Source organism: Phalangium opilio, unplaced genomic scaffold (genome assembly GCF_054372755.1).
Source record: "Phalangium opilio isolate 3A_F unplaced genomic scaffold, DU_Popi_V2 ptg000505l_1, whole genome shotgun sequence".
Classification (NCBI taxonomy): domain Eukaryota; kingdom Metazoa; phylum Arthropoda; class Arachnida; order Opiliones; family Phalangiidae; genus Phalangium; species Phalangium opilio.
The window spans coordinates 3,510,231-3,579,402 of NW_028324239.1; the positions used below are offsets into that span (position 1 = coordinate 3,510,231).

General features: G+C 47.3%; 1 protein-coding gene and 13 non-coding genes across 14 annotated transcripts in view; all 14 read left to right on the top strand.

Moving 5' to 3' along the window:
* Positions 1–1,421, top strand: part of LOC149591213 (uncharacterized) — a 5,337-nt gene extending 3,916 nt beyond the window's left edge. The window contains exon 1 of the mRNA XM_089861795.1: positions 1–1,421. This exon is cut by the window's left edge and continues 3,916 nt beyond it. Coding sequence (XP_089717921.1) covers positions 1–1,421 — 1,421 coding nt within the window.
* A 15,097-nt stretch (positions 1,422–16,518) lies between these two features.
* TRNAN-GUU (transfer RNA asparagine (anticodon GUU)) lies at positions 16,519–16,591 on the top strand. Its single transcript has one exon. It is a non-coding gene; the product is annotated as a tRNA-Asn (tRNA).
* A 368-nt stretch (positions 16,592–16,959) lies between these two features.
* TRNAN-GUU (transfer RNA asparagine (anticodon GUU)) lies at positions 16,960–17,032 on the top strand. Its single transcript has one exon. It is a non-coding gene; the product is annotated as a tRNA-Asn (tRNA).
* Positions 17,033–19,472: 2,440 nt separating this feature from the next.
* TRNAN-GUU (transfer RNA asparagine (anticodon GUU)) lies at positions 19,473–19,545 on the top strand. Its single transcript has one exon. It is a non-coding gene; the product is annotated as a tRNA-Asn (tRNA).
* Positions 19,546–20,795: 1,250 nt separating this feature from the next.
* On the top strand, positions 20,796–20,868 carry TRNAN-GUU (transfer RNA asparagine (anticodon GUU)). The gene has a single exon. It is a non-coding gene; the product is annotated as a tRNA-Asn (tRNA).
* A 1,992-nt stretch (positions 20,869–22,860) lies between these two features.
* On the top strand, positions 22,861–22,933 carry TRNAN-GUU (transfer RNA asparagine (anticodon GUU)). The gene has a single exon. It is a non-coding gene; the product is annotated as a tRNA-Asn (tRNA).
* A 2,118-nt stretch (positions 22,934–25,051) lies between these two features.
* On the top strand, positions 25,052–25,124 carry TRNAN-GUU (transfer RNA asparagine (anticodon GUU)). The gene has a single exon. It is a non-coding gene; the product is annotated as a tRNA-Asn (tRNA).
* Positions 25,125–25,345: 221 nt separating this feature from the next.
* On the top strand, positions 25,346–25,418 carry TRNAN-GUU (transfer RNA asparagine (anticodon GUU)). The gene has a single exon. It is a non-coding gene; the product is annotated as a tRNA-Asn (tRNA).
* Positions 25,419–26,669: 1,251 nt separating this feature from the next.
* TRNAN-GUU (transfer RNA asparagine (anticodon GUU)) lies at positions 26,670–26,742 on the top strand. Its single transcript has one exon. It is a non-coding gene; the product is annotated as a tRNA-Asn (tRNA).
* A 2,440-nt stretch (positions 26,743–29,182) lies between these two features.
* Positions 29,183–29,255, top strand: TRNAN-GUU (transfer RNA asparagine (anticodon GUU)). The gene has a single exon. It is a non-coding gene; the product is annotated as a tRNA-Asn (tRNA).
* A 9,650-nt stretch (positions 29,256–38,905) lies between these two features.
* Positions 38,906–38,978, top strand: TRNAN-GUU (transfer RNA asparagine (anticodon GUU)). The gene has a single exon. It is a non-coding gene; the product is annotated as a tRNA-Asn (tRNA).
* A 2,286-nt stretch (positions 38,979–41,264) lies between these two features.
* Positions 41,265–41,337, top strand: TRNAN-GUU (transfer RNA asparagine (anticodon GUU)). The gene has a single exon. It is a non-coding gene; the product is annotated as a tRNA-Asn (tRNA).
* Positions 41,338–47,158: 5,821 nt separating this feature from the next.
* Positions 47,159–47,231, top strand: TRNAN-GUU (transfer RNA asparagine (anticodon GUU)). The gene has a single exon. It is a non-coding gene; the product is annotated as a tRNA-Asn (tRNA).
* A 19,548-nt stretch (positions 47,232–66,779) lies between these two features.
* TRNAN-GUU (transfer RNA asparagine (anticodon GUU)) lies at positions 66,780–66,852 on the top strand. Its single transcript has one exon. It is a non-coding gene; the product is annotated as a tRNA-Asn (tRNA).
* The last annotated feature ends 2,320 nt before the right edge of the window (positions 66,853–69,172 follow it).

Consider the following 69,172-nt stretch of genomic DNA (forward strand, 5'->3'; position numbering starts at 1 on the left):
AGAACTGTAGAAAACATAAGAATCTACAACAGCGGGGAGCGCTCACAACGGAAGAAATTCTACAGGCAGAGAAAGTCCTGATACGTGAGGCCCAATCACAGGACTTCCGGGAAGAGAAGACACGGCTTCAATTGAAGGAAAGAGTTTCGACTCAGTCCAACATCTCCAATTTGAACCCCATAATGGACGAAGATGGGATAATGCGCGTCGGTGGACGCTTGGAAAAAACGGGATTGACCTTTGGTGAGAAACACCCAATAATTTTAAACTCAAAAAACAAGTTATCGGAGCTAATCGCTGGGTTCCATCATGCTAGGTTAATGCACTCAGGTTTAAGGGACACTATTACCGAGATAAGGGAACGGTTTTGGATAATTCGCGGCAGGCAAATGGTAAAGAAATTAATAGGGTCTTGCGTCACCTGCAAACGCTTTTCGGTGAAGCCTGGCGCCGCGGTTGTAGCCCCTCTCCCTAGCGATAGGATCAACGAAGCGCCTCCTTTCAAAATTGTAGGAATAGATTTCGCTGGTCCAGTTATAGTAAAAGTTGGAAAGCGTGGTACTCAAAAGGCTTACATAGCTTTGTTTACATGCGGAGTAACACGAGCCGTGCATCTAGAGCTGGTTTCTGACCAAAGCACGGACTCCTTCCTCATGTCGTTCAGGCGGTTTATCTCGCGTAGGGGTGTACCTAGTACCATATATTCGGATAACGCGCGCACATTTCAGAGGGCAAATTTTGACCTTATAGATATTTGGGATCACATAAAATCTAATAAATTTTTGGAATTTCTAGTTAGCCAGGAAATAAATTGGAAATTTATAGTGGAACGCGCGGCCTGGTGGGGCGGGTTTTATGAAAGGTTAGTCAAATCCACAAAATTAGCCCTTAAAAAGGTTCTAGGGAGATCCCTCCTAAACTATGAGGAGTTTGAGACCACTCTAATTGAGGTTGAAGCCATTCTAAACTCAAGGCCTCTCACCTACGTTTACAACGAAGTAAACGAACCTGCACCCCTAACCCCTGGGCATTTTTTAGTCGGGGACCGCGTAACTGCGCTACCCTCTCGGACATTTAGTAAGACTGATAGAGTTAATGCTAATCGGGAGGAAATTACACGAAGGTGGCGCTACAGGCAAAACCTGTTAGATCAGTGTTGGGTGAGATGGAGATCAGATTATCTGATGGAACTCAGCACAGCTCACAAATACGTGCAACCCAAACGTGAAACGGAGTTCAAAAGGCAAGACTTAGTATTAGTACACGACGAAAAGCATCCAAGAACAATTTGGAAAATGGGTGTAATTGAGGAATTATTTAAAGGTAGAGACGATAAGGTTAGATCATGTCTTGTTAAATTAGGCACAGGAAAAAGTTTAAGAAGACCTGTGCAACTCCTATATCCACTAGAGATTGTGTAAATTCGTTAATTTTGCCCTCAATTAATTTTTTTTGTAATTAATTCAAATATTTTGATGAGCTTAACTCATCGAGCGGGGAGTGTTGTGGAAACTTTCTTAGAATTTGGTATTTTTTATTTTTCTCTTTAAATATCTGTTTTTTCCTCACTTGTTTTGGACAAGGCCTTGGGTTAGGAAATTTCTGAATGACCCCCGTAATACAGGTGCAGCGGGTCACCGGCCGGTCATGCTATATTTTTGTAAGCATGTTTGTCGAGAGAGAGTTCCTCTGGCTCGAGGCTTTCCCCTTAAGGGAAAGTGTTTGCTCACCTGACCTTTGGGCTTGTCCAATGAAAGTGAGTTTTTTTTTTGAAGTTATTGTGTAAATAAGGGGCAGGAATCTCTTCGTGTGGAGGGTATTTTTGCTTCACTCTTTTTTTAGCTGTTACTCGGGGTAGTTCGCTACCCAAATCAAACCTTTTATTCAGTCTAATTTCATCATGTAGTTTAATTATATTTTTAACATTAAAACATTACTTGTTATTTAAATCTCAAGTTGAGCTAGTTGCGATGTTTTTTTATTCACATATAATTAACAAATAATATAACGCGAAGGAGAAGTTACGACACCTGACGAACAATTAATTTTTAGGCTTCCGTGGTGCAATGGTTAGCGCGTTCAGCTGTTAACCGAAAGGTTGGTGGTTCGAGCCCACCCGGAAGCGGTGTTGTGGGGTCTCAAATGTAACGTAAAAAGTCAGAGTTTTTCCACAATACCTGACGAACATTTAATTTTTGGGCTTCCGTGGTGCAATGGTTAGCGCGTTCAGCTGTTAACCGAAAGGTTGGTGGTTCGAGCCCACCCGGGAGAGGTGTTGTGGGGTCTCAAATGTAACGTAAAAAGTCAGAGTTTTTCCACAATACCTGACGAACATTTAATTTTTGGGCTTCCGTGGCGCAATGGTTAGCGCGTTCAGCTGTTAACCGAAAGGTTGGTGGTTCGAGCCCACCCGGAAACGGTGTTATGGGATCTCAAATGTAACGTAAAAAGTCAGAGTTTTTCCACAATACCTGACGAACAATTGATTTTTAGGCTTCCGTGGTGCAATGGTTAGCGCGTTCAGCTGTTAACCGAAAGGTTGGTGGTTCGAGCCCACCCGGAAGCGGTGTTGTGGGGTCTCAAATGTAACGTAAAAAGTCAGAGTTTTTCCACAATACCTGACGAACATTTAATTTTTGGGCTTCCGTGGCGCATTTTTTAGCGCGTTCAGCTGTTAACCGAAAGGTTGGTGGTTTGAGCCCACCCGGGAGAGGTGTTGTGGGGTCTCTGATGTAGCGTGAAAAGTCAGAGTTTTTCCACAATACCTGACGAACATTTAATTTTTGGGCTTCCGTGGCGCAATGGTTAGCGCGTTCAGCTGTTAACCGAAAGGTTGGTGGTTCGAGCCCACCCGGGAGAGGTGTTGTGGGGTCTCAGATGTAGCGTGCAAAGTCATAACTTTTCCACAATACCTGACAACCATTTAATTTCTATGCTTCCGTGGCTCAATGCTTAGCGCGTTCGGCTGTTATCTAATAGGTTGGTGGTTCGAGCCAACCCGGGAGCGGTGTTAGGGGTTCTCAAATGTAACGTAAAAAGCCAAAGTTTTTCCAAAATACCTGACGACCATTTATTGTTTGGGCTTCCGTGGCGCAATGGTTAGCACGTTCGGCTGTTAACCGAAAGGTTGGTGGTTCGAGCTCACCCGGGAGAGGTGTTATGGGATCTCAAATGTAACGTAAAAAGTCAGAGTTTTTCCACAATACCTGACGAACATTTAATTTTTGGGCTTCCGTGGCGCAATGGTTAGCGCGTTCAGCTGTTAACCGAAGGGTTGGTGGTTCGAGCCCACCCGGGAGCGGTGTTATGGGATCTCAAATGTAACGTAAAAAGTCAGAGTTTCTCCACATTACATGACGAACATTAAATTTTTGGGCTTCCGTGGCGCAATGGTTAGCGCGCAGCGCGTTCAGCTGTTAACCGAAAGGTTGGTGGTTCGAGCCCACCCGGAAGCGGTGTTGTGGGGTCTCAAATGTAACGTAAAAAGTCAGAGTTTTTCCACAATACCTGACGAAAATTTAATTTTTGGGCTTCCGTTGTGCAATGGTTAGCGCGTTCAGCTGTTAACCGAAAGGTTGGTGGTTCGAGCCCACCCGGGAGAGGTGTTGTGGGGTCTCAAATGTAACGTAAAAAGTCAGAGTTTTTCCACAATACCTGACGAACATTTAATTTTTGGGCTTCCGTGGCGCATTTTTTAGCGCGTTCAGCTGTTAACCGAAAGGTTGGTGGTTCGAGCCCACCCGGGAGAGGTGTTGTGGGGTCTCTGATGTAGCGTGAAAAGTCATAACTTTTCCACAATACCTGACAACCATTTAATTTCTATGCTTCCGTGGCTCAATGCTTAGCGCGTTCGGCTGTTATCTAATAGGTTGGTGGTTCGAGTTCACCCGGGAGCGGTGTTATGGGATCTCAAATGTAACGTAAAAAGTCAGAGTTTTTCCACAATTCCTGACGAACATTTAATTTTTGGGCTTCCGTGGCGCAATGGTTAGCGCGTTCAGCTGTTAACCGAAGGGTTGGTTGTTCGAGCCCACCCGTGAGCGGTGGTATGGAATCTCAAATGTAACGTAAAAAGTCAGAGTTTCTCCACATTACCTGACGAGCATTAAATTTTTGGGCTTCCGTGGCGCAATGGTTAGCGCGCAGCGGGTTCAGCTGTTAACCGAAAGGTTGGTGGTTCGAGCCCACCCGGAAGCGGTGTTGTGGGGTCTCAAATGTAACGTAAAAAGTCAGAGTTTTTCCACAATACCTGACGAACATTTAATTTTTGGGCTTCCGTGGTGCAATGGTTAGCGCGTTCAGCTGTTAACCGAAAGGTTGGTGGTTCGAGCCCACCCGGGAGAGGTGTTGTGGGGTCTCAAATGTAACGTAAAAAGTCAGAGTTTTTCCACAAAACCTGACGAACATTTAATTTTTGGGCTTCCGTGGCGCAATGGTTAGCGCGTTCAGCTGTTAACGGAAAGGTTGGTGGTTCGAGCCCACCCGGAAACGGTGTTATGGGATCTCAAATGTAACGTAAAAAGTCAGAGTTTTTCCACAATACCTGACGAACAATTAATTTTTAGGCTTCCGTGGTGCAATGGTTAGCGCGTTCAGCTGTTAACCGAAAGGTTGGTGGTTCGAGCCCACCCGGAAGCGGTGTTGTGGGGTCTCAAATGTAACGTAAAAAGTCAGAGTTTTTAAACAATACCTGACGAACATTTAATTTTTGGGCTTCCGTGGCGCATTTTTAGCGCGTTCAGCTGTTAACCGAAAGGTTGGTGGTTTGAGCCCACCCGGGAGAGGTGTTGTGGGGTCTCTGATGTAGCGTGAAAAGTCAGAGTTTTTCCACAATACCTGACGAACATTTAATTTTTGGGCTTCCGTGGCGTAATGGTTAGCGCGTTCAGCTGTTAAACGAAAGGTTGGTGGTTCGAGCCCACCCGGGAGAGGTGTTGTGGGGTCTCAGATGTAGCGTGCAAAGTCATAACTTTTCCACAATACCTGACAACCATTTAATTTCTATGCTTCCGTGGCTCAATGCTTAGCGCGTTCGGCTGTTATCTAATAGGTTGGTGGTTCGAGCCCACCCGGGAGCGGTGTTATGGGTTCTCAAATGTAACGTAAAAAGCCAAAGTTTTTCCAAAATACCTGACGACCATTTATTGTTTGGGCTTCCGTGGCGCAATGGTTAGCACGTTCGGCTGTTAACCGAAAGGTTGGTGGTTCGAGCTCACCCGGGAGAGGTGTTATGGGATCTCAAATGTAACGTAAAAAGTCAGAGTTTTTCCACAATACCTGACGAACATTTAATTTTTGGGCTTCCGTGGCGCAATGGTTAGCGCGTTCAGCTGTTAACCGAAGGGTTGGTGGTTCGAGCCCACCCGGGAGCGGTGTTATGGGATCTCAAATGTAACGTAAAAAGTCAGAGTTTCTCCACATTACATGACGAACATTAAATTTTTGGGCTTCCGTGGCGCAATGGTTAGCGCGCAGCGCGTTCAGCTGTTAACCGAAAGGTTGGTGGTTCGAGCCCACCCGGAAGCGGTGTTGTGGGGTCTCAAATGTAACGTAAAAAGTCAGAGTTTTTCCACAATACCTGACGAAAATTTAATTTTTGGGCTTCCGTGGTGCAATGGTTAGCGCGTTCAGCTGTTAACCGAAAGGTTGGTGGTTCGAGCCTACCCGGGAGAGGTGTTGTGGGGTCTCAAATGTAACGTAAAAAGTCAGAGTTTTTCCACAATACCTGACGAACATTTAATTTTTGGGCTTCCGTGGCGCATTTTTTAGCGCGTTCAGCTGTTAACCGAAAGGTTGGTGGTTCGAGCCCACCCGGGAGAGGTGTTGTGGGGTCTCTGATGTAGCGTGAAAAGTCATAACTTTTCCACAATACCTGACAACCATTTAATTTCTATGCTTCCGTGGCTCAATGCTTAGCGCGTTCGGCTGTTATCTAATAGGTTGGTGGTTCGAGTTCACCCGGGAGCGGTGTTATGGGATCTCAAATGTAACGTAAAAAGTCAGAGTTTTTCCACAATTCCTGACGAACATTTAATTTTTGGGCTTCCGTGGCGCAATGGTTAGCGCGTTCAGCTGTTAACCGAAGGGTTTGTTGTTCGAGCCCACCCGTGAGCGGTGTTATGGGATCTCAAATGTAACGTAAAAAGTCAGAGTTTCTCCACATTACCTGACGAACATTAAATTTTTGGGCTTCCGTGGCGCAATGGTTAGCGCGCAGCGGGTTCAGCTGTTAACCGAAAGGTTGGTGGTTCGAGCCCACCCGGAAGCGGTGTTGTGGGGTCTCAAATGTAACGTAAAAAGTCAGAGTTTTTCCACAATACCTGACGAACATTTAATTTTTGGGCTTCCGTGGTGCAATGGTTAGCGCGTTCAGCTGTTAACCGAAAGGTTGGTGGTTCGAGCCCACCCGGGAGAGGTGTTGTGGGGTCTCAAATGTAACGTAAAAAGTCAGAGTTTTTCCACAATACCTGACGAACATTTAATTTTTAGGCTTCCGTGGTGCAATGGTTAGCGCGTTCAGCTGTTAACCGAAAGGTTGGTGGTTCGAGCCCACCCGGAAGCGGTGTTGTGGGGTCTCAAATGTAACGTAAAAAGTCAGAGTTTTTAAACAATACCTGACGAACATTTAATTTTTGGGCTTCCGTGGCGCATTTTTAGCGCGTTCAGCTGTTAACTGAAAGGTTGGTGGTTTGAGCCCACCCGGGAGAGGTGTTGTGGGGTCTCTGATGTAGCGTGAAAAGTCAGAGTTTTTCCACAATACCTGACGAACATTTAATTTTTGGGCTTCCGTGGCGCAATGGTTAGCGCGTTCAGCTGTTAAACGAAAGGTTGGTGGTTCGAGCCCACCCGGGAGAGGTGTTGTGGGGTCTCAGATGTAGCGTGCAAAGTCATAACTTTTCCACAATACCTGACAACCATTTAATTTCTATGCTTCCGTGGCTCAATGCTTAGCGCGTTCGGCTGTTATCTAATAGGTTGGTGGTTCGAGCCCACCCGGGAGCGGTGTTATGGGTTCTCAAATGTAACGTAAAAAGCCAAAGTTTTTCCAAAATACCTGACGACCATTTATTGTTTGGGCTTCCGTGGCGCAATGGTTAGCACGTTCGGCTGTTAACCGAAAGGTTGGTGGTTCGAGCTCACCCGGGAGAGGTGTTATGGGATCTCAAATGTAACGTAAAAAGTCAGAGTTTTTCCACAATACCTGACGAACATTTAATTTTTGGGCTTCCGTGGCGCAATGGTTAGCGCGTTCAGCTGTTAACCGAAGGGTTGGTGGTTCGAGCCCACCCGGGAGCGGTGTTATGGGATCTCAAATGTAACGTAAAAAGTCAGAGTTTCTCCAAATTACATGACGAACATTAAATTTTTGGGCTTCCGTGGCGCAATGGTTAGCGCGCAGCGCGTTCAGCTGTTAACCGAAAGGTTGGTGGTTCGAGCCCACCCGGAAGCGGTGTTGTGGGGTCTCAAATGTAACGTAAAAAGTCAGAGTTTTTCCACAATACCTGACGAAAATTTAATTTTTGGGCTTCCGTTGTGCAATGGTTAGCGCGTTCAGCTGTTAACCGAAAGGTTGGTGGTTCGAGCCCACCCGGGAGAGGTGTTGTGGGGTCTCAAATGTAACGTAAAAAGTCAGAGTTTTTCCACAATACCTGACGAACATTTAATTTTTGGGCTTCCGTGGCGCATTTTTTAGCGCGTTCAGCTGTTAACCGAAAGGTTGGTGGTTCGAGCCCACCCGGGAGAGGTGTTGTGGGGTCTCAAATGTAACGTAAAAAGTCATAACTTTTCCACAATACCTGACAACCATTTAATTTCTATGCTTCGGTGGCTCAATGCTTAGCGCGTTCGGCTGTTATCTAATAGGTTGGTGGTTCGAGTTCACCCGGGAGCGGTGTTATGGGATCTCAAATGTAACGTAAAAAGTCAGAGTTTTTCCACAATACCTGACGAACATTTAATTTTTGGGCTTCCGTGGCGCAATGGTTAGCGCGTTCAGCTGTTAACCGAAGGGTTGGTTGTTCGAGCCCACCCGGGAGCGGTGTTATGGGATCTCAAATGTAATGTAAAAAGTCAGAGTTTCTCCACATTACCTGACGAACATTAAATTTTTGGGCTTCCGTGGCTCAATGGTTAGCGCGCAGCGGGTTCAGCTGTTAACCGAAAGGTTGGTGGTTCGAGCCCACCCGGAAGCGGTGTTGTGGGGTCTCAAATGTAACGTAAAAAGTCAGAGTTTTTCCACAATACCTGACGAACATTTAATTTTTGGGCTTCCGTGGTGCAATGGTTAGCGCGTTCAGCTGTTAACCGAAAGGTTGGTGGTTCGAGCCCACCCGGGAGAGGTGTTGTGGGGTCTCAAATGTAACGTAAAAAGTCAGAGTTTTTCCACAATACCTGACGAACATTTAATTTTTGGGCTTCCGTGGCGCAATGGTTAGCGCGTTCAGCTGTTAACCGAAAGGTTGGTGGTTCGAGCCCACCCGGAAACGGTGTTATGGGATCTCAAATGTAACGTAAAAACTCAGAGTTTTTCCACAATACCTGACGAACAATTAATTTTTAGGCTTCCGTGGTGCAATGGTTAGCGCGTTCAGCTGTTAACCGAAAGGTTGGTGGTTCGAGCCCACCCGGAAGCGGTGTTGTGGGGTCTCAAATGTAACGTAAAAAGTCAGAGTTTTTCCACAATACCTGACGAACATTTAATTTTTGGGCTTCCGTGGCGCATTTTTTAGCGCGTTCAGCTGTTAACCGAAAGGTTGGTGGTTTGAGCCCACCCGGGAGAGGTGTTGTGGGGTCTCTGATGTAGCGTGAAAAGTCAGAGTTTTTCCACAATACCTGACGAACATTTAATTTTTGGGCTTCCGTGGCGCAATGGTTAGCGCGTTCAGCTGTTAACCGAAAGGTTGGTGGTTCGAGCCCACCCGGGAGAGGTGTTGTGGGGTCTCAGATGTAGCGTGCAAAGTCATAACTTTTCCACAATACCTGACAACCATTTAATTTCTATGCTTCCGTGGCTCAATGCTTAGCGCGTTCGGCTGTTATCTAATAGGTTGGTGGTTCGAGCCCACCCGGGAGCGGTGTTATGGGTTCTCAAATGTAACGTAAAAAGCCAAAGTTTTTCCAAAATACCTGACGACCATTTATTGTTTGGGCTTCCGTGGCGCAATGGTTAGCACGTTCGGCTGTTAACCGAAAGGTTGGTGGTTCGAGCTCACCCGGGAGAGGTGTTATGGGATCTCAAATGTAACGTAAAAAGTCAGAGTTTTTCCACAATACCTGACGAACATTTAATTTTTGGGCTTCCGTGGCGCAATGGTTAGCGCGTTCAGCTGTTAACCGAAGGGTTGGTGGTTCGAGCCCACCCGGGAGCGGTGTTATGGGATCTCAAATGTAACGTAAAAAGTCAGAGTTTCTCCACATTACATGACGAACATTAAATTTTTGGGCTTCCGTGGCGCAATGGTTAGCGCGCAGCGCGTTCAGCTGTTAACCGAAAGGTTGGTGGTTCGAGCCCACCCGGAAGCGGTGTTGTGGGGTCTCAAATGTAACGTAAAAAGTCAGAGTTTTTCCACAATACCTGACGAAAATTTAATTTTTGGGCTTCCGTGGCGCATTTTTTAGCGCGTTCAGCTGTTAACCGAAAGGTTGGTGGTTCGAGCCCACCCGGGAGAGGTGTTGTGGGGTCTCTGATGTAGCGTGAAAAGTCATAACTTTTCCACAATACCTGACGAACATTTAATTTTTGGGCTTCCGTGGCGCATTTTTTAGCGCGTTCAGCTGTTAACCGAAAGGTTGGTGGTTCGAGCCCACCCGGGAGAGGTGTTGTGGGGTCTCTGATGTAGCGTGAAAAGTCATAACTTTTCCACAATACCTGACAACCATTTAATTTCTATGCTTCCGTGGCTCAATGCTTAGCGCGTTCGGCTGTTATCTAATAGGTTGGTGGTTCGAGTTCACCCGGGAGCGGTGTTATGGGATCTCAAATGTAACGTAAAAAGTCAGAGTTTTTCCACAATTCCTGACGAACATTTAATTTTTGGGCTTCCGTGGCGCAATGGTTAGCGCGTTCAGCTGTTAACCGAAGGGTTGGTTGTTCGAGCCCACCCGGGAGCGGTGTTATGGGATCTCAAATGTAACGTAAAAAGTCAGAGTTTCTCCACATTACCTGACGAACATTAAATTTTTGGGCTTCCGTGGCGCAATGGTTAGCGCGCAGCGGGTTCAGCTGTTAACCGAAAGGTTGGTGGTTCGAGCCCACCCGGAAGCGGTGTTGTGGGGTCTCAAATGTAACGTAAAAAGTCCGAGTTTTTCCACAATACCTGACGAACATTTAATTTTTGGGCTTCCGTGGTGCAATGGTTAGCGCGTTCAGCTGTTAACCGAAAGGTTGGTGGTTCGAGCCCACCCGGGAGAGGTGTTGTGGGGTCTCAAATGTAACGTAAAAAGTCAGAGTTTTTCCACAATACCTGACGAACATTTAATTTTTGGGCTTCCGTGGCGCAATGGTTAGCGCGTTCAGCTGTTAACCGAAAGGTTGGTGGTTCGAGCCCACCCGGAAACAGTGTTATGGGATCTCAAATGTAACGTAAAAAGTCAGAGTTTTTCCACAATACCTGACGAACAATTAATTTTTAGGCTTCCGTGGTGCAATGGTTAGCGCGTTCAGCTGTTAACCGAAAGGTTGGTGGTTCGAGCCCACCCGGAAGCGGTGTTGTGGGGTCTCAAATGTAACGTAAAAAGTCCGAGTTTTTCCACAATACCTGACGAACATTTAATTTTTGGTCTTCCGTGGTGCAATGGTTAGCGCGTTCAGCTGTTAACCGAAAGGTTGGTGGTTCGAGCCCACCCGGGAGAGGTGTTGTGGGGTCTCTGATGTAGCGTGAAAAGTCATAACTTTTCCACAATACCTGACAACCATTTAATTTCTATGCTTCCGTGGCTCAATGCTTAGCGCGTTCGGCTGTTATCTAATAGGTTGGTGGTTCGAGTTCACCCGGGAGCGGTGTTATGGGATCTCAAATGTAACGTAAAAAGTCAGAGTTTTTCCACAATTCCTGACGAACATTTAATTTTTGGGCTTCCGTGGCGCAATGGTTAGCGCGTTCAGCTGTTAACCGAAGGGTTGGTTGTTCGAGCCCACCCGGGAGCGGTGTTATGGGATCTCAAATGTAACGTAAAAAGTCAGAGTTTCTCCACATTACCTGACGAACATTACATTTTTGGGCTTCCGTGGCGCAATGGTTAGCGCGCAGCGGGTTCAGCTGTTAACCGAAAGGTTGGTGGTTCGAGCCCACCCGGAAGCGGTGTTGTGGGGTCTCAAATGTAACGTAAAAAGTCCGAGTTTTTCCACAATACCTGACGAACATTTAATTTTTGGGCTTCCGTGGTGCAATGGTTAGCGCGTTCAGCTGTTAACCGAAAGGTTGGTGGTTCGAGGACACCCGGCAGAGGTGTTGTGGGGTCTCAAATGTAACGTAAAAAGTCAGAGTTTTTCCACAATACCTGACGAACATTTAATTTTTGGGCTTCCGTGGCGCAATGGTTAGCGCGTTCAGCTGTTAACCGAAAGGTTGGTGGTTCGAGCCCACCCGGAAACGGTGTTATGGGATCTCAAATGTAACGTAAAAAGTCAGAGTTTTTCCACAATACCTGACGAACAATTAATTTTTAGGCTTCCGTGGTGCAATGGTTAGCGCGTTCAGCTGTTAACCGAAAGGTTGGTGGTTCGAGCCCACCCGGAAGCGGTGTTGTGGGGTCTCAAATGTAACGTAAAAAGTCCGAGTTTTTCCACAATACCTGACGAACATTTAATTTTTGGGCTTCCGTGGTGCAATGGTTAGCGCGTTCAGCTGTTAACCGAAAGGTTGGTGGTTCGAGCCCACCCGGGAGAGGTGTTGTGGGGTCTCAAATGTAACGTAAAAAGTCAGAGTTTTTCCACAATACCTGACGAACATTTAATTTTTGGGCTTCCGTGGCGCAATGGTTAGCGCGTTCAGCTGTTAACCGAAAGGTTGGTGGTTCGAGCCCACCCGGAAACGGTGTTATGGGATCTCAAATGTAACGTAAAAAGTCAGAAATTTTCCACAATACCTGACGAACAATTAATTTTTAGGCTTCCGTGGTGCAATGGTTAGCGCGTTCAGCTGTTAACCGAAAGGTTGGTGGTTCGAGCCCACCCGGAAGCGGTGTTGTGGGGTCTCAAATGTAACGTAAAAAGTCCGAGTTTTTCCACAATACCTGACGAACATTTAATTTTTGGGCTTCCGTGGTGCAATGGTTAGCGCGTTCAGCTGTTAACCGAAAGGTTGGTGGTTCGAGCCCACCCGGGAGAGGTGTTGTGGGGTCTCAAATGTAACGTAAAAAGTCAGAGTTTTTCCACAATACCTGACGAACATTTAATTTTTGGGCTTCCGTGGCGCAATGGTTAGCGCGTTCAGCTGTTAACCGAAAGGTTGGTGGTTCGAGCCCACCCGGAAACGGTGTTATGGGATCTCAAATGTAACGTAAAAAGTCAGAGTTTTTCCACAATACCTGACGAACAATTAATTTTTAGGCTTCCGTGGTGCAATGGTTAGCGCGTTCAGCTGTTAACCGAAAGGTTGGTGGTTCGAGCCCACCCGGAAGCGGTGTTGTGGGGTCTCAAATGTAACGTAAAAAGTCAGAGTTTTTCCACAATACCTGACGAACATTTAATTTTTGGGCTTCCGTGGTGCAATGGTTAGCGCGTTCAGCTGTTAACCGAAAGGTTGGTGGTTCGAGCCCACCCGGGAGAGGTGTTGTGGGGTCTCAAATGTAACGTAAAAATCAGAGTTTTTCCACAATACCTGACGAACATTTAATTTTTGGGCTTCCGTGGCGCAATGGTTAGCGCGTTCAGCTGTTAACCGAAAGGTTGGTGGTTCGAGCCCACCCGGAAACGGTGTTATGGGATCTCAAATGTAACGTAAAAAGTCAGAGTTTTTCCACAATACCTGACGAACATTTAATTTTTGGGCTTCCGTGGCGCAATGGTTAGCGCGTTCAGCTGTTAACCGAAAGGTTGGTGGTTCGAGCCCACCCGGAAACGGTGTTATGGGATCTCAAATGTAACGTAAAAAGTCAGAGTTTTTCCACAATACCTGACGAACAATTAATTTTTAGGCTTCCGTGGTGCAATGGTTAGCGCGTTCAGCTGTTAACCGAAAGGTTGGTGGTTCGAGCTCACCCGGGAGAGGTGTTATGGGATCTCAAATGTAACGTAAAAAGTCAGAGTTTTTCCACAATACCTGACAACCATTCAATTTCTGAGCTTCCGTGGCTCAATGGTTAACGCGTTCGGCTGTTAACCAATAGGTTGGTGGTTTGAGCCCACCCGGGAGCGGTGTTATGGGATCTCAAATGTAACGTAAAAAGTCAGAGTTTTTCCACAATACCTGACGAACATATAATTTTTGGGCTTCCGTGGCGCAATGGTTAGCGCGTTCAGCTGTTAACCGAAAGGTTGGTGGTTCGAGCCCACCCGGGAGAGGTGTTGTGGGGTCTCAGATGTAGCGTGCAAAGTCATAACTTTTCCACAATACCTGACAACCATTGAATTTCTGAGCTTCCGTGGCTCAATGCCTAGCGCGTTCGGCTGTTAACCAATAGGTTGGTGGTTCGAGCCCACCCGGGAGCGGTGTTATGGGATCTCAAATGAAACGTAAAAAGGCAGAGTTTTTCCACAATACCTGACGAACATTTAATTTTTGGGCTTCCGTGGCGCAATGGTTAGCGCGTTCGGCTGTTAACCGAAAGGTTGGTGGTTCGAGCCCACCCGGGAGCGGTGTTGTGAAGTCTCGAATGTAACGTAAAAAGGCAAAGTTTTTCCACAATACCTGACGAACATTTATTTTTTGGGCTTCCGTGGCGCAATGGTTAGCGCGTTCGGCTGTTAACCGAAAGGCTGGTGGTTCGACCCCACCCGGGAGCGGTGTTATGGGATCTCAAATGTAACGTAAAAGGTCAGAGTTTTTCCACAATACCTAACGAACATTTAATTTTTGGGCTTCCGTGGCGCAATGGTTAGCGCGTTCAGCTGTTAACCGAAAGGTTGGTGGTTCGAGCCCACCCGGAAGCGGTGTTATGGGATCTCAAATGTAACGTAAAAAGTCAGAGTTTTTCCACAATACCTGACAACCATTCAATTTCTGAGCTTGCGTGGCTCAATGGTTAGCGCGTTCGGCTGTTATCCAATAGGTTGGTGGTTCGAGCCCACCCGGGAGCGGTGTTATGGGATCTCAAATGTAACGTAAAAAGTCAGAGTTTCTCCACATTACCTGACGAACATTAAATTTTTGGGCTTCCGTGGCGCAATGGTTAGCGCGCAGCGCGTTCAGCTGTTAACCGAAAGGTTGGTGGTTCGAGCCCACCCGGAAGCGGTGTTGTGGGGTCTCAAATGTAACGTAAAAAGTCAGAGTTTTTCCACAATACCTGACGAACATTTAATTTTTGGGCTTCCGTGGCGCAATGGTTAGCGCGTTCGGCTGTTAACCGAAAGGTTGGTGGTTCGAGCCCACCCGGGAGCGGTGTTGTGAAGTCTCGAATGTAACGTAAAAAGGCAAAGTTTTTCCACAATACCTGACGAACATTTATTTTTTGGGCTTCCGTGGCGCAATGGTTAGCGCGTTCGGCTGTTAACCGAAAGGTTGGTGGTTCGACCCCACCCGGGAGCGGTGTTATGGGATCTCAAATGTAACGTAAAAAGTCAGAGTTTTTCCACAATACCTAACGAACATTTAATTTTTGGGCTTCCGTGGCGCAATGGTTAGCGCGTTCAGCTGTTAACCGAAAGGTTGGTGGTTCGAGCCCACCCGGGAGAGGTGTTGTGGGGTCTCAGATGTAGCGTGCAAAGTCATAACTTTTCCACAATACCTGACAACCATTCAATTTCTGAGCTTCCGTGGCTCAATGGTTAGCGCGTTCGGCTGTTAACCAATAGGTTGGTGGTTCGAGCCCACCCGGGAGCGGTGTTATGGGATCTCAAATGAAACGTAAAAAGGCAGAGTTTTTCCACAATACCTGACGAACATTTAATTTTTGGGCTTCCGTGGCGCAATGGTTAGCGCGTTCGGCTGTTAACCGAAAGGTTGGTGGTTCGAGCCCACCCGGGAGAGGTGTTGTGGGGTCTCAAATGTAACGTAAAAAGTCAGAGTTTTTCCACAATACCTGACGAACATTTAATTTTTGGGCTTTCGTGGCGCAATGGTTAGCGCGTTCAGCTGTTAACCGAAAGGTTGGTGGTTCGAGCCCACCCGGAAGCGGTGTTATGGGATCTCAAATGTAACGTAAAAAGTCAGAGTTTTTCCACAATAACTGACAACCATTCAATTTCTGAGCTTGCGTGGCTCAATGGTTAGCGCGTTCGGCTGTTATCCAATAGGTTGGTGGTTCGAGCCCACCCGGGAGCGGTGTTATGGGATCTCAAATGTAACGTAAAAAGTCAGAGTTTTTCCACAATACCTGACGAACATTTAATTTTTGGGCTTCCGTGGCGCAATGGTTAGCGCGTTCAGCTGTTAACCGAAGGGTTGGTGGTTCGAGCCCACCCGGGAGCGGTGTTATGGGATCTCAAATGTAACGTAAAAAGTCAGAGTTTCTCCACATTACCTGACGAACATTAAATTTTTGGGCTTCCGTGGCGCAATGGTTAGCGCGCAGCGCGTTCAGCTGTTAACCGAAAGGTTGGTGGTTCGAGCCCACCCGGAGGCGGTGTTGTGGGGTCTCAATTGTAACGTAAAAAGTCAGAGTTTTTCCACAATACCTGACGAACCTTTAATTTTTGGGCTTCCGTGGTGCAATGGTTAGCACGTTCAGCTGTTAACCGAAAGGTTGGTGGTTCGAGCCCACCCGGGAGAGGTGTTGTGGGGTCTCAAATGTAACGTAAAAAGTCAGAGTTTTTCCACAATACCTGACGAACATTTAATTTTTGGGCTTCCGTGGCGCAATGGTTAGCGCGTTCAGCTGTTAACCGAAAGGTTGGTGGTTCGAGCCCACCCGGGAGAGGTGTTGTGGGGTCTCAGATGTAGCGTGAAAAGTCATAACTTTTCCACAATACCTGACAACCATTCAATTTCTTAACTTCCGTGGCTCAATGGTTAGCGCGTTAGGCTGTTAACCAATAGGTTGGTAGTTCGAGCCCACATGGGATCTCAAATGTAACGTAAAAAGTCTGAGTTTTTCCACAATACCTGACGAACATTTAATTTTTGGGCTTCCGTGGCGCAATGGTTAGCGCGTTCAGCTGTTAACCGAAAGGTTGGTGGTTCGAGCCCACCCGGAAGCGGTGTTATGGGATCTCAAATGTAACGTAAAAAGTCAGAGTTTTTCCACAATACCTGACAACCATTCAATTTCTGAGCTTGCGTGGCTCAATGGTTAGCGCGTTCGGCTGTTATCCAATAGGTTGGTGGTTCGAGCCCACCCGGGAGCGGTGTTATGGGATCTCAAATGTAACGTAAAAAGTCAGAGTTTTTCCACAATACCTGACGAACATTTAATTTTTGGGCTTCCGTGGCGCAGTGGTTAGCGCGTTCGGCTGTTAACCGAAAGGTTGGTGGTTCGAGCCCACCCGGGAGCGGTGTTATGGGATCTCAAATGTAACGTAAAAAGTCAGAGTTTTTCCAAAATACCTAACGAACATTTAATTTTTGGGCTTCCGTTTCGCAATGGTTAGCGCGTTCATCTGTTAACCGAAAGGTTGGTGGTTCGAGCCCACCCGGAAGCGGTGTTATGGGATCTCAAATGTAACGTAAAAAGTCAGAGTTTTTCCACAATACCTGAAAACCATTCAATTTTTGGGCTTCCGTGGCGCAATGGTTAGCGCGTTTGGCTGTTATCCAATAGGTTGGTGGTTCGAGCCCACCCGGAAGCGGTGTTATGGGATCTCAAATGTAACGTAAAAAGTCAAAGTTTTTCCACAATACCTGACGAACATTTAATTTTTGGGCTTCCGTGGCGCAGTGGTTAGCGCGTTCGGCTGTTAACCGAAAGGTTGGTGGTTCGAGCCCACCCGGGAGCGGTGTTATGGGATCTCAAATGTAACGTAAAAAGTCAGAGTTTTTCCAAAATACCTAACGAACATTTAATTTTTGGGCTTCCGTGGCGCAATGGTTAGCGCGTTCATCTGTTAACCGAAAGGTTGGTGGTTCGAGCCCACCCGGGAGCGGTGTTATGGGATCTCAAATGTAACGTAAAAAGTCAGAGTTTTTCCACAATACCTGACGAACATTTAATTTTTGGGCTTCCGTGGCGCAATGGTTAGCGCGTTCAGCTGTTAACCGAAAGGTTGGTGGTTCGAGCCCACCCGGGAGAGGTGTTGTGGGGTCTCTGATGTAGCGTGAAAAGTCATAACTTTTCCACAATACCTGACAACCATTTAATTTCTATGCTTCCGTGGCTCAATGCTTAGCGCGTTCGGCTGTTATCTAATACGTTGGTGGTTCGAGCCCACCCGGGAGCGGTGTTATGGGTTCTCAAATGTAACGTAAAAAGCCAAAGTTTTTCCAAAATACCTGACGACCATTTATTGTTTTGGCTTCCGTGGCGCAATGGTTAGCACGTTCGGCTGTTAACCGAAAGGTTGATGGTTCGAGCCCACCCGGGAGCGGTGTTATGGGATCTCAAATGTAACGTAAAAAGTCAGATTTTTTCCACAATACCTAACGAACATTTAATTTTTGGGCTTCCGTGGCGCAATGGTTATCGCGTTCAGCTGTTAACCAATAGGTTGGTGGTTCGAGCCCACCCGGGAGAGGTGTTGTGGGGTCTCAGATGTAGCGTGAAAAGTCATAACTTTTCCACAATACCTGACAACCATTCAATTTCTTAGCTTCCGTGGCTCAATGTTTAGCGCGTTGGGCTGTTAACCAATAGGTTGGTGGTTCGAGCCCACCCGGGAGCGGTGTTATGGGATCTCAAATGTAACGTAAAAAGTCAGAGTTTTTCCACAATACCTAACGAACATTTAATTTTTGGGCTTCCGTGGCGCAATGGTTAGCGCGTTCATCTGTTAACCGAAAGGTGGGTGGTTCGAGCCCACCCGGAAGCGGTGTTAAGGGATCTCAAATGTAACGTAAAAAGTCAGAGTTTTTTAACAATACCTGACGAACATTAAATTTTTTGGCTTCCGTGGCGCAATGGTTAGCGCGCAGCGCGTTCAGCTGTTAACCGAAAGGTTGGTGGTTCGAGCCAACCCGGAAGCGGTGTTGTGGGGTCTCAAATGTAACGTAAAAAGTCAGAGTTTTTCCACAATACCTAACGAACATTTAATTTTTGGGCTTCCGTGGCGCAATGGTTAGCGCGTTCAGCTGTTAACCGAAAGGTTGGTGGTTCGAGCCCACCCGGAAACGGTGTTATGGGATCTCAAATGTAACGTAAAAAGTCAGAGTTTTTCCACAATACCTGACAACCATTCAATTTCTGAACTTCGGTGGCTCAATGGTTAGCGCGTTCGGCTGTTATCCAATAGGTTGGTGGTTCGAGCCCACCCGGGAGCGGTGTTATGGGATCTCAAATGTAACGTAAAAAGTCAGAGTTTTTCCACAATACCTGACAACCATTCAATTTCTGAGCTTCCGTGGCTCAATGGTTAGCGCGTTCGGCTGTTATCCAATAGGTTGGTGGTTCGAGCCCACCCGGGAGCGGTGTTATGGGATCTCAAATGTAACGTAAAAAGTCATAGTTTTTCCACAATACCTGACGAACATTTAATTTTTGGGCTTCCGTGGCGCAATGGTTAGCGCGTTCAGCTGTTAACCGAAAGGTTGGTGGTTCGAGCCCACCCGGGAGCGGTGTTATGGGATCTCAAATGTAACGTAAAAAGTCAGAGTTTTTTAACAATACCTGACGAACATTAAATTTTTGGGCTTCCGTGGCGCAATGGTTAGCGCGCAGCGCGTTCAGCTGTTAACCGAAAGGTTGGTGGTTCGAGCCAACCCGGAAGCGGTGTTGTGGGGTCTCAAATGTAACGTAAAAAGTCAGAGTTTTTCCACAATACCTAACGAACATTTAATTTTTGGGCTTCCGTGGCGCAATGGTTAGCGCGTTCAGCTGTTAACCGAAAGGTTGGTGGTTCGAGCCCACCCGGAAACGGTGTTATGGGATCTCAAATGTAACGTAAAAAGTCAGAGTTTTTCCACAATACCTGACAACCATTCAATTTCTGAACTTCGGTGGCTCAATGGTTAGCGCGTTCGGCTGTTATCCAATAGGTTGGTGGTTCGAGCCCACCCGGGAGCGGTGTTATGGGATCTCAAATGTAACGTAAAAAGTCAGAGTTTTTCCACAATACCTGACAACCATTCAATTTCTGAGCTTCCGTGGCTCAATGGTTAGCGCGTTCGGCTGTTATCCAATAGGTTGGTGGTTCGAGCCCACCCGGGAGCGGTGTTATGGGATCTCAAATGTAACGTAAAAAGTCAGAGTTTTTCCACAATACCTGACGAACATTTAATTTTTGGGCTTCCGTGGCGCAGTGGTTAGCGCGTTCGGCTGTTAACCGAAAGGTTGGTGGTTCGACCCCACCCGGGAGCGGTGTTATGGGATCTCAAATGTAACGTAAAAAGTCAGAGTTTTTCCACAATACCTAACGAACATTTAATTTTTGGGCTTCCGTGGCGCAATGGTTAGCGCGTTCAGCTGTTAACCGAAAGGTTGGTGGTTCGAGCCCACCCGGAAGCGGTGTTGTGGGGTCTCAAATGTAACGTAAAAAGCCAAAGTTTTTCCAAAATACCTGACGACCATTTATTGTTTTGGCTTCCGTGGCGCAATGGTTAGCACGTTCGGCTGTTAACCGAAAGGTTGGTGGTTCGAGCCCACCCGGGAGCGGTGTTATGGGATCTCAAATGTAACGTAAAAAGTCAGATTTTTTCCACAATACCTAACGAACATTTAATTTTTGGGCTTCCGTGGCGCCATGGTTAGCGCGTTCAGCTGTTAACCAATAGGTTGGTGGTTCGAGCCCACCCGGGAGAGGTGTTGTGGGGTCTCTGATGTAGCGTGAAAAGTCATAACTTTTCCACAATACCTGACAACCATTTAATTTCTATGCTTCCGTGGCTCAATGCTTAGCGCGTTCGGCTGTTATCTAATACGTTGGTGGTTCGAGCCCACCCGGGAGCGGTGTTATGGGTTCTCAAATGTAACGTAAAAAGCCAAAGTTTTTCCAAAATACCTGACGACCATTTATTGTTTTGGCTTCCGTGGCGCAATGGTTAGCACGTTCGGCTGTTAACCGAAAGGTTGGTGGTTCGAGCCCACCCGGGAGCGGTGTTATGGGATCTCAAATGTAACGTAAAAAGTCAGATTTTTTCCACAATACCTAACGAACATTTAATTTTTGGGCTTCCGTGGCGCAATGGTTAGCGCGTTCAGCTGTTAACCAATAGGTTGGTGGTTCGAGCCCACCCGGGAGAGGTGTTGTGGGGTCTCAGATGTAGCGTGAAAAGTCATAACTTTTCCACAATACCTGACAACCATTCAATTTCTGAACTTCGGTGGCTCAATGGTTAGCGCGTTCGGCTGTTATCCAATAGGTTGGTGGTTCGAGCCCACCCGGGAGCGGTGTTATGGGATCTCAAATGTAACGTAAAAAGTCAGAGTTTTTCCACAATACCTGACAACCATTCAATTTCTGAGCTTCCGTGGCTCAATGGTTAGCGCGTTCGGCTGTTATCCAATAGGTTGGTGGTTCGAGCCCACCCGGGAGCGGTGTTATGGGATCTCAAATGTAACGTAAAAAGTCAGAGTTTTTCCACAATACCTGACGAACATTTAATTTTTGGGCTTCCGTGGCGCAGTGGTTAGCGCGTTCGGCTGTTAACCGAAAGGTTGGTGGTTCGACCCCACCCGGGAGCGGTGTTATGGGATCTCAAATGTAACGTAAAAAGTCAGAGTTTTTCCACAATACCTAACGAACATTTAATTTTTGGGCTTCCGTGGCGCAATGGTTAGCGCGTTCAGCTGTTAACCGAAAGGTTGGTGGTTCGAGCCCACCCGGAAGCGGTGTTGTGGGGTCTCAAATGTAACGTAAAAAGCCAAAGTTTTTCCAAAATACCTGACGACCATTTATTGTTTTGGCTTCCGTGGCGCAATGGTTAGCACGTTCGGCTGTTAACCGAAAGGTTGGTGGTTCGAGCCCACCCGGGAGCGGTGTTATGGGATCTCAAAGGTAACGTAAAAAGTCAGATTTTTTCCACAATACCTAACGAACATTTAATTTTTGGGCTTCCGTGGCGCAATGGTTAGCGCGTTCAGCTGTTAACCAATAGGTTGGTGGTTCGAGCCCACCCGGGAGAGGTGTTGTGGGGTCTCTGATGTAGCGTGAAAAGTCATAACTTTTCCACAATACCTGACAACCATTTAATTTCTATGCTTCCGTGGCTCAATGCTTAGCGCGTTCGGCTGTTATCTAATACGTTGGTGGTTCGAGCCCACCCGGGAGCGGTGTTATGGGTTCTCAAATGTAACGTAAAAAGCCAAAGTTTTTCCAAAATACCTGACGACCATTTATTGTTTTGGCTTCCGTGGCGCAATGGTTAGCACGTTCGGCTGTTAACCGAAAGGTTGGTGGTTCGAGCCCACCCGGGAGCGGTGTTATGGGATCTCAAATGTAACGTAAAAAGTCAGATTTTTTCCACAATACCTAACGAACATTTAATTTTTGGGCTTCCGTGGCGCAATGGTTAGCGCGTTCAGCTGTTAACCAATAGGTTGGTGGTTCGAGCCCACCCGGGAGAGGTGTTGTGGGGTCTCAGATGTAGCGTGAAAAGTCATAACTTTTCCACAATACCTGACAACCATTCAATTTCTTAGCTTCCGTGGCTCAATGTTTAGCGCGTTGGGCTGTTAACCAATAGGTTGGTGGTTCGAGCCCACCCGGGAGCGGTGTTATGGGATCTCAAATGTAACGTAAAAAGTCAGAGTTTTTCCACAATACCTGACGAACATTTAATTTTTGGGCTTCCGTGGCGCAATGGTTAGCGCGTTCAGCTGTTAACCGAAAGGTTGGTGGTTCGAGCCCACCCGGGAGCGGTGTTTTGGGATCTCAAATGTAACGTAAAAAGTCAGAGTTTTTTAACAATACCTGACGAACATTAAATTTTTGGGCTTCCGTGGCGCAATGGTTAGCGCGCAGCGCGTTCAGCTGTTAACCGAAAGGTTGGTGGTTCGAGCCAACCCGGAAGCGGTGTTGTGGGGTCTCAAATGTAACGTAAAAAGTCAGAGTTTTTCCACAATACCTAACGAACATTTAATTTTTGGGCTTCCGTGGCGCAATGGTTAGCGCGTTCAGCTGTTAACCGAAAGGTTGGTGGTTCGAGCCCACCCGGAAACGGTGTTATGGGATCTCAAATGTAACGTAAAAAGTCAGAGTTTTTCCACAATACCTGACAACCATTCAATTTCTGAACTTCGGTGGCTCAATGGTTAGCGCGTTCGGCTGTTATCCAATAGGTTGGTGGTTCGAGCCCACCCGGGAGCGGTGTTATGGGATCTCAAATGTAACGTAAAAAGTCAGAGTTTTTCCACAATACCTGACAACCATTCAATTTCTGAGCTTCCGTGGCTCAATGGTTAGCGCGTTCGGCTGTTATCCAATAGGTTGGTGGTTCGAGCCCACCCGGGAGCGGTGTTATGGGATCTCAAATGTAACGTAAAAAGTCAGAGTTTTTCCACAATACCTGACGAACATTTAATTTTTGGGCTTCCGTGGCGCAGTGTTTAGCGCGTTCGGCTGTTAACCGAAAGGTTGGTAGTTCGACCCCACCCGGGAGCGGTGTTATGGGATCTCAAATGTAACGTAAAAAGTCAGAGTTTTTCCACAATACCTGACGAACATTTAATTTTTGGGCTTCCGTGGCGCAGTGGTTAGCGCGTTCGGCTGTTAACCGAAAGGTTGGTGGTTCGAGCCCACCCGGGAGCGGTGTTATGGGATCTCAAATGTAACGTAAAAAGTCAGAGTTTTTCCACAATACCTGACGAACATTTAATTTTTGGGCTTCCGTGGCGCAATGGTTAGCGCGTTCAGCTGTTAACCGAAAGTTTGGTGGTTCGAGCCCACCCGGGAGAGGTGTTGTGGGGTCTCAGATGTAGCGTGCAAAGTCATAACTTTTCCACAATACCTGACAACCATTCAATTTCTGAGCTTCCGTGGCTCAATGGTTAGCGCGTTCGGCTGTTAACCAATAGGTTGGTGGTTCGAGCCCACCCGGGAGCGGTGTTATGGGATCTCAAATGAAACGTAAAAAGGCAGAGTTTTTCCACAATACCTGACGAACATTTAATTTTTGGGCTTCCGTGGCGCAATGGTTAGCGCGTTCGGCTGTTAACCGAAAGGTTGGTGGTTCGACCCCACCCGGGAGCGGTGTTATGGGATCTCAAATGTAACGTAAAAAGTCAGAGTTTTTCCACAATACCTAACGAACATTTAATTTTTGGGCTTCCGTGGCGCAATGGTTAGCGCGTTCAGCTGTTAACCGAAAGGTTGGTGGTTCGAGCCCACCCGGAAGCGGTGTTATGGGATCTCAAATGTAACGTAAAAAGTCAGAGTTTTTCCACAATACCTGACAACCATTCAATTTCTGAGCTTGCGTGGCTCAATGGTTAGCGCGTTCGGCTGTTATCCAATAGGTTGGTGGTTCGAGCCCACCCGGGAGCGGTGTTATGGGATCTCAAATGTAACGTAAAAAGTCAGAGTTTCTCCACATTACCTGACGAACATTAAATTTTTGGGCTTCCGTGGCGCAATGGTTAGCGCGTTCGGCTGTTAACCGAAAGGTTGGTGGTTCGAGCCCACCCGGGAGAGGTGTTGTGGGGTCTCAAATGTAACGTAAAAAGTCAGAGTTTTTCCACAATACCTGACGAACATTTAATTTTTGGGCTTTCGTGGCGCAATGGTTAGCGCGTTCAGCTGTTAACCGAAAGGTTGGTGGTTCGAGCCCACCCGGAAGCGGTGTTATGGGATCTCAAATGTAACGTAAAAAGTCAGAGTTTTTCCACAATACCTGACAACCATTCAATTTCTGAGCTTGCGTGGCTCAATGGTTAGCGCGTTCGGCTGTTATCCAATAGGTTGGTGGTTCGAGCCCACCCGGGAGCGGTGTTATGGGATCTCAAATGTAACGTAAAAAGTCAGAGTTTCTCCACATTACCTGACGAACATTAAATTTTTGGGCTTCCGTGGCGCAATGGTTAGCGCGTTCGGCTGTTAACCGAAAGGTTGGTGGTTCGAGCCCACCCGGGAGAGGTGTTGTGGGATCTCAAATGTAACGTAAAAAGTCAGAGTTTCTCCACATTACCTGACGAACATTAAATTTTTGGGCTTCCGTGGCGCAATGGTTAGCGCGTTCGGCTGTTAACCGAAAGGTTGGTGGTTCGAGCCCACCCGGGAGAGGTGTTGTGGGGTCTCAAATGTAACGTAAAAAGTCAGAGTTTTTCCACAATACCTGACGAACATTTAATTTTTGGGCTTCCGTGGCGCAATGGTTAGCGCGTTCAGCTGTTAACCGAAAGGTTGGTGGTTCGAGCCCACCCGGGAGAGGTGTTGTGGGGTCTCAGATGTAGCGTGAAAAGTCATAACTTTTCCACAATACCTGACAACCATTCAATTTCTTAACTTCCGTGGCTCAATGGTTAGCGCGTTAGGCTGTTAACCAATAGGTTGGTAGTTCGAGCCCACATGGGATCTCAAATGTAACGTAAAAAGTCTGAGTTTTTCCACAATACCTGACGAACATTTAATTTTTGGGCTTCCGTGGCGCAATGGTTAGCGCGTTCAGCTGTTAACCGAAAGGTTGGTGGTTCGAGCCCACCCGGAAGCGGTGTTATGGGATCTCAAATGTAACGTAAAAAGTCAGAGTTTTTCCACAATACCTGACAACCATTCAATTTCTGAGCTTGCGTGGCTCAATGGTTAGCGCGTTCGGCTGTTATCCAATAGGTTGGTGGTTCGAGCCCACCCGGGAGCGGTGTTATGGGATCTCAAATGTAACGTAAAAAGTCAGAGTTTTTCCACAATACCTGACGAACATTTAATTTTTGGGCTTCCGTGGCGCAGTGGTTAGCGCGTTCGGCTGTTAACCGAAAGGTTGGTGGTTCGAGCCCACCCGGGAGCGGTGTTATGGGATCTCAAATGTAACGTAAAAAGTCAGAGTTTTTCCAAAATACCTAACGAACATTTAATTTTTGGGCTTCCGTGGCGCAATGGTTAGCGCGTTCATCTGTTAACCGAAAGGTTGGTGGTTCGAGCCCACCCGGAAGCGGTGTTATGGGATCTCAAATGTAACGTAAAAAGTCAAAGTTTTTCCACAATACCTGACGAACATTTAATTTTTGGGCTTCCGTGGCGCAGTGGTTAGCGCGTTCGGCTGTTAACCGAAAGGTTGGTGGTTCGAGCCCACCCGGGAGCGGTGTTATGGGATCTCAAATGTAACGTAAAAAGTCAGAGTTTTTCCAAAATACCTAACGAACATTTAATTTTTGGGCTTCCGTGGCGCAATGGTTAGCGCGTTCATCTGTTAACAGAAAGGTTGGTGGTTCGAGCCCACCCGGGAGCGGTGTTATGGGATCTCAAATGTAACGTAAAAAGTCAGAGTTTTTCCACAATACCTGACGAACATTTAATTTTTGGGCTTCCGTGGCGCAATGGTTAGCGCGTTCAGCTGTTAACCGAAAGGTTGGTGGTTCGAGCCCACCCGGGAGAGGTGTTGTGGGGTCTCTGATGTAGCGTGAAAAGTCATAACTTTTCCACAATACCTGACAACCATTTAATTTCTATGCTTCCGTGGCTCAATGCTTAGCGCGTTCGGCTGTTATCTAATACGTTGGTGGTTCGAGCCCACCCGGGAGCGGTGTTATGGGTTCTCAAATGTAACGTAAAAAGCCAAAGTTTTTCCAAAATACCTGACGACCATTTATTGTTTTGGCTTCCGTGGCGCAATGGTTAGCACGTTCGGCTGTTAACCGAAAGGTTGATGGTTCGAGCCCACCCGGGAGCGGTGTTATGGGATCTCAAATGTAACGTAAAAAAGTCAGATTTTTTCCACAATACCTAACGAACATTTAATTTTTGGGCTTCCGTGGCGCAATGGTTATCGCGTTCAGCTGTTAACCAATAGGTTGGTGGTTCGAGCCCACCCGGGAGAGGTGTTGTGGGGTCTCATATGTAGCGTGAAAAGTCATAACTTTTCCACAATACCTGACAACCATTCAATTTCTTAGCTTCCGTGGCTCAATGTTTAGCGCGTTGGGCTGTTAACCAATAGGTTGGTGGTTCGAACCCACCCGGGAGCGGTGTTATGGGATCTCAAATGTAACTTAAAAAGTCAGAGTTTTTCCACAATACCTAACGAACATTTAATTTTTGGGCTTCCGTGGCGCAATGGTTAGCGCGTTCATCTGTTAACCGAAAGGTGGGTGGTTCGAGCCCACCCGGAAGCGGTGTTATGGGATCTCAAATGTAACGTAAAAAGTCAGAGTTTTTCCACAATACCTGAAAACCATTCAATTTTTGGGCTTCCGTGGCGCAATGGTTAGCGCGTTTGGCTGTTATCCAATAGGTTGGTGGTTCGAGCCCACCCGGAAGCGGTGTTATGGGATCTCAAATGTAACGTAAAAAGTCAGAGTTTTTCCACAATACCTGACGAACATTTAATTTTTGGGCTTCCGTGGCGCAGTGGTTAGCGCGTTCGGCTGTTAACCGAAAGGTTGGTGGTTCGAGCCCACCCGGGAGCGGTGTTATGGGATCTCAAATGTAACGTAAAAAGTCAGAGTTTTTCCAAAATACCTAACGAACATTTAGTTTTTGGGCTTCCGTGGCGCAATGGTTAGCGCGTTCATCTGTTAACCGAAAGGTTGGTGGTTCGAGCCCACCCGGGAGCGGTGTTATGGGATCTCAAATGTAACGTAAAAAGTCAGAGTTTTTCCACAATACCTGACGAACATTTAATTTTTGGGCTTCCGTGGCGCAATGGTTAGCGCGTTCAGCTGTTAACCGAAAGGTTGGTGGTTCGAGCCCACCCGGGAGAGGTGTTGTGGGGTCTCTGATGTAGCGTGAAAAGTCATAACTTTTCCACAATACCTGACAACCATTTAATTTCTATGCTTCCGTGGCTCAATGCTTAACGCGTTCGGCTGTTATCTAATACGTTGGTGGTTCGAGCCCACCCGGGAGCGGTGTTATGGGTTCTCAAATGTAACGTAAAAAGCCAAAGTTTTTCCAAAATACCTGACGACCATTTATTGTTTTGGCTTCCGTGGCGCAATGGTTAGCACGTTCGGCTGTTAACCGAAAGGTTGGTGGTTCGAGCCCACCCGGGAGCGGTGTTATGGGATCTCAAATGTAACGTAAAAAGTCAGATTTTTTCCACAATACCTAACGAACATTTAATTTTTGGGCTTCCGTGGCGCAATGGTTAGCGCGTTCAGCTGTTAACCAATAGGTTGGTGGTTCGAGCCCACCCGGGAGAGGTGTTGTGGGGTCTCAGATGTAGCGTGAAAAGTCATAACTTTTCCACAATACCTGACAACCATTCAATTTCTTAGCTTCCGTGGCTCAATGTTTAGCGCGTTGGGCTGTTAACCAATAGGTTGGTGGTTCGAGCCCACCCGGGAGCGGTGTTATGGGATCTCAAATGTAACGTAAAAAGTCATAGTTTTTCCACAATACCTGACGAACATTTAATTTTTGGGCTTCCGTGGCGCAATGGTTAGCGCGTTCAGCTGTTAACCGAAAGGTTGGTGGTTCGAGCCCACCCGGGAGCGGTGTTATGGGATCTCAAATGTAACGTAAAAAGTCAGAGTTTTTTAACAATACCTGACGAACATTAAATTTTTGGGCTTCCGTGGCGCAATGGTTAGCGCGCAGCGCGTTCAGCTGTTAACCGAAAGGTTGGTGGTTCGAGCCAACCCGGAAGCGGTGTTGTGGGGTCTCAAATGTAACGTAAAAAGTCAGAGTTTTTCCACAATACCTAACGAACATTTAATTTTTGGGCTTCCGTGGCGCAATGGTTAGCGCGTTCAGCTGTTAACCGAAAGGTTGGTGGTTCGAGCCCACCCGGAAACGGTGTTATGGGATCTCAAATGTAACGTAAAAAGTCAGAGTTTTTCCACAATACCTGACAACCATTCAATTTCTGAACTTCGGTGGCTCAATGGTTAGCGCGTTCGGCTGTTATCCAATAGGTTGGTGGTTCGAGCCCACCCGGGAGCGGTGTTATGGGATCTCAAATGTAACGTAAAAAGTCAGAGTTTTTCCACAATACCTGACAACCATTCAATTTCTGAGCTTCCGTGGCTCAATGGTTAGCGCGTTCGGCTGTTATCCAATAGGTTGGTGGTTCGAGCCCACCCGGGAGCGGTGTTATGGGATCTCAAATGTAACGTAAAAAGTCATAGTTTTTCCACAATACCTGACGAACATTTAATTTTTGGGCTTCCGTGGCGCAATGGTTAGCGCGTTCAGCTGTTAACCGAAAGGTTGGTGGTTCGAGCCCACCCGGGAGCGGTGTTATGGGATCTCAAATGTAACGTAAAAAGTCAGAGTTTTTTAACAATACCTGACGAACATTAAATTTTTGGGCTTCCGTGGCGCAATGGTTAGCGCGCAGCGCGTTCAGCTGTTAACCGAAAGGTTGGTGGTTCGAGCCAACCCGGAAGCGGTGTTGTGGGGTCTCAAATGTAACGTAAAAAGTCAGAGTTTTTCCACAATACCTAACGAACATTTAATTTTTGGGCTTCCGTGGCGCAATGGTTAGCGCGTTCAGCTGTTAACCGAAAGGTTGGTGGTTCGAGCCCACCCGGAAACGGTGTTATGGGATCTCAAATGTAACGTAAAAAGTCAGAGTTTTTCCACAATACCTGACAACCATTCAATTTCTGAACTTCGGTGGCTCAATGGTTAGCGCGTTCGGCTGTTATCCAATAGGTTGGTGGTTCGAGCCCACCCGGGAGCGGTGTTATGGGATCTCAAATGTAACGTAAAAAGTCAGAGTTTTTCCACAATACCTGACAACCATTCAATTTCTGAGCTTCCGTGGCTCAATGGTTAGCGCGTTCGGCTGTTATCCAATAGGTTGGTGGTTCGAGCCCACCCGGGAGCAGTGTTATGGGATCTCAAATGTAACGTAAAAAGTCAGAGTTTTTCCACAATACCTGACGAACATTTAATTTTTGGGCTTCCGTGGCGCAGTGGTTAGCGCGTTCGGCTGTTAACCGAAAGGTTGGTGGTTCGACCCCACCCGGGAGCGGTGTTATGGGATCTCAAATGTAACGTAAAAAGTCAGAGTTTTTCCACAATACCTAACGAACATTTAATTTTTGGGCTTCCGTGGCGCAATGGTTAGCGCGTTCAGCTGTTAACCGAAAGGTTGGTGGTTCGAGCCCACCCGGAAGCGGTGTTGTGGGGTCTCAAATGTAACGTAAAAAGCCAAAGTTTTTCCAAAATACCTGACGACCATTTATTGTTTTGGCTTCCGTGGCGCAATGGTTAGCACGTTCGGCTGTTAACCGAAAGGTTGGTGGTTCGAGCCCACCCGGGAGCGGTGTTATGGGATCTCAAATGTAACGTAAAAAGTCAGATTTTTTCCACAATACCTAACGAACATTTAATTTTTGGGCTTCCGTGGCGCAATGGTTAGCGCGTTCAGCTGTTAACCAATAGGTTGGTGGTTCGAGCCCACCCGGGAGAGGTGTTGTGGGGTCTCAGATGTAGCGTGAAAAGTCATAACTTTTCCACAATACCTGACAACCATTCAATTTCTTAGCTTCCGTGGCTCAATGTTTAGCGCGTTGGGCTGTTAACCAATAGGTTGGTGGTTCGAGCCCACCCGGGAGCGGTGTTATGGGATCTCAAATGTAACGTAAAAAGTCAGAGTTTTTCCACAATACCTGACGAACATTTAATTTTTGGGCTTCCGTGGCGCAATGGTTAGCGCGTTCAGCTGTTAACCGAAAGGTTGGTGGTTCGAGCCCACCCGGGAGCGGTGTTTTGGGATCTCAAATGTAACGTAAAAAGTCAGAGTTTTTTAACAATACCTGACGAACATTAAATTTTTGGGCTTCCGTGGCGCAATGGTTAGCGCGCAGCGCGTTCAGCTGTTAACCGAAAGGTTGGTGGTTCGAGCCAACCCGGAAGCGGTGTTGTGGGGTCTCAAATGTAACGTAAAAAGTCAGAGTTTTTCCAAAATACCTAACGAACATTTAATTTTTGGGCTTCCGTGGCGCAATGGTTAGCGCGTTCAGCTGTTAACCGAAAGGTTGGTGGTTCGAGCCCACCCGGAAACGGTGTTATGGGATCTCAAATGTAACGTAAAAAGTCAGAGTTTTTCCACAATACCTGACAACCATTCAATTTCTGAACTTCGGTGGCTCAATGGTTAGCGCGTTCGGCTGTTATCCAATAGGTTGGTGGTTCGAGCCCACCCGGGAGCGGTGTTATGGGATCTCAAATGTAACGTAAAAAGTCAGAGTTTTTCCACAATACCTGACAACCATTCAATTTCTGAGCTTCCGTGGCTCAATGGTTAGCGCGTTCGGCTGTTATCCAATAGGTTGGTGGTTCGAGCCCACCCGGGAGCGGTGTTATGGGATCTCAAATGTAACGTAAAAAGTCAGAGTTTTTCCACAATACCTGACGAACATTTAATTTTTGGGCTTCCGTGGCGCAGTGTTTAGCGCGTTCGGCTGTTAACCGAAAGGTTGGTAGTTCGACCCCACCCGGGAGCGGTGTTATGGGATCTCAAATGTAACGTAAAAAGTCAGAGTTTTTCCACAATACCTGACGAACATTTAATTTTTGGGCTTCCGTGGCGCAGTGGTTAGCGCGTTCGGCTGTTAACCGAAAGGTTGGTGGTTCGACCCCACCCGGGAGCTGTGTTATGGGATCTCAAATGTAACGTAAAAAGTCAGAGTTTTTCCACAATACCTAACGAACATTTAATTTTTGGGCTTCCGTGGCGCAATGGTTAGCGCGTTCAGCTGTTAACCGAAAGGTTGGTGGTTCGAGCCCACCCGGAAGCGGTGTTATGGGATCTCAAATATAACGTAAAAAGTCAGAGTTTTTCCTCAATACCTGACAACCATTGAATTTCTGAGCTTCCGTGGCTCAATGGTTAGCGCGTTTGGCTGTTATCCAATAGGTTGGTGGTTCGAGCCCACCCGGGAGCGGTGTTATGGGATCTCAAATGTAACGTAAAAAGTTAGAGTTTTTCCACAATACCTGACGAACATTTCATTTTTGGGCTTCCGTGGCGCAATGATAAGCGCGTTCAGCTGTTAACCGAAAGGTTGGTGGTTCGAGCTCACCCGGGTGAGGTGTTGTGGGGTCTCTGATGTAGCGTGAAAAGTCATAACTTTTCCACAATACCTGACAACCATTTAATTTCTATGCTTCCGTGGCTCAATGCTTAGCGCGTTCGGCTGTTATCTAATAGGTTGGTGGTTCGAGCCCACCCGGGAGCGGTGTTATGGGTTCTCAAATGTAACGTAAAAAGCCAAAGTTTTTCCAAAATACCTGACGACCATTTATTGTTTTGACTTCCGTGGCGCAATGGTTAGCACGTTCGGCTGTTATCCGAAAGGTTGGTGGTTCGAGCCCACCCGGGAGCGGTGTTATGGGATCTCAAATGTAACGTAAAAAGTCAGAGTTTTTCCACAATACCTAACGAACATTTAATTTTTGGGCTTCCGTGGCGCAATGGTTAGCGCGTTCAGCTGTTAACCAATAGGTTGGTGGTTCGAGCCCACCCGGGAGAAGTGTTGTGGGGTCTCAGATGTAGCGTGAAAAGTCATAACTTTTCCACAATACCTGACAACCATTCAATTTCTTAGCTTCCGTGGCTCAATGGTTAGCGCGTTCAGCTGTTAACCGAAAGGTTGGTGGTTCGAGCCCACCCGGGGGCGGTGTTATGGGATCTCAAACGTAACGTAAAAAGTCAGAGTTTTTCCACAATACCTGACAACCATTCAATTTCTGAGCTTGCGTGGCTCAATGGTTAGCGCGTTCGGCTGTTATCCAATAGGTTGGTGGTTCGAGCCCACCCGGGAGCGGTGTTATGGGATCTCAAATGTAACGTAAAAAGTCAGAGTTTTTCCACAATACCTGACAACCATTCAATTTCTGAGCTTCCGTGGCTCAATGGTTAGCGCGTTCGGCTGTTATCCAATAGGTTGGTGGTTCGAGCCCACCCGGGAGCGGTGTTATGGGATCTCAAATGTAACGTAAAAAGTCAGAGTTTTTCCACAATACCTGACGAACATTTAATTTTTGGGCTTCCGTGGTGCAGTGGTTAGCGCGTTCGGCTGTTAACCGAAAGGTTGGTGGTTCGACCCCACCCGGGAGCGGTGTTATGGGATCTCAAATGTAACGTAAAAAGTCAGAGTTTTTCCACAATACCTAACGAACATTTAATTTTTGGGCTTCCGTGGCGCAATGGTTAGCGCGTTCAGCTGTTAACCGAAAGGTTGGTGGTTCGAGCCCGCCCGGAAGCGGTGTTATGGGATCTCAAATGTAACGTAAAAAGTCAGAGTTTTTCCTCAATACCTGACAACCATTGAATTTCTGAGCTTCCGTGGCTCAATGGTTAGCGCGTTTGGCTGTTATCCAATAGGTTGGTGGTTCGAGCCCACCCGGGAGCGGTGTTATGGGATCTCAAATGTAACGTAAAAAGTCAGAGTTTTTCCACAATACCTGACGAACATTTCATTTTTGGGCTTCCGTGGCGCAATGATAAGCGCGTTCAGCTGTTAACCGAAAGGTTGGTGGTTCGAGCCCACCCGGGAGAGGTGTTGTGGGGTCTCTGATGTAGCGTGAAAAGTCATAACTTTTCCACAATACCTGACAACCATTTAATTTCTATGCTTCCGTGGCTCAATGCTTAGCGCGTTCGGCTGTTATCTAATAGGTTGGTGGTTCGAGCCCACCCGGGAGCGGTGTTATGGGTTCTCAAATGTAACGTAAAAAGCCAAAGTTTTTCCAAAATACCTGACGACCATTTATTGTTTTGGCTTCCGTGGCGCAATGGTTAGCACGTTCGGCTGTTAACCGAAAGGTTGGTGGTTCGAGCCCACCCGGGAGCGGTGTTATGGGATCTCAAATGTAACGTAAAAAGTCAGATTTTTTCCACAATACCTAACGAACATTTAATTTTTGGGCTTCCGTGGCGCAATGGTTAGCGCGTTCAGCTGTTAACCAATAGGTTGGTGGTTCGAGCCCACCCGGGAGAGGTGTTGTGGGGTCTCAGATGTAGCGTGAAAAGTCATAACTTTTCCACAATACCTGACAACCATTCAATTTCTTAGCTTCCGTGGCTCAATGTTTAGCGCGTTGGGCTGTTAACCAATAGGTTGGTGGTTCGAGCCCACCCGGGAGCGGTGTTATGGGATCTCAAATGTAACGTAAAAAGTCAGAGTTTTTCCACAATACCTGACGAACATTTAATTTTTGGGCTTCCGTGGCGCAATGGTTAGCGCGTTCAGCTGTTAACCGAAAGGTTGGTGGTTCGAGCCCACCCGGGAGCGGTGTTTTGGGATCTCAAATGTAACGTAAAAAGTCAGAGTTTTTTAACAATACCTGACGAACATTAAATTTTTGGGCTTCCGTGGCGCAATGGTTAGCGCGCAGCGCGTTCAGCTGTTAACCGAAAGGTTGGTGGTTCGAGCCAACCCGGAAGCGGTGTTGTGGGGTCTCAAATGTAACGTAAAAAGTCAGAGTTTTTCCACAATACCTAACGAACATTTAATTTTTGGGCTTCCGTGGCTTAATGGTTAGCGCGTTCAGCTGTTAACCGAAAGGTTGGTGGTTCGAGCCCACCCGGAAACGGTGTTATGGGATCTCAAATGTAACGTAAAAAGTCAGAGTTTTTCCACAATACCTGACAACCATTCAATTTCTGAACTTCGGTGGCTCAATGGTTAGCGCGTTCGGCTGTTATCCAATAGGTTGGTGGTTCGAGCCCACCCGGGAGCGGTGTTATGGGATCTCAAATGTAACGTAAAAAGTCAGAGTTTTTCCACAATACCTGACAACCATTCAATTTCTGAGCTTCCGTGGCTCAATGGTTAGCGCGTTCGGCTGTTATCCAATAGGTTGGTGGTTCGAGCCCACCCGGGAGCGGTGTTATGGGATCTCAAATGTAACGTAAAAAGTCAGAGTTTTTCCACAATACCTGACGAACATTTAATTTTTGGGCTTCCGTGGCGCAGTGTTTAGCGCGTTCGGCTGTTAACCGAAAGGTTGGTAGTTCGACCCCACCCGGGAGCGGTGTTATGGGATCTCAAATGTAACGTAAAAAGTCAGAGTTTTTCCACAATACCTGACGAACATTTAATTTTTGGGCTTCCGTGCCGCAGTGGTTAGCGCGTTCGGCTGTTAACCGAAAGGTTGGTGGTTCGACCCCACCCGGGAGCGGTGTTATGGGATCTCAAATGTAACGTAAAAAGTCAGAGTTTTTCCACAATACCTAACGAACATTTAATTTTTGGGCTTCCGTGGCGCAATGGTTAGCGCGTTCAGCTGTTAACCGAAAGGTTGGTGGTTCGAGCCCACCCGGAAGCGGTGTTATGGGATCTCAAATGTAACGTAAAAAGTCAGAGTTTTTCCTCAATACCTGACAACCATTGAATTTCTGAGCTTCCGTGGCTCAATGGTTAGCGCGTTTGGCTGTTATCCAATAGGTTGGTGGTTCGAGCCCACCCGGGAGCGGTGTTATGGGATCTCAAATGTAACGTAAAAAGTTAGAGTTTTTCCACAATACCTGACGAACATTTCATTTTTGGGCTTCCGTGGCGCAATGATAAGCGCGTTCAGCTGTTAACCGAAAGGTTGGTGGTTCGAGCTCACCCGGGAGAGGTGTTGTGGGGTCTCTGATGTAGCGTGAAAAGTCATAACTTTTCCACAATACCTGACAACCATTTAATTTCTATGCTTCCGTGGCTCAATGCTTAGCGCGTTCGGCTGTTATCTAATAGGTTGGTGGTTCGAGCCCACCCGGGAGCGGTGTTATGGGTTCTCAAATGTAACGTAAAAAGCCAAAGTTTTTCCAAAATACCTGACGACCATTTATTGTTTTGGCTTCCGTGGCGCAATGGTTAGCACGTTCGGCTGTTATCCGAAAGGTTGGTGGTTCGAGCCCACCCGGGAGCGGTGTTATGGGATCTCAAATGTAACGTAAAAAGTCAGAGTTTTTCCACAATACCTAACGAACATTTAATTTTTGGGCTTCCGTGGCGCAATGGTTAGCGCGTTCAGCTGTTAACCAATAGGTTGGTGGTTCGAGCCCACCCGGGAGAAGTGTTGTGGGGTCTCAGATGTAGCGTGAAAAGTCATAACTTTTCCACAATACCTGACAACCATTCAATTTCTTAGCTTCCGTGGCTCAATGGTTAGCGCGTTCAGCTGTTAACCGAAAGGTTGGTGGTTCGAGCCCACCCGGGGGCGGTGTTATGGGATCTCAAACGTAACGTAAAAAGTCAGAGTTTTTCCACAATACCTGACAACCATTCAATTTCTGAGCTTGCGTGGCTCAATGGTTAGCGCGTTCGGCTGTTATCCAATAGGTTGGTGGTTCGAGCCCACCCGGGAGCGGTGTTATGGGATCTCAAATGTAACGTAAAAAGTCAGAGTTTTTCCACAATACCTGACAACCATTCAATTTCTGAGCTTCCGTGGCTCAATGGTTAGCGCGTTCGGCTGTTATCCAATAGGTTGGTGGTTCGAGCCCACCCGGGAGCGGTGTTATGGGATCTCAAATGTAACGTAAAAAGTCAGAGTTTTTCCACAATACCTGACGAACATTTAATTTTTGGGCTTCCGTGGTGCAGTGGTTAGCGCGTTCGGCTGTTAACCGAAAGGTTGGTGGTTCGACCCCACCCGGGAGCGGTGTTATGGGATCTCAAATGTAACGTAAAAAGTCAGAGTTTTTCCACAATACCTAACGAACATTTAATTTTTGGGCTTCCGTGGCGCAATGGTTAGCGCGTTCAGCTGTTAACCGAAAGGTTGGTGGTTCGAGCCCGCCCGGAAGCGGTGTTATGGGATCTCAAATGTAACGTAAAAAGTCAGAGTTTTTCCTCAATACCTGACAACCATTGAATTTCTGAGCTTCCGTGGCTCAATGGTTAGCGCGTTTGGCTGTTATCCAATAGGTTGGAGGTTCGAGCCCACCCGGGAGCGGTGTTATGGGATCTCAAATGTAACGTAAAAAGTCAGAGTTTTTCCACAATACCTGACGAACATTTCATTTTTGGGCTTCCGTGGCGCAATGATAAGCGCGTTCAGCTGTTAACCGAAAGGTTGGTGGTTCGAGCCCACCCGGGAGAGGTGTTGTGGGGTCTCTGATGTAGCGTGAAAAGTCATAACTTTTCCACAATACCTGACAACCATTTAATTTCTATGCTTCCGTGGCTCAATGTTTAGCGCGTTAGGCTGTTATCTAATAGGTTGGTGGTTCGAGCCCACCCGGGAGCGGTGTTATGGGTTCTCAAATGTAACGTAAAAAGCCAAAGTTTTTCCAAAATACCTGACGACCATTTATTGTTTTGGCTTCCGTGGCGCAATGGTTAGCACGTTCGGCTGTTATCCGAAAGGTTGGTGGTTCGAGCCCACCCGGGAGCGGTGTTATGGGATCTCAAATGTAACGTAAAAAGTCAGAGTTTTTCCACAATACCTAACGAACATTTAATTTTTGGGCTTCCGTGGCGCAATGGTTAGCGCGTTCAGCTGTTAACCAATAGGTTGGTGGTTCGAGCCCACCCGGGAGAAGTGTTGTGGGGTCTCAGATGTAGCGTGAAAAGTCATAACTTTTCCACAATACCTGACAACCATTCAATTTCTTAGCTTCCGTGGCTCAATGGTTAGCGCGTTAGGCTGTTAACCAATAGGTTGGTGGTTCGAGCCCACCCGGGAGCGGTGTTATGGGATCTCAAATGTAACGTAAAAAGTGAGAGTTTTTCCACAACACCTGACGAACATTTAATTTTTGGGCTTCCGTGGCGCAATGGTTAGCGCGTTCAGCTGTTAACCGAAAGGTTGGTGGTTCGAGCCCACCCGGGAGCGGTGTTATGGGATCTCAAACGTAACGTAAAATGTCAGAGTTTTTCCACAATACCTGACAACCATTCAATTTCTGAGCTTGCGTGGCTCAATGGTTAGCGCGTTCGGCTGTTATCCAATAGGTTGGTGGTTCGAGCCCACCCTGGAGCGGTGTTATGGGATCTCAAATGTAACGTAAAAAGTCAGAGTTTTTCCACAATACCTGACGAACATTTAATTTTTGGGCTTCCGTGGCGCAATGGTTAGCGCGTTCAGCTGTTAACCAATAGGTTGGTGGTTCGAGCCCACCCGGGAGAGGTGTTGTGGGGTCTCAGATGTAGCGTGAAAAGTCATAACTTTTCCACAATACCTGACAACCATTCAATTTCTTAGCTTCCGTGGCTCAATGTTTAGCGCGTTAGGCTGTTAACCAATAGGTTGGTGGTTCGAGCCCTCCCGGGAGCGGTGTGATGGGATCTCAAATGTAACGTAAAAAGTCAGAGTTTTTCCACAATACCTGACGAACATTTAATTTTTGGGCTTCCGTGGCGCAATGGGTAGCACGTTCGGCTGTTAACCGAAAGGTTGGTGGTTCGAGCCCACCCGGGAGCGGTGTTATGGGATCTCAAATGTAACGTAAAAAGTCAGAGTTTTTCCACAATACCTAACGAACATTTAATTTTTGGGCTTCCGTGGCGCAATGGTTAGCGCGTTCAGCTGTTAACCAATAGGTTGGTGGTTCGAGCCCACCCGGGAGAAGTGTTGTGGGGTCTCAGATGTAGCGTGAAAAGTCATAACTTTTCCACAATACCTGACAACCATTCAATTTCTTAGCTTCCGTGGCTCAATGGTTAGCGCGTTAGGCTGTTAACCAATAGGTTGGTGGTTCGAGCCCACCCGGGAGCGGTGTTATGGGATCTCAAATGTAACGTAAAAAGTGAGAGTTTTTCCACAACACCTGACGAACATTTAATTTTTGGGCTTCCGTGGCGCAATGGTTAGCGCGTTCAGCTGTTAACCGAAAGGTTGGTGGTTCGAGCCCACCCGGGAGCGGTGTTTTGGGATCTCAAATGTAACGTAAAAAGTCAGAGTTTTTTAACAATACCTGACGAACATTAAATTTTTGGGCTTCCGTGGCGCAATGGTTAGCGCGCAGCGCGTTCAGCTGTTAACCGAAAGGTTGGTGGTTCGAGCCAACCCGGAAGCGGTGTTGTGGGGTCTCAAATGTAACGTAAAAAGTCAGAGTTTTTCCACAATACCTAACGAACATTTAATTTTTGGGCTTCCGTGGCGCAATGGTTAGCGCGTTCAGCTGTTAACCGAAAGGTTGGTGGTTCGAGCCCACCCGGAAACGGTGTTATGGGATCTCAAATGTAACGTAAAAAGTCAGAGTTTTTCCACAATACCTGACAACCATTCAATTTCTGAACTTCGGTGGCTCAATGGTTAGCGCGTTCGGCTGTTATCCAATAGGTTGGTGGTTCGAGCCCACCCGGGAGCGGTGTTATGGGATCTCAAATGTAACGTAAAAAGTCAGAGTTTTTCCACAATACCTGACAACCATTCAATTTCTGAGCTTCCGTGGCTCAATGGTTAGCGCGTTCGGCTGTTATCCAATAGGTTGGTGGTTCGAGCCCACCCGGGAGCGGTGTTATGGGATCTCAAATGTAACGTAAAAAGTCAGAGTTTTACCACAATACCTGACGAACATTTAATTTTTGGGCTTCCGTGGCGCAGTGTTTAGCGCGTTCGGCTGTTAACCGAAAGGTTGGTAGTTCGACCCCACCCGGGAGCGGTGTTATGGGATCTCAAATGTAACGTAAAAAGTCAGAGTTTTTCCACAATACCTGACGAACATTTAATTTTTGGGCTTCCGTGGCGCAGTGGTTAGCGCGTTCGGCTGTTAACCGAAAGGTTGGTGGTTCGACCCCACCCGGGAGCGGTGTTATGGGATCTCAAATGTAACGTAAAAAGTCAGAGTTTTTCCACAATACCTAACGAACATTTAATTTTTGGGCTTCCGTGGCGCAATGGTTAGCGCGTTCAGCTGTTAACCGAAAGGTTGGTGGTTCGAGCCCACCCGGAAGCGGTGTTATGGGATCTCAAATGTAGCGTAAAAAGTCAGAGTTTTTCCTCAATACCTGACAACCATTGAATTTCTGAGCTTCCGTGGCTCAATGGTTAGCGCGTTTGGCTGTTATCCAATAGGTTGGTGGTTCGAGCCCACCCGGGAGCGGTGTTATGGGATCTCAAATGTAACGTAAAAAGTTAGAGTTTTTCCACAATACCTGACGAACATTTCATTTTTGGGCTTCCGTGGCGCAATGATAAGCGCGTTCAGCTGTTAACCGAAAGGTTGGTGGTTCGAGCTCACCCGGGAGAGGTGTTGTGGGGTCTCTGATGTAGCGTGAAAAGTCATAACTTTTCCACAATACCTGACAACCATTTAATTTCTATGCTTCCGTGGCTCAATGCTTAGCGCGTTCGGCTGTTATCTAATAGGTTGGTGGTTCGAGCCCACCCGGGAGCGGTGTTATGGGTTCTCAAATGTAACGTAAAAAGCCAAAGTTTTTCCAAAATACCTGACGACCAATTATTGTTTTGGCTTCCGTGGCGCAATGGTTAGCACGTTCGGCTGTTATCCGAAAGGTTGGTGGTTCGAGCCCACCCGGGAGCGGTGTTATGGGATCTCAAATGTAACGTAAAAAGTCAGAGTTTTTCCACAATACCTAACGAACATTTAATTTTTGGGCTTCCGTGGCGCAATGGTTAGCGCGTTCAGCTGTTAACCAATAGGTTGGTGGTTCGAGCCCACCCGGGAGAAGTGTTGTGGGGTCTCAGATGTAGCGTGAAAAGTCATAAATTTTCCACAATACCTGACAACCATTCAATTTCTTAGCTTCCGTGGCTCAATGGTTAGCGCGTTCAGCTGTTAACCGAAAGGTTGGTGGTTCGAGCCCACCCGGGGGCGGTGTTATGGGATCTCAAACGTAACGTAAAAAGTCAGAGTTTTTCCACAATACCTGACAACCATTCAATTTCTGAGCTTGCGTGGCTCAATGGTTAGCGCGTTCGGCTGTTATCCAATAGGTTGGTGGTTCGAGCCCACCCGGGAGCGGTGTTATGGGATCTCAAATGTAACGTAAAAAGTCAGAGTTTTTCCACAATACCTGACAACCATTCAATTTCTGAGCTTCCGTGGCTCAATGGTTAGCGCGTTCGGCTGTTATCCAATAGGTTGGTGGTTCGAGCCCACCCGGGAGCGGTGTTATGGGATCTCAAATGTAACGTAAAAAGTGAGAGTTTTTCCACAACACCTGACGAACATTTAATTTTTGGGCTTCCGTGGCGCAATGGTTAGCGCGTTCAGCTGTTAACCGAAAGGTTGGTGGTTCGAGCCCACCCGGGAGCGGTGTTTTGGGATCTCAAATGTAACGTAAAAAGTCAGAGTTTTTTAACAATACCTGACGAACATTAAATTTTTGGGCTTCCGTGGCGCAATGGTTAGCGCGCAGCGCGTTCAGCTGTTAACCGAAAGGTTGGTGGTTCGAGCCAACCCGGAAGCGGTGTTGTGGGGTCTCAAATGTAACGTAAAAAGTCAGAGTTTTTCCACAATACCTAACGAACATTTAATTTTTGGGCTTCCGTGGCGCAATGGTTAGCGCGTTCAGCTGTTAACCGAAAGGTTGGTGGTTCGAGCCCACCCGGAAACGGTGTTATGGGATCTCAAATGTAACGTAAAAAGTCAGAGTTTTTCCACAATACCTGACAACCATTCAATTTCTGAACTTCGGTGGCTCAATGGTTAGCGCGTTCGGCTGTTATCCAATAGGTTGGTGGTTCGAGCCCACCCGGGAGCGGTGTTATGGGATCTCAAATGTAACGTAAAAAGTCAGAGTTTTTCCACAATACCTGACAACCATTCAATTTCTGAGCTTCCGTGGCTCAATGGTTAGCGCGTTCGGCTGTTATCCAATAGGTTGGTGGTTCGAGCCCACCCGGGAGCGGTGTTATGGGATCTCAAATGTAACGTAAAAAGTCAGAGTTTTACCACAATACCTGACGAACATTTAATTTTTGGGCTTCCGTGGCGCAGTGTTTAGCGCGTTCGGCTGTTAACCGAAAGGTTGGTAGTTCGACCCCACCCGGGAGCGGTGTTATGGGATCTCAAATGTAACGTAAAAAGTCAGAGTTTTTCCACAATACCTGACGAACATTTAATTTTTGGGCTTCCGTGGCGCAGTGGTTAGCGCGTTCGGCTGTTAACCGAAAGGTTGGTGGTTCGACCCCACCCGGGAGCGGTGTTATGGGATCTCAAATGTAACGTAAAAAGTCAGAGTTTTTCCACAATACCTAACGAACATTTAATTTTTGGGCTTCCGTGGCGCAATGGTTAGCGCGTTCAGCTGTTAACCGAAAGGTTGGTGGTTCGAGCCCACCCGGAAGCGGTGTTATGGGATCTCAAATGTAGCGTAAAAAGTCAGAGTTTTTCCTCAATACCTGACAACCATTGAATTTCTGAGCTTCCGTGGCTCAATGGTTAGCGCGTTTGGCTGTTATCCAATAGGTTGGTGGTTCGAGCCCACCCGGGAGCGGTGTTATGGGATCTCAAATGTAACGTAAAAAGTTAGAGTTTTTCCACAATACCTGACGAACATTTCATTTTTGGGCTTCCGTGGCGCAATGATAAGCGCGTTCAGCTGTTAACCGAAAGGTTGGTGGTTCGAGCTCACCCGGGAGAGGTGTTGTGGGGTCTCTGATATAGCGTGAAAAGTCATAACTTTTCCACAATACCTGACAACCATTTAATTTCTATGCTTCCGTGGCTCAATGCTTAGCGCGTTCGGCTGTTATCTAATAGGTTGGTGGTTCGAGCCCACCCGGGAGCGGTGTTATGGGTTCTCAAATGTAACGTAAAAAGCCAAAGTTTTTCCAAAATACCTGACGACCAATTATTGTTTTGGCTTCCGTGGCGCAATGGTTAGCACGTTCGGCTGTTATCCGAAAGGTTGGTGGTTCGAGCCCACCCGGGAGCGGTGTTATGGGATCTCAAATGTAACGTAAAAAGTCAGAGTTTTTCCACAATACCTAACGAACATTTAATTTTTGGGCTTCCGTGGCGCAATGGTTAGCGCGTTCAGCTGTTAACCAATAGGTTGGTGGTTCGAGCCCACCCGGGAGAAGTGTTGTGGGGTCTCAGATGTAGCGTGAAAAGTCATAAATTTTCCACAATACCTGACAACCATTCAATTTCTTAGCTTCCGTGGCTCAATGGTTAGCGCGTTCAGCTGTTAACCGAAAGGTTGGTGGTTCGAGCCCACCCGGGGGCGGTGTTATGGGATCTCAAACGTAACGTAAAAAGTCAGAGTTTTTCCACAATACCTGACAACCATTCAATTTCTGAGCTTGCGTGGCTCAATGGTTAGCGCGTTCGGCTGTTATCCAATAGGTTGGTGGTTCGAGCCCACCCGGGAGCGGTGTTATGGGATCTCAAATGTAACGTAAAAAGTCAGAGTTTTTCCACAATACCTGACAACCATTCAATTTCTGAGCTTCCGTGGCTCAATGGTTAGCGCGTTCGGCTGTTATCCAATAGGTTGGTGGTTCGAGCCCACCCGGGAGCGGTGTTATGGGATCTCAAATGTAACGTAAAAAGTCAGAGTTTTTCCACAATACCTGACGAACATTTAATTTTTGGGCTTCCGTGGTGCAGTGGTTAGCGCGTTCGGCTGTTAACCGAAAGGTTGGTGGTTCGACCCCACCCGGGAGCGGTGTTATGGGATCTCAAATGTAACGTAAAAAGTCAGAGTTTTTCCACAATACCTAACGAACATTTAATTTTTGGGCTTCCGTGGCGCAATGGTTAGCGCGTTCAGCTGTTAACCGAAAGGTTGGTGGTTCGAGCCCGCCCGGAAGCGGTGTTATGGGATCTCAAATGTAACGTAAAAAGTCAGAGTTTTTCCTCAATACCTGACAACCATTGAATTTCTGAGCTTCCGTGGCTCAATGGTTAGCGCGTTTGGCTGTTATCCAATAGGTTGGTGGTTCGAGCCCACCCGGGAGCGGTGTTATGGGATCTCAAATGTAACGTAAAAAGTCAGAGTTTTTCCACAATACCTGACGAACATTTCATTTTTGGGCTTCCGTGGCGCAATGATAAGCGCGTTCAGCTGTTAACCGAAAGGTTGGTGGTTCGAGCCCACCCGGGAGAGGTGTTGTGGGGTCTCTGATGTAGCGTGAAAAGTCATAACTTTTCCACAATACCTGACAACCATTTAATTTCTATGCTTCCGTGGCTCAATGCTTAGCGCGTTCGGCTGTTATCTAATAGGTTGGTGGTTCGAGCCCACCCGGGAGCGGTGTTATGGGTTCTCAAATGTAACGTAAAAAGCCAAAGTTTTTCCAAAATACCTGACGACCATTTATTGTTTTGGCTTCCGTGGCGCAATGGTTAGCACGTTCGGCTGTTATCCGAAAGGTTGGTGGTTCGAGCCCACCCGGGAGCGGTGTTATGGGATCTCAAATGTAACGTAAAAAGTCAGAGTTTTTCCACAATACCTAACGAACATTTAATTTTTGGGCTTCCGTGGCGCAATGGTTAGCGCGTTCAGCTGTTAACCAATAGGTTGTTGGTTCGAGCCCACCCGGGAGAAGTGTTGTGGGGTCTCAGATGTAGCGTGAAAAGTCATAAATTTTCCACAATACCTGACAACCATTCAATTTCTTAGCTTCCGTGGCTCAATGGTTAGCGCGTTCAGCTGTTAACCGAAAGGTTGGTGGTTCGAGCCCACCCGGGGGCGGTGTTATGGGATCTCAAACGTAACGTAAAAAGTCAGAGTTTTTCCACAATACCTGACAACCATTCAATTTCTGAGCTTGCGTGGCTCAATGGTTAGCGCGTTCGGCTGTTATCCAATAGGTTGGTGGTTCGAGCCCACCCGGGAGCGGTGTTATGGGATCTCAAATGTAACGTAAAAAGTCAGAGTTTTTCCACAATACCTGACAACCATTCAATTTCTGAGCTTCCGTGGCTCAATGGTTAGCGCGTTCGGCTGTTATCCAATAGGTTGGTGGTTCGAGCCCACCCGGGAGCGGTGTTATGGGATCTCAAATGTAACGTAAAAAGTCAGAGTTTTTCCACAATACCTGACGAACATTTAATTTTTGGGCTTCCGTGGTGCAGTGGTTAGCGCGTTCGGCTGTTAACCGAAAGGTTGGTGGTTCGACCCCACCCGGGAGCGGTGTTATGGGATCTCAAATGTAACGCAAAAAGTCAGAGTTTTTCCACAATACCTAACGAACATTTAATTTTTGGGCTTCCGTGGCGCAATGGTTAGCGCGTTCAGCTGTTAACCGAAAGGTTGGTGGTTCGAGCCCGCCCGGAAGCGGTGTTATGGGATCTCAAATGTAACGTAAAAAGTCAGAGTTTTTCCTCAATACCTGACAACCATTGAATTTCTGAGCTTCCGTGGCTCAATGGTTAGCGCGTTTGGCTGTTATCCAATAGGTTGGTGGTTCGAGCCCACCCGGGAGCGGTGTTATGGGATCTCAAATGTAACGTAAAAAGTCAGAGTTTTTCCACAATACCTAACGAACATTTAATTTTTGGGCTTCCGTGGCGCAATGGTTAGCGCGTTCAGCTGTTAACCAATAGGTTGGTGGTTCGAGCCCACCCGGGAGAAGTGTTGTGGGGTCTCAGATGTAGCGTGAAAAGTCATAACTTTTCCACAATACCTGACAACCATTCAATTTCTTAGCTTCCGTGGCTCAATGGTTAGCGCGTTAGGCTGTTAACCAATAGGTTGGTGGTTCGAGCCCACCCGGGAGCGGTGTTATGGGATCTCAAATGTAACGTAAAAAGTGAGAGTTTTTCCACAACACCTGACGAACATTTAATTTTTGGGCTTCCGTGGCGCAATGGTTAGCGCGTTCAGCTGTTAACCGAAAGGTTGGTGGTTCGAGCCCACCCGGGAGCGGTGTTATGGGATCTCAAACGTAACGTAAAAAGTCAGAGTTTTTCCACAATACCTGACAACCATTCAATTTCTGAGCTTGCGTGGCTCAATGGTTAGCGCGTTCGGCTGTTATCCAATAGGTTGGTGGTTCGAGCCCACCCGGGAGCGGTGTTATGGGATCTCAAATGTAACGTAAAAAGTCAGAGTTTTTCCACAATACCTGACGAACATTTAATTTTTGGGCTTCCGTGGCGCAATGGTTAGCGCGTTCAGCTGTTAACCAATAGGTTGGTGGTTCGAGCCCACCCGGGAGAGGTGTTGTGGGGTCTCAGATGTAGCGTGAAAAGTCATAACTTTTCCACAATACCTGACAACCATTCAATTTCTTAGCTTCCGTGGCTCAATGTTTAGCGCGTTAGGCTGTTAACCAATAGGTTGGTGGTTCGAGCCCTCCCGGGAGCGGTGTGATGGGATCTCAAATGTAACGTAAAAAGTCAGAGTTTTTCCACAATACCTGACGAACATTTAATTTTTGGGCTTCCGTGGCGCAATGGGTAGCACGTTCGGCTGTTAACCGAAAGGTTGGTGGCTCGAGCCCACCCGGGAGCGGTGTTATGGGATCTCAAATGTAACGTAAAAAGTCAGAGTTTTTCCACAATACCTAACGAACATTTAATTTTTGGGCTTCCGTGGCGCAATGGTTAGCGCGTTCAGCTGTTAACCAATAGGTTGGTGGTTCGAGCCCACCCGGGAGAGGTGTTGTGGGGTCTCAGATGTAGCGTGAAAAGTCATAACTTTTCCACAATACCTGACAACCATTCAATTTCTTAGCTTCCGTGGCTCAATGGTTAGCGCGTTAGGCTGTTAACCAATAGGTTGGTGGTTCGAGCCCACCCGGGAGCGGTGTTATGGGATCTCAAATGTAACGTAAAAAGTCAGAGTTTCTTAACAATACCTGACGAACATTAAATTTTTGGGCTTCCGTGGCGCAATGGTTAGCGCGCAGCGCGTTCAGCTGTTAACCGAAAGGTTGGTGGTTCGAGCCAACCCGGAAGCGGTGTTGTGGGTTCTCAAATGTAACGTAAAAAGTCAGAGTTTTTCCACAATACCTGACAACCATTCAATTTCTGAACTTCGGTGGCTCAATGGTTAGCGCGTTCGGCTGTTATCCAATAGGTTGGTGGTTCGAGCCCACCCGGGAGCGGTGTTATGGGATCTCAAATGTAACGTAAAAAGTCAGAGTTTTTCCACAATACCTGACAACCATTCAATTTCTGAGCTTCCGTGGCTCAATGGTTAGCGCGTTCGGCTGTTATCCAATAGGTTGGTGGTTCGAGCCCACCCGGGAGCGGTGTTTTGGGATCTCAAATGTAACGTAAAAAGTCAGAGTTTTTTAACAATACCTGACGAACATTAAATTTTTGGGCTTCCGTGGCGCAATGGTTAGCGCGCAGCGCGTTCAGCTGTTAACCGAAAGGTTGGTGGTTCGAGCCCACCCGGGAGCGGTGTTGTGGGGTCTCAAATGTAACGTAAAAAGTCAGAGTTTTTCCACAATACCTAACGAACATTTAATTTTTGGGCTTCCGTGGCGCAATGGTTAGCGCGTTCAGCTGTTAACCGAAAGGTTGGTGGTTCGAGCCCACCCGGAAACGGTGTTATGGGATCTCAAATGTAACGTAAAAAGTCAGAGTTTTTCCACAATACCTGACAACCATTCAATTTCTGAACTTCGGTGGCTCAATGGTTAGCGCGTTCGGCTGTTATCCAATAGGTTGGTGGTTCGAGCCCACCCGGGAGCGGTGTTATGGGATCTCAAATGTAACGTAAAAAGTCAGAGTTTTTCCACAATACCTGACAACCATTCAATTTCTGAGCTTCCGTGGCTCAATGGTTAGCGCGTTCGGCTGTTATCCAATAGGTTGGTGGTTCGAGCCCACCCGGGAGCGGTGTTATGGGATCTCAAATGTAACGTAAAAAGTCAGAGTTTTTCCACAATACCTGACGAACATTTAATTTTTGGGCTTCCGTGGCGCAGTGTTTAGCGCGTTCGGCTGTTAACCGAAAGGTTGGTAGTTCGACCCCACCCGGGAGCGGTGTTATGGGATCTCAAATGTAACGTAAAAAGTCAGAGTTTTTCCACAATACCTGACGAACATTTAATTTTTGGGCTTCCGTGGCGCAGTGGTTAGCGCGTTCGGCTGTTAACCGAAAGGTTGGTGGTTCGATCCCACCCGGGAGCGGTAGTATGGGATCTCAAATTTAACGTAAAAAGTCAGAGTTTTTCCACAATACCTAACGCACATTTAATTTTTGGGCTTCCGTGGCGCAATGGTTAGCGCGTTCAGCTGTTAACCGAAAGGTTGGTGGTTCGAGCCCACCCGGAAGCGGTGTTATGGGATCTCAAATGTAACGTAAAAAGTCAGAGTTTTTCCTCAATACCTGACAACCATTGAATTTCTGAGCTTCCGTGGCTCAATGGTTAGCGCGTTTGGCTGTTATCCAATAGGTTGGTGGTTCGAGCCCACCCGGGAGCGGTGTTATGGGATCTCAAATGTAACGTAAAAAGTTAGAGTTTTTCCACAATACCTGACGAACATTTCATTTTTGGGCTTCCGTGGCGCAATGATAAGCGCGTTCAGCTGTTAACCGAAAGGTTGGTGGTTCGAGCTCACCCGGGAGAGGTGTTGTGGGGTCTCTGATGTAGCGTGAAAAGTCATAACTTTTCCACAATACCTGACAACCATTTAATTTCTATGCTTCCGTGGCTCAATGCTTAGCGCGTTCGGCTGTTATCTAATAGGTTGGTGGTTCGAGCCCACCCGGGAGCGGTGTTATGGGTTCTCAAATGTAACGTAAAAAGCCAAAGTTTTTCCAAAATACCTGACGACCATTTATTGTTTTGGCTTCCGTGGCGCAATGGTTAGCACGTTCGGCTGTTATCCGAAAGGTTGGTGGTTCGAGCCCACCCGGGAGCGGTGTTATGGGATCTCAAATGTAACGTAAAAAGTCAGAGTTTTTCCACAATACCTAACGAACATTTAATTTTTGGGCTTCCGTGGCGCAATGGTTAGCGCGTTCAGCTGTTAACCAATAGGTTGGTGGTTCGAGCCCACCCGGGAGAAGTGTTGTGGGGTCTCAGATGTAGCGTGAAAAGTCATAACTTTTCCAAAATACCTGACAACCATTCAATTTCTTAGCTTCCGTGGCTCAATGGTTAGCGCGTTCAGCTGTTAACCGAAAGGTTGGTGGTTCGAGCCCACCCGGGGGCGGTGTTATGGGATCTCAAACGTAACGTAAAAAGTCAGAGTTTTTCCACAATACCTGACAACCATTCAATTTCTGAGCTTGCGTGGCTCAATGGTTAGCGCGTTCGGCTGTTATCCAATAGGTTGGTGGTTCGAGCCCACCCGGGAGCGGTGTTATGGGATCTCAAATGTAACGTAAAAAGTCAGAGTTTTTCCACAATACCTGACAACCATTCAATTTCTGAGCTTCCGTGGCTCAATGGTTAGCGCGTTCGGCTGTTATCCAATAGGTTGGTGGTTCGAGCCCACCCGGGAGCGGTGTAATGGGATCTCAAATGTAACGTAAAAAGTCAGAGTTTTTCCACAATACCTGACGAACATTTAATTTTTGGGCTTCCGTGGTGCAGTGGTTAGCGCGTTCGGCTGTTAACCGAAAGGTTGGTGGTTCGACCCCACCCGGGAGCGGTGTTATGGGATCTCAAATGTAACGTAAAAAGTCAGAGTTTTTCCACAATACCTAACGAACATTTAATTTTTGGGCTTCCGTGGCGCAATGGTTAGCGCGTTCAGCTGTTAACCGAAAGGTTGGTGGTTCGAGCCCGCCCGGAAGCGGTGTTATGGGATCTCAAATGTAACGTAAAAAGTCAGAGTTTTTCCTCAATACCTGACAACCATTGAATTTCTGAGCTTCCGTGGCTCAATGGTTAGCGCGTTTGGCTGTTATCCAATAGGTTGGTGGTTCGAGCCCACCCGGGAGCGGTGTTATGGGATCTCAAATGTAACGTAAAAAGTCAGAGTTTTTCCACAATACCAGACGAACATTTCATTTTTGGGCTTCCGTGGCGCAATGATAAGCGCGTTCAGCTGTTAACCGAAAGGTTGGTGGTTCGAGCCCACCCGGGAGAGGTGTTGTGGGGTCTCTGATGTAGCGTGAAAAGTCATAACTTTTCCACAATACCTGACAACCATTTAATTTCTATGCTTCCGTGGCTCAATGCTTAGCGCGTTCGGCTGTTATCTAATAGGTTGGTGGTTCGAGCCCACCCGGGAGCGGTGTTATGGGTTCTCAAATGTAACGTAAAAAGCCAAAGTTTTTCCAAAATACCTGACGACCATTTATTGTTTTGGCTTCCGTGGCGCAATGGTTAGCACGTTCGGCTGTTATCCGAAAGGTTGGTGGTTCGAGCCCACCCGGGAGCGGTGTTATGGGATCTCAAATGTAACGTAAAAAGTCAGAGTTTTTCCACAATACCTGACGAACATTTAATTTTTGGGCTTCCGTGGTGCAGTGGTTAGCGCGTTCGGCTGTTAACCGAAAGGTTGGTGGTTCGACCCCACCCGGGAGCGGTGTTATGGGATCTCAAATGTAACGTAAAAAGTCAGAGTTTTTCCACAATACCTAACGAACATTTAATTTTTGGGCTTCCGTGGCGCAATGGTTAGCGCGTTCAGCTGTTAACCGAAAGGTTGGTGGTTCGAGCCCGCCCGGAAGCGGTGTTATGGGATCTCAAATGTAACGTAAAAAGTCAGAGTTTTTCCTCAATACCTGACAACCATTGAATTTCTGAGCTTCCGTGGCTCAATGGTTAGCGCGTTTGGCTGTTATCCAATAGGTTGGTGGTTCGAGCCCACCCGGGAGCGGTGTTATGGGATCTCAAATGTAACGTAAAAAGTCAGAGTTTTTCCACAATACCAGACGAACATTTCATTTTTGGGCTTCCGTGGCGCAATGATAAGCGCGTTCAGCTGTTAACCGAAAGGTTGGTGGTTCGAGCCCACCCGGGAGAGGTGTTGTGGGGTCTCTGATGTAGCGTGAAAAGTCATAACTTTTCCACAATACCTGACAACCATTTAATTTCTATGCTTCCGTGGCTCAATGCTTAGCGCGTTCGGTTGTTATCTAATAGGTTGGTGGTTCGAGCCCACCCGGGAGCGGTGTTATGGGTTCTCAAATGTAACGTAAAAAGCCAAAGTTTTTCCAAAATACCTGACGACCATTTATTGTTTTGGCTTCCGTGGCGCAATGGTTAGCACGTTCGGCTGTTATCCGAAAGGTTGGTGGTTCGAGCCCACCCGGGAGCGGTGTTATGGGATCTCAAATGTAACGTAAAAAGTCAGAGTTTTTCCACAATACCTAACGAACATTTAATTTTTGGGCTTCCGTGGCGCAATGGTTAGCGCGTTCAGCTGTTAACCAATAGGTTGGTGGTTCGAGCCCACCCGGGAGAAGTGTTGTGGGGTCTCAGATGTAGCGTGAAAAGTCATAACTTTTCCACAATACCTGACAACCATTCAATTTCTTAGCTTCCGTGGCTCAATGGTTAGCGCGTTAGGCTGTTAACCAATAGGTTGGTGGTTCGAGCCCACCCGGGAGCGGTGTTATGGGATCTCAAATGTAACGTAAAAAGTGAGAGTTTTTCCACAACACCTGACGAACATTTAATTTTTGGGCTTCCGTGGCGCAATGGTTAGCGCGTTCAGCTGTTAACCGAAAGGTTGGTGGTTCGAGCCCACCCGGGAGCGGTGTTATGGGATCTCAAACGTAACGTAAAAAGTCAGAGTTTTTCCACAATACCTGACAACCATTCAATTTCTGAGCTTGCGTGGCTCAATGGTTAGCGCGTTCGGCTGTTATCCAATAGGTTGGTGGTTCGAGCCCACCCGGGAGCGGTGTTATGGGATCTCAAATGTAACGTAAAAAGTCAGAGTTTTTCCACAATACCTGACGAACATTTAATTTTTGGGCTTCCGTGGCGCAATGGTTAGCGCGTTCAGCTGTTAACCAATAGGTTGGTGGTTCGAGCCCACCCGGGAGAGGTGTTGTGGGGTCTCAGATGTAGCGTGAAAAGTCATAACTTTTCCACAATACCTGACAACCATTCAATTTCTTAGCTTCCGTGGCTCAATGGTTAGCGCGTTAGGCTGTTAACCAATAGGTTGGTGGTTCGAGCCCACCCGGGAGCGGTGTTATGGGATCTCAAATGTAACGTAAAAAGTCAGAGTTTCTTAACAATACCTGACGAACATTAAATTTTTGGGCTTCCGTGGCGCAATGGTTAGCGCGCAGCGCGTTCAGCTGTTAACCGAAAGGTTGGTGGTTCGAGCCAACCCGGAAGCGGTGTTGTGGGTTCTCAAATGTAACGTAAAAAGTCAGAGTTTTTCCACAATACCTAACGAACATTTAATTTTTGGGCTTCCGTGGCGCAATGGTTAGCGCGTTCAGCTGTTAACCGAAAGGTTGGTGGTTCGAGCCCACCCGGAAACGGTGTTATGGGATCTCAAATGTAACGTAAAAAGTCAGAGTTTTTCCACAATACCTGACAACCATTCAATTTCTGAGCTTCCGTGGCTCAATGGTTAGCGCGTTCGGCTGTTATCCAATAGGTTGGTGGTTCGAGCCCACCCGGGAGCGGTGTTATGGGATCTCAAATGTAACGTAAAAAGTCAGAGTTTTTCCACAATACCTGACGAACATTTAATTTTTGGGCTTCCGTGGCGCAATGGTTAGCGCGTTCAGCTGTTAACCAATAGGTTGGTGGTTCGAGCCCACCCGGGAGAGGTGTTGTGGGGTCTCAGATGTAGCGTGAAAAGTCATAACTTTTCCACAATACCTGACAACCATTCAATTTCTTAGCTTCCGTGGCTCAATGTTTAGCGCGTTAGGCTGTTAACCAATAGGTTGGTGGTTCGAGCCCACCCGGGAGCGGTGTTATGGGATCTCAAATGTAACGAAAAAAGTCAGAGTTTTTCCACAATACCTGACGAACATTAAATTTTTGGGCTTCCGTGGCGCAATGGTTAGCGCGCAGCGCGTTCAGCTGTTAACCGAAAGGTTGGTGGTTCGAGCCAACCCGGAAGCGGTGTTGTGGGGTCTCAAATGTAACGTAAAAAGTCAGAGTTTTTCCACAATACCTAACGAACATTTAATTTTTGGGCTTCCGTGGCGCAATGGTTAGCGCGTTCAGCTGTTAACCGAAAGGTTGGTGGTTCGAGCCCACCCGGAAACGGTGTTATGGGATCTCAAATGTAACGTAAAAAGTCAGAGTTTTTCCACAATACCTGACAACCATTCAATTTCTGAACTTCGGTGGCTCAATGGTTAGCGCGTTCGGCTGTTATCCAATAGGTTGGTGGTTCGAGCCCACCCGGGAGCGGTGTTATGGGATCTCAAATGTAACGTAAAAAGTCAGAGTTTTTCCACAATACCTGACAACCATTCAATTTCTGAGCTTCCGTGGCTCAATGGTTAGCGCGTTCGGCTGTTATCCAATAGGTTGGTGGTTCGAGCCCACCCGGGAGCGGTGTTATGGGATCTCAAATGTAACGTAAAAAGTCAGAGTTTTTCCACAATACCTGACGAACATTTAATTTTTGGGCTTCCGTGGTGCAGTGGTTAGCGCGTTCGGCTGTTAACCGAAAGGTTGGTGGTTCGACCCCACCCGGGAGCGGTGTTATGGGATCTCAAATGTAACGTAAAAAGTCAGAGTTTTTCCACAATACCTAACGAACATTTTATTTTTGGGCTTCCGTGGCGCAATGGTTAGCGCGTTCAGCTGTTAACCGAAAGGTTGGTGGTTCGAGCCCGCCCGGAAGCGGTGTTATGGGATCTCAAATGTAACGTAAAAAGTCAGAGTTTTTCCTCAATACCTGACAACCATTGAATTTCTGAGCTTCCGTGGCTCAATGGTTAGCGCGTTTGGCTGTTATCCAATAGGTTGGTGGTTCGAGCCCACCCGGGAGCGGTGTTATGGGATCTCAAATGTAACGTAAAAAGTCAGAGTTTTTCCACAATACCTGACGAACATTTCATTTTTGGGCTTCCGTGGCGCAATGATAAGCGCGTTCAGCTGTTAACCGAAAGGTTGGTGGTTCGAGCCCACCCGGGAGAGGTGTTGTGGGGTCTCTGATGTAGCGTGAAAAGTCATAACTTTTCCACAATACCTGACAACCATTTAATTTCTATGCTTCCGTGGCTCAATGCTTAGCGCGTTCGGCTGTTATCTAATAGGTTGGTGGTTCGAGCCCACCCGGGAGCGGTGTTATGGGTTCTCAAATGTAACGTAAAAAGCCAAAGTTTTTCCAAAATACCTGACGACCATTTATTGTTTTGGCTTCCGTGGCGCAATGGTTAGCACGTTCGGCTGTTATCCGAAAGGTTGGTGGTTCGAGCCCACCCGGGAGCGGTGTTATGGGATCTCAAATGTAACGTAAAAAGTCAGAGTTTTTCCACAATACCTAACGAACATTTAATTTTTGGGCTTCCGTGGCGCAATGGTTAGCGCGTTCAGCTGTTAACCAATAGGTTGGTGGTTCGAGCCCACCCGGGAGAAGTGTTGTGGGGTCTCAGATGTAGCGTGAAAAGTCATAACTTTTCCACAATACCTGACAACCATTCAATTTCTTAGCTTCCGTGGCTCAATGGTTAGCGCGTTAGGCTGTTAACCAATAGGTTGGTGGTTCGAGCCCACCCGGGAGCGGTGTTATGGGATCTCAAATGTAACGTAAAAAGTGAGAGTTTTTCCACAACACCTGACGAACATTTAATTTTTGGGCTTCCGTGGCGCAATGGTTAGCGCGTTCAGCTGTTAACCGAAAGGTTGGTGGTTCGAGCCCACCCGGGAGCGGTGTTATGGGATCTCAAACGTAACGTAAAAAGTCAGAGTTTTTCCACAATACCTGACAACCATTCAATTTCTGAGCTTGCGTGGCTCAATGGTTAGCGCGTTCGGCTGTTATCCAATAGGTTGGTGGTTCGAGCCCACCCGGGAGCGGTGTTATGGGATCTCAAATGTAACGTAAAAAGTCAGAGTTTTTCCACAATACCTGACGAACATTTAATTTTTGGGCTTCCGTGGCGCAATGGTTAGCGCGTTCAGCTGTTAACCAATAGGTTGGTGGTTCGAGCCCACCCGGGAGAGGTGTTGTGGGGTCTCAGATGTAGCGTGAAAAGTCATAACTTTTCCACAATACCTGACAACCATTCAATTTCTTAGCTTCCGTGGCTCAATGTTTAGCGCGTTAGGCTGTTAACCAATAGGTTGGTGGTTCGAGCCCTCCCGGGAGCGGTGTGATGGGATCTCAAATGTAACGTAAAAAGTCAGAGTTTTTCCACAATACCTGACGAACATTTAATTTTTGGGCTTCCGTGGCGCAATGGGTAGCACGTTCGGCTGTTAACCGAAAGGTTGGTGGCTCGAGCCCACCCGGGAGCGGTGTTATGGGATCTCAAATGTAACGTAAAAAGTCAGAGTTTTTCCACAATACCTAACGAACATTTAATTTTTGGGCTTCCGTGGCGCAATGGTTAGCGCGTTCAGCTGTTAACCAATAGGTTGGTGGTTCGAGCCCACCCGGGAGAGGTGTTGTGGGGTCTCAGATGTAGCGTGAAAAGTCATAACTTTTCCACAATACCTGACAACCATTCAATTTCTTAGCTTCCGTGGCTCAATGGTTAGCGCGTTAGGCTGTTAACCAATAGGTTGGTGGTTCGAGCCCACCCGGGAGCGGTGTTATGGGATCTCAAATGTAACGTAAAAAGTCAGAGTTTCTTAACAATACCTGACGAACATTAAATTTTTGGGCTTCCGTGGCGCAATGGTTAGCGCGCAGCGCGTTCAGCTGTTAACCGAAAGGTTGGTGGTTCGAGCCAACCCGGAAGCGGTGTTGTGGGTTCTCAAATGTAACGTAAAAAGTCAGAGTTTTTCCACAATACCTGACAACCATTCAATTTCTGAACTTCGGTGGCTCAATGGTTAGCGCGTTCGGCTGTTATCCAATAGGTTGGTGGTTCGAGCCCACCCGGGAGCGGTGTTATGGGATCTCAAATGTAACGTAAAAAGTCAGAGTTTTTCCACAATACCTGACAACCATTCAATTTCTGAGCTTCCGTGGCTCAATGGTTAGCGCGTTCGGCTGTTATCCAATAGGTTGGTGGTTCGAGCCCACCCGGGAGCGGTGTTTTGGGATCTCAAATGTAACGTAAAAAGTCAGAGTTTTTTAACAATACCTGACGAACATTAAATTTTTGGGCTTCCGTGGCGCAATGGTTAGCGCGCAGCGCGTTCAGCTGTTAACCGAAAGGTTGGTGGTTCGAGCCAACCCGGAAGCGGTGTTGTGGGGTCTCAAATGTAACGTAAAAAGTCAGAGTTTTTCCACAATACCTAACGAACATTTAATTTTTGGGCTTCCGTGGCGCAATGGTTAGCGCGTTCAGCTGTTAACCGAAAGGTTGGTGGTTCGAGCCCACCCGGAAACGGTGTTATGGGATCTCAAATGTAACGTAAAAAGTCAGAGTTTTTCCACAATACCTGACAACCATTCAATTTCTGAACTTCGGTGGCTCAATGGTTAGCGCGTTCGGCTGTTATCCAATAGGTTGGTGGTTCGAGCCCACCCGGGAGCGGTGTTATGGGATCTCAAATGTAACGTAAAAAGTCAGAGTTTTTCCACAATACCTGACAACCATTCAATTTCTGAGCTTCCGTGGCTCAATGGTTAGCGCGTTCGGCTGTTATCCAATAGGTTGGTGGTTCGAGCCCACCCGGGAGCGGTGTTATGGGATCTCAAATGTAACGTAAAAAGTCAGAGTTTTTCCACAATACCTGACGAACATTTAATTTTTGGGCTTCCGTGGCGCAATGGTTAGCGCGTTCAGCTGTTAACCAATAGGTTGGTGGTTCGAGCCCACCCGGGAGAGGTGTTGTGGGGTCTCAGATGTAGCGTGAAAAGTCATAACTTTTCCACAATACCTGACAACCATTCAATTTCTTAGCTTCCGTGGCTCAATGGTTAGCGCGTTAGGCTGTTAACCAATAGGTTGGTGGTTCGAGCCCTCCCGGGAGCGGTGTGATGGGATCTCAAATGTAACGTAAAAAGTCAGAGTTTTTCCACAATACCTGACGAACATTTAATTTTTGGGCTTCCGTGGCGCAATGGGTAGCACGTTCGGCTGTTAACCGAAAGGTTGGTGGTTCGAGCCAACCCGGAAGCGGTGTTGTGGGGTCTCAAATGTAACGTAAAAAGTCAGAGTTTTTCCACAATACCTAACGAACATTTAATTTTTGGGCTTCCGTGGCGCAATGGTTAGCGCGTTCAGCTGTTAACCGAAAGGTTGGTGGTTCGAGCCCACCCGGAAACGGTGTTATGGGATCTCAAATGTAACGTAAAAAGTCAGAGTTTTTCCACAATACCTGACAACCATTCAATTTCTGAACTTCGGTGGCTCAATGGTTAGCGCGTTCGGCTGTTATCCAATAGGTTGGTGGTTCGAGCCCACCCGGGAGCGGTGTTATGGGATCTCAAATGTAACGTAAAAAGTCAGAGTTTTTCCACAATACCTGACAACCATTCAATTTCTGAGCTTCCGTGGCTCAATGGTTAGCGCGTTCGGCTGTTATCCAATAGGTTGGTGGTTCGAGCCCACCCGGGAGCGGTGTTATGGGATCTCAAATGTAACGTAAAAAGTCAGAGTTTTTCCACAATACCTGACGAACATTTAATTTTTGGGCTTCCGTGGCGCAATGGTTAGCGCGTTCAGCTGTTAACCAATAGGTTGGTGGTTCGAGCCCACCCGGGAGAGGTGTTGTGGGGTCTCAGATGTAGCGTGAAAAGTCATAACTTTTCCACAATACCTGACAACCATTCAATTTCTTAGCTTCCGTGGCTCAATGGTTAGCGCGTTAGGCTGTTAACCAATAGGTTGGTGGTTCGAGCCCACCCGGGAGCGGTGTTATGGGATCTCAAATGTAACGTAAAAAGTCAGAGTTTCTTAACAATACCTGACGAACATTAAATTTTTGGGCTTCCGTGGCGCAATGGTTAGCGCGCAGCGCGTTCAGCTGTTAACCGAAAGGTTGGTGGTTCGAGCCAACCCGGAAGCGGTGTTGTGGGTTCTCAAATGTAACGTAAAAAGTCAGAGTTTTTCCACAATACCTAACGAACATTTAATTTTTGGGCTTCCGTGGCGCAATGGTTAGCGCGTTCAGCTGTTAACCGAAAGGTTGGTGGTTCGAGCCCACCCGGAAACGGTGTTATGGGATCTCAAATGTAACGTAAAAAGTCAGAGTTTTTCCACAATACCTGACAACCATTCAATTTCTGAGCTTCCGTGGCTCAATGGTTAGCGCGTTCGGCTGTTATCCAATAGGTTGGTGGTTCGAGCCCACCCGGGAGCGGTGTTATGGGATCTCAAATGTAACGTAAAAAGTCAGAGTTTTTCCACAATACCTGACGAACATTTAATTTTTGGGCTTCCGTGGCGCAATGGTTAGCGCGTTCAGCTGTTAACCAATAGGTTGGTGGTTCGAGCCCACCCGGGAGAGGTGTTGTGGGGTCTCAGATGTAGCGTGAAAAGTCATAACTTTTCCACAATACCTGACAACCATTCAATTTCTTAGCTTCCGTGGCTCAATGTTTAGCGCGTTAGGCTGTTAACCAATAGGTTGGTGGTTCGAGCCCACCCGGGAGCGGTGTTATGGGATCTCAAATGTAACGAAAAAAGTCAGAGTTTTTCCACAATACCTGACGAACATTAAATTTTTGGGCTTCCGTGGCGCAATGGTTAGCGCGCAGCGCGTTCAGCTGTTAACCGAAAGGTTGGTGGTTCGAGCCAACCCGGAAGCGGTGTTGTGGGGTCTCAAATGTAACGTAAAAAGTCAGAGTTTTTCCACAATACCTAACGAACATTTAATTTTTGGGCTTCCGTGGCGCAATGGTTAGCGCGTTCAGCTGTTAACCGAAAGGTTGGTGGTTCGAGCCCACCCGGAAACGGTGTTATGGGATCTCAAATGTAACGTAAAAAGTCAGAGTTTTTCCACAATACCTGACAACCATTCAATTTCTGAACTTCGGTGGCTCAATGGTTAGCGCGTTCGGCTGTTATCCAATAGGTTGGTGGTTCGAGCCCACCCGGGAGCGGTGTTATGGGATCTCAAATGTAACGTAAAAAGTCAGAGTTTTTCCACAATACCTGACAACCATTCAATTTCTGAGCTTCCGTGGCTCAATGGTTAGCGCGTTCGGCTGTTATCCAATAGGTTGGTGGTTCGAGCCCACCCGGGAGCGGTGTTATGGGATCTCAAATGTAACGTAAAAAGTCAGAGTTTTTCCACAATACCTGACGAACATTTAATTTTTGGGCTTCCGTGGTGCAGTGGTTAGCGCGTTCGGCTGTTAACCGAAAGGTTGGTGGTTCGACCCCACCCGGGAGCGGTGTTATGGGATCTCAAATGTAACGTAAAAAGTCAGAGTTTTTCCACAATACCTAACGAACATTTTATTTTTGGGCTTCCGTGGCGCAATGGTTAGCGCGTTCAGCTGTTAACCGAAAGGTTGGTGGTTCGAGCCCGCCCGGAAGCGGTGTTATGGGATCTCAAATGTAACGTAAAAAGTCAGAGTTTTTCCTCAATACCTGACAACCATTGAATTTCTGAGCTTCCGTGGCTCAATGGTTAGCGCGTTTGGCTGTTATCCAATAGGTTGGTGGTTCGAGCCCACCCGGGAGCGGTGTTATGGGATCTCAAATGTAACGTAAAAAGTCAGAGTTTTTCCACAATACCTGACGAACATTTCATTTTTGGGCTTCCGTGGCGCAATGATAAGCGCGTTCAGCTGTTAACCGAAAGGTTGGTGGTTCGAGCCCACCCGGGAGAGGTGTTGTGGGGTCTCTGATGTAGCGTGAAAAGTCATAACTTTTCCACAATACCTGACAACCATTTAATTTCTATGCTTCCGTGGCTCAATGCTTAGCGCGTTCGGCTGTTATCTAATAGGTTGGTGGTTCGAGCCCACCCGGGAGCGGTGTTATGGGTTCTCAAATGTAACGTAAAAAGCCAAAGTTTTTCCAAAATACCTGACGACCATTTATTGTTTTGGCTTCCGTGGCGCAATGGTTAGCACGTTCGGCTGTTATCCGAAAGGTTGGTGGTTCGAGCCCACCCGGGAGCGGTGTTATGGGATCTCAAATGTAACGTAAAAAGTCAGAGTTTTTCCACAATACCTAACGAACATTTAATTTTTGGGCTTCCGTGGCGCAATGGTTAGCGCGTTCAGCTGTTAACCAATAGGTTGGTGGTTCGAGCCCACCCGGGAGAAGTGTTGTGGGGTCTCAGATGTAGCGTGAAAAGTCATAACTTTTCCACAATACCTGACAACCATTCAATTTCTTAGCTTCCGTGGCTCAATGGTTAGCGCGTTAGGCTGTTAACCAATAGGTTGGTGGTTCGAGCCCACCCGGGAGCGGTGTTATGGGATCTCAAATGTAACGTAAAAAGTGAGAGTTTTTCCACAACACCTGACGAACATTTAATTTTTGGGCTTCCGTGGCGCAATGGTTAGCGCGTTCAGCTGTTAACCGAAAGGTTGGTGGTTCGAGCCCACCCGGGAGCGGTGTTATGGGATCTCAAACGTAACGTAAAAAGTCAGAGTTTTTCCACAATACCTGACAACCATTCAATTTCTGAGCTTGCGTGGCTCAATGGTTAGCGCGTTCGGCTGTTATCCAATAGGTTGGTGGTTCGAGCCCACCCGGGAGCGGTGTTATGGGATCTCAAATGTAACGTAAAAAGTCAGAGTTTTTCCACAATACCTGACAACCATTCAATTTCTGAGCTTCCGTGGCTCAATGGTTAGCGCGTTCGGCTGTTATCCAATAGGTTGGTGGTTCGAGCCCACCCGGGAGCGGTGTTATGGGATCTCAAATGTAACGTAAAAAGTCAGAGTTTTTCCACAATACCTGACGAACATTTAATTTTTGGGCTTCCGTGGCGCAATGGTTAGCGCGTTCGGCTGTTATCCAATAGGTTGGTGGTTCGAGCCCACCCGGGAGCGGTGTTATGGGATCTCAAATGTAACGTAAAAAGTCAGAGTTTTTCCACAATACCTGACGAACATTTAATTTTTGGGCTTCCGTGGTGCAGTGGTTAGCGCGTTCGGCTGTTAACCGAAAGGTTGGTGGTTCGACCCCACCCGGGAGCGGTGTTATGGGATCTCAAATGTAACGTAAAAAGTCAGAGTTTTTCCACAATACCTAACGAACATTTTATTTTTGGGCTTCCGTGGCGCAATGGTTAGCGCGTTCAGCTGTTAACCGAAAGGTTGGTGGTTCGAGCCCGCCCGGAAGCGGTGTTATGGGATCTCAAATGTAACGTAAAAAGTCAGAGTTTTTCCTCAATACCTGACAACCATTGAATTTCTGAGCTTCCGTGGCTCAATGGTTAGCGCGTTTGGCTGTTATCCAATAGGTTGGTGGTTCGAGCCCACCCGGGAGCGGTGTTATGGGATCTCAAATGTAACGTAAAAAGTCAGAGTTTTTCCACAATACCTGACGAACATTTCATTTTTGGGCTTCCGTGGCGCAATGATAAGCGCGTTCAGCTGTTAACCGAAAGGTTGGTGGTTCGAGCCCACCCGGGAGAGGTGTTGTGGGGTCTCTGATGTAGCGTGAAAAGTCATAACTTTTCCACAATACCTGACAACCATTTAATTTCTATGCTTCCGTGGCTCAATGCTTAGCGCGTTCGGCTGTTATCTAATAGGTTGGTGGTTCGAGCCCACCCGGGAGCGGTGTTATGGGTTCTCAAATGTAACGTAAAAAGCCAAAGTTTTTCCAAAATACCTGACGACCATTTATTGTTTTGGCTTCCGTGGCGCAATGGTTAGCACGTTCGGCTGTTATCCGAAAGGTTGGTGGTTCGAGCCCACCCGGGAGCGGTGTTATGGGATCTCAAATGTAACGTAAAAAGTCAGAGTTTTTCCACAATACCTAACGAACATTTAATTTTTGGGCTTCCGTGGCGCAATGGTTAGCGCGTTCAGCTGTTAACCAATAGGTTGGTGGTTCGAGCCCACCCGGGAGAAGTGTTGTGGGGTCTCAGATGTAGCGTGAAAAGTCATAACTTTTCCACAATACCTGACAACCATTCAATTTCTTAGCTTCCGTGGCTCAATGGTTAGCGCGTTAGGCTGTTAACCAATAGGTTGGTGGTTCGAGCCCACCCGGGAGCGGTGTTATGGGATCTCAAATGTAACGTAAAAAGTGAGAGTTTTTCCACAACACCTGACGAACATTTAATTTTTGGGCTTCCGTGGCGCAATGGTTAGCGCGTTCAGCTGTTAACCGAAAGGTTGGTGGTTCGAGCCCACCCGGGAGCGGTGTTATGGGATCTCAAACGTAACGTAAAAAGTCAGAGTTTTTCCACAATACCTGACAACCATTCAATTTCTGAGCTTGCGTGGCTCAATGGTTAGCGCGTTCGGCTGTTATCCAATAGGTTGGTGGTTCGAGCCCACCCGGGAGCGGTGTTATGGGATCTCAAATGTAACGTAAAAAGTCAGAGTTTTTCCACAATACCTGACAACCATTCAATTTCTGAGCTTCCGTGGCTCAATGGTTAGCGCGTTCGGCTGTTATCCAATAGGTTGGTGGTTCGAGCCCACCCGGGAGCGGTGTTATGGGATCTCAAATGTAACGTAAAAAGTCAGAGTTTTTCCACAATACCTGACGAACATTTAATTTTTGGGCTTCCGTGGCGCAATGGTTAGCGCGTTCAGCTGTTAACCAATAGGTTGGTGGTTCGAGCCCACCCGGGAGAGGTGTTGTGGGGTCTCAGATGTAGCGTGAAAAGTCATAACTTTTCCACAATACCTGACAACCATTCAATTTCTTAGCTTCCGTGGCTCAATGGTTAGCGCGTTAGGCTGTTAACCAATAGGTTGGTGGTTCGAGCCCACCCGGGAGCGGTGTTATGGGATCTCAAATGTAACGTAAAAAGTCAGAGTTTCTTAACAATACCTGACGAACATTAAATTTTTGGGCTTCCGTGGCGCAATGGTTAGCGCGCAGCGCGTTCAGCTGTTAACCGAAAGGTTGGTGGTTCGAGCCAACCCGGAAGCGGTGTTGTGGGTTCTCAAATGTAACGTAAAAAGTCAGAGTTTTTCCACAATACCTAACGAACATTTAATTTTTGGGCTTCCGTGGCGCAATGGTTAGCGCGTTCAGCTGTTAACCGAAAGGTTGGTGGTTCGAGCCCACCCGGAAACGGTGTTATGGGATCTCAAATGTAACGTAAAAAGTCAGAGTTTTTCCACAATACCTGACAACCATTCAATTTCTGAGCTTCCGTGGCTCAATGGTTAGCGCGTTCGGCTGTTATCCAATAGGTTGGTGGTTCGAGCCCACCCGGGAGCGGTGTTATGGGATCTCAAATGTAACGTAAAAAGTCAGAGTTTTTCCACAATACCTGACGAACATTTAATTTTTGGGCTTCCGTGGCGCAATGGTTAGCGCGTTCAGCTGTTAACCAATAGGTTGGTGGTTCGAGCCCACCCGGGAGAGGTGTTGTGGGGTCTCAGATGTAGCGTGAAAAGTCATAACTTTTCCACAATACCTGACAACCATTCAATTTCTTAGCTTCCGTGGCTCAATGTTTAGCGCGTTAGGCTGTTAACCAATAGGTTGGTGGTTCGAGCCCACCCGGGAGCGGTGTTATGGGATCTCAAATGTAACGAAAAAAGTCAGAGTTTTTCCACAATACCTGACGAACATTAAATTTTTGGGCTTCCGTGGCGCAATGGTTAGCGCGCAGCGCGTTCAGCTGTTAACCGAAAGGTTGGTGGTTCGAGCCAACCCGGAAGCGGTGTTGTGGGGTCTCAAATGTAACGTAAAAAGTCAGAGTTTTTCCACAATACCTAACGAACATTTAATTTTTGGGCTTCCGTGGCGCAATGGTTAGCGCGTTCAGCTGTTAACCGAAAGGTTGGTGGTTCGAGCCCACCCGGAAACGGTGTTATGGGATCTCAAATGTAACGTAAAAAGTCAGAGTTTTTCCACAATACCTGACAACCATTCAATTTCTGAACTTCGGTGGCTCAATGGTTAGCGCGTTCGGCTGTTATCCAATAGGTTGGTGGTTCGAGCCCACCCGGGAGCGGTGTTATGGGATCTCAAATGTAACGTAAAAAGTCAGAGTTTTTCCACAATACCTGACAACCATTCAATTTCTGAGCTTCCGTGGCTCAATGGTTAGCGCGTTCGGCTGTTATCCAATAGGTTGGTGGTTCGAGCCCACCCGGGAGCGGTGTTATGGGATCTCAAATGTAACGTAAAAAGTCAGAGTTTTTCCACAATACCTGACGAACATTTAATTTTTGGGCTTCCGTGGTGCAGTGGTTAGCGCGTTCGGCTGTTAACCGAAAGGTTGGTGGTTCGACCCCACCCGGGAGCGGTGTTATGGGATCTCAAATGTAACGTAAAAAGTCAGAGTTTTTCCACAATACCTAACGAACATTTTATTTTTGGGCTTCCGTGGCGCAATGGTTAGCGCGTTCAGCTGTTAACCGAAAGGTTGGTGGTTCGAGCCCGCCCGGAAGCGGTGTTATGGGATCTCAAATGTAACGTAAAAAGTCAGAGTTTTTCCTCAATACCTGACAACCATTGAATTTCTGAGCTTCCGTGGCTCAATGGTTAGCGCGTTTGGCTGTTATCCAATAGGTTGGTGGTTCGAGCCCACCCGGGAGCGGTGTTATGGGATCTCAAATGTAACGTAAAAAGTCAGAGTTTTTCCACAATACCTGACGAACATTTCATTTTTGGGCTTCCGTGGCGCAATGATAAGCGCGTTCAGCTGTTAACCGAAAGGTTGGTGGTTCGAGCCCACCCGGGAGAGGTGTTGTGGGGTCTCTGATGTAGCGTGAAAAGTCATAACTTTTCCACAATACCTGACAACCATTTAATTTCTATGCTTCCGTGGCTCAATGCTTAGCGCGTTCGGCTGTTATCTAATAGGTTGGTGGTTCGAGCCCACCCGGGAGCGGTGTTATGGGTTCTCAAATGTAACGTAAAAAGCCAAAGTTTTTCCAAAATACCTGACGACCATTTATTGTTTTGGCTTCCGTGGCGCAATGGTTAGCACGTTCGGCTGTTATCCGAAAGGTTGGTGGTTCGAGCCCACCCGGGAGCGGTGTTATGGGATCTCAAATGTAACGTAAAAAGTCAGAGTTTTTCCACAATACCTAACGAACATTTAATTTTTGGGCTTCCGTGGCGCAATGGTTAGCGCGTTCAGCTGTTAACCAATAGGTTGGTGGTTCGAGCCCACCCGGGAGAAGTGTTGTGGGGTCTCAGATGTAGCGTGAAAAGTCATAACTTTTCCACAATACCTGACAACCATTCAATTTCTTAGCTTCCGTGGCTCAATGGTTAGCGCGTTAGGCTGTTAACCAATAGGTTGGTGGTTCGAGCCCACCCGGGAGCGGTGTTATGGGATCTCAAATGTAACGTAAAAAGTGAGAGTTTTTCCACAACACCTGACGAACATTTAATTTTTGGGCTTCCGTGGCGCAATGGTTAGCGCGTTCAGCTGTTAACCGAAAGGTTGGTGGTTCGAGCCCACCCGGGAGCGGTGTTATGGGATCTCAAACGTAACGTAAAAAGTCAGAGTTTTTCCACAATACCTGACAACCATTCAATTTCTGAGCTTGCGTGGCTCAATGGTTAGCGCGTTCGGCTGTTATCCAATAGGTTGGTGGTTCGAGCCCACCCGGGAGCGGTGTTATGGGATCTCAAATGTAACGTAAAAAGTCAGAGTTTTTCCACAATACCTGACGAACATTTAATTTTTGGGCTTCCGTGGCGCAATGGTTAGCGCGTTCAGCTGTTAACCAATAGGTTGGTGGTTCGAGCCCACCCGGGAGAGGTGTTGTGGGGTCTCAGATGTAGCGTGAAAAGTCATAACTTTTCCACAATACCTGACAACCATTCAATTTCTTAGCTTCCGTGGCTCAATGTTTAGCGCGTTAGGCTGTTAACCAATAGGTTGGTGGTTCGAGCCCTCCCGGGAGCGGTGTGATGGGATCTCAAATGTAACGTAAAAAGTCAGAGTTTTTCCACAATACCTGACGAACATTTAATTTTTGGGCTTCCGTGGCGCAATGGGTAGCACGTTCGGCTGTTAACCGAAAGGTTGGTGGCTCGAGCCCACCCGGGAGCGGTGTTATGGGATCTCAAATGTAACGTAAAAAGTCAGAGTTTTTCCACAATACCTAACGAACATTTAATTTTTGGGCTTCCGTGGCGCAATGGTTAGCGCGTTCAGCTGTTAACCAATAGGTTGGTGGTTCGAGCCCACCCGGGAGAGGTGTTGTGGGGTCTCAGATGTAGCGTGAAAAGTCATAACTTTTCCACAATACCTGACAACCATTCAATTTCTTAGCTTCCGTGGCTCAATGGTTAGCGCGTTAGGCTGTTAACCAATAGGTTGGTGGTTCGAGCCCACCCGGGAGCGGTGTTATGGGATCTCAAATGTAACGTAAAAAGTCAGAGTTTCTTAACAATACCTGACGAACATTAAATTTTTGGGCTTCCGTGGCGCAATGGTTAGCGCGCAGCGCGTTCAGCTGTTAACCGAAAGGTTGGTGGTTCGAGCCAACCCGGAAGCGGTGTTGTGGGTTCTCAAATGTAACGTAAAAAGTCAGAGTTTTTCCACAATACCTGACAACCATTCAATTTCTGAACTTCGGTGGCTCAATGGTTAGCGCGTTCGGCTGTTATCCAATAGGTTGGTGGTTCGAGCCCACCCGGGAGCGGTGTTATGGGATCTCAAATGTAACGTAAAAAGTCAGAGTTTTTCCACAATACCTGACAACCATTCAATTTCTGAGCTTCCGTGGCTCAATGGTTAGCGCGTTCGGCTGTTATCCAATAGGTTGGTGGTTCGAGCCCACCCGGGAGCGGTGTTTTGGGATCTCAAATGTAACGTAAAAAGTCAGAGTTTTTTAACAATACCTGACGAACATTAAATTTTTGGGCTTCCGTGGCGCAATGGTTAGCGCGCAGCGCGTTCAGCTGTTAACCGAAAGGTTGGTGGTTCGAGCCAACCCGGAAGCGGTGTTGTGGGGTCTCAAATGTAACGTAAAAAGTCAGAGTTTTTCCACAATACCTAACGAACATTTAATTTTTGGGCTTCCGTGGCGCAATGGTTAGCGCGTTCAGCTGTTAACCGAAAGGTTGGTGGTTCGAGCCCACCCGGAAACGGTGTTATGGGATCTCAAATGTAACGTAAAAAGTCAGAGTTTTTCCACAATACCTGACAACCATTCAATTTCTGAACTTCGGTGGCTCAATGGTTAGCGCGTTCGGCTGTTATCCAATAGGTTGGTGGTTCGAGCCCACCCGGGAGCGGTGTTATGGGATCTCAAATGTAACGTAAAAAGTCAGAGTTTTTCCACAATACCTGACAACCATTCAATTTCTGAGCTTCCGTGGCTCAATGGTTAGCGCGTTCGGCTGTTATCCAATAGGTTGGTGGTTCGAGCCCACCCGGGAGCGGTGTTATGGGATCTCAAATGTAACGTAAAAAGTCAGAGTTTTTCCACAATACCTGACGAACATTTAATTTTTGGGCTTCCGTGGCGCAGTGTTTAGCGCGTTCGGCTGTTAACCGAAAGGTTGGTAGTTCGACCCCACCCGGGAGCGGTGTTATGGGATCTCAAATGTAACGTAAAAAGTCAGAGTTTTTCCACAATACCTGACGAACATTTAATTTTTGGGCTTCCGTGGCGCAGTGGTTAGCGCGTTCGGCTGTTAACCGAAAGGTTGGTGGTTCGACCCCACCCGGGAGCGGTGTTATGGGATCTCAAATTTAACGTAAAAAGTCAGAGTTTTTCCACAATACCTAACGCACATTTAATTTTTGGGCTTCCGTGGCGCAATGGTTAGCGCGTTCAGCTGTTAACCGAAAGGTTGGTGGTTCGAGCCCACCCGGAAGCGGTGTTATGGGATCTCAAATGTAACGTAAAAAGTCAGAGTTTTTCCTCAATACCTGACAACCATTGAATTTCTGAGCTTCCGTGGCTCAATGGTTAGCGCGTTTGGCTGTTATCCAATAGGTTGGTGGTTCGAGCCCACCCGGGAGCGGTGTTATGGGTTCTCAAATGTAACGTAAAAAGCCAAAGTTTTTCCAAAATACCTGACGACCATTTATTGTTTTGGCTTCCGTGGCGCAATGGTTAGCACGTTCGGCTGTTAACCAATAGGTTGGTGGTTCGAGCCCACCCGGGAGAGGTGTTGTGGGGTCTCAGATGTAGCGTGAAAAGTCATAACTTTTCCACAATACCTGACAACCATTCAATTTCTTAGCTTCCGTGGCTCAATGTTTAGCGCGTTAGGCTGTTAACCAATAGGTTGGTGGTTCGAGCCCTCCCGGGAGCGGTGTGATGGGATCTCAAATGTAACGTAAAAAGTCAGAGTTTTTCCACAATACCTGACGAACATTTAATTTTTGGGCTTCCGTGGCGCAATGGGTAGCACGTTCGGCTGTTAACCGAAAGGTTGGTGGCTCGAGCCCACCCGGGAGCGGTGTTATGGGATCTCAAATGTAACGTAAAAAGTCAGAGTTTTTCCACAATACCTGACGAACATTTAATTTTTGGGCTTCCGTGGCGCAATGGTTAGCGCGTTCAGCTGTTAACCAATAGGTTGGTGGTTCGAGCCCACCCGGGAGAGGTGTTGTGGGGTCTCAGATGTAGCGTGAAAAGTCATAACTTTTCCACAATACCTGACAACCATTCAATTTCTTAGCTTCCGTGGCTCAATGTTTAGCGCGTTAGGCTGTTAACCAATAGGTTGGTGGTTCGAGCCCTCCCGGGAGCGGTGTGATGGGATCTCAAATGTAACGTAAAAAGTCAGAGTTTTTCCACAATACCTGACGAACATTTAATTTTTGGGCTTCCGTGGCGCAATGGGTAGCACGTTCGGCTGTTAACCGAAAGGTTGGTGGCTCGAGCCCACCCGGGAGCGGTGTTATGGGATCTCAAATGTAACGTAAAAAGTCAGAGTTTTTCCACAATACCTAACGAACATTTAATTTTTGGGCTTCCGTGGCGCAATGGTTAGCGCGTTCAGCTGTTAACCAATAGGTTGGTGGTTCGAGCCCACCCGGGAGAGGTGTTGTGGGGTCTCAGATGTAGCGTGAAAAGTCATAACTTTTCCACAATACCTGACAACCATTCAATTTCTTAGCTTCCGTGGCTCAATGGTTAGCGCGTTAGGCTGTTAACCAATAGGTTGGTGGTTCGAGCCCACCCGGGAGCGGTGTTATGGGATCTCAAATGTAACGTAAAAAGTCAGAGTTTCTTAACAATACCTGACGAACATTAAATTTTTGGGCTTCCGTGGCGCAATGGTTAGCGCGCAGCGCGTTCAGCTGTTAACCGAAAGGTTGGTGGTTCGAGCCAACCCGGAAGCGGTGTTGTGGGTTCTCAAATGTAACGTAAAAAGTCAGAGTTTTTCCACAATACCTGACAACCATTCAATTTCTGAACTTCGGTGGCTCAATGGTTAGCGCGTTCGGCTGTTATCCAATAGGTTGGTGGTTCGAGCCCACCCGGGAGCGGTGTTATGGGATCTCAAATGTAACGTAAAAAGTCAGAGTTTTTCCACAATACCTGACAACCATTCAATTTCTGAGCTTCCGTGGCTCAATGGTTAGCGCGTTCGGCTGTTATCCAATAGGTTGGTGGTTCGAGCCCACCCGGGAGCGGTGTTTTGGGATCTCAAATGTAACGTAAAAAGTCAGAGTTTTTTAACAATACCTGACGAACATTAAATTTTTGGGCTTCCGTGGCGCAATGGTTAGCGCGCAGCGCGTTCAGCTGTTAACCGAAAGGTTGGTGGTTCGAGCCAACCCGGAAGCGGTGTTGTGGGGTCTCAAATGTAACGTAAAAAGTCAGAGTTTTTCCACAATACCTAACGAACATTTAATTTTTGGGCTTCCGTGGCGCAATGGTTAGCGCGTTCAGCTGTTAACCGAAAGGTTGGTGGTTCGAGCCCACCCGGAAACGGTGTTATGGGATCTCAAATGTAACGTAAAAAGTCAGAGTTTTTCCACAATACCTGACAACCATTCAATTTCTGAACTTCGGTGGCTCAATGGTTAGCGCGT